The 60,948-nt window shown below is 32.3% G+C and overlaps 5 protein-coding genes across 7 annotated transcripts; 3 read left to right on the forward strand and 2 right to left on the reverse strand.

The window, feature by feature from the left end:
• The first annotated feature begins 7,603 nt into the window (after positions 1-7,603).
• LOC108195308 (mitochondrial phosphate carrier protein 2, mitochondrial) lies at positions 7,604-9,949 on the forward strand. The gene is made up of 6 exons (XM_017362265.2): positions 7,604-7,989; positions 8,269-8,630; positions 8,733-8,776; positions 8,917-9,131; positions 9,421-9,545; positions 9,703-9,949. The coding sequence occupies exons 1-6, from the start codon at positions 7,645-7,647 to the stop codon at positions 9,752-9,754; spliced, it is 1,143 nt and encodes a 380-aa protein (XP_017217754.1). The 5' UTR covers positions 7,604-7,644; the 3' UTR covers positions 9,755-9,949.
• A 5,598-nt stretch (positions 9,950-15,547) lies between these two features.
• On the forward strand, positions 15,548-23,226 carry LOC108193233 (BEL1-like homeodomain protein 4). Of its 2 annotated transcripts, none has more exons than XM_064082292.1 (5): positions 15,548-15,884; positions 16,129-17,518; positions 17,978-18,363; positions 19,855-19,915; positions 22,636-23,226. In XM_064082292.1, exons 2-5 carry the CDS (start codon positions 16,208-16,210, stop codon positions 23,026-23,028), a joined length of 2,151 nt encoding a protein of 716 aa, XP_063938362.1. In that variant the 5' UTR covers positions 15,548-15,884; positions 16,129-16,207; the 3' UTR covers positions 23,029-23,226. The 2 variants fall into 2 exon arrangements, with proteins under 2 accessions (XP_063938362.1, XP_063938363.1); XM_064082293.1 differs by having other exon boundaries at positions 15,745-15,884; positions 16,176-17,518.
• Positions 23,227-30,678: 7,452 nt separating this feature from the next.
• On the reverse strand, positions 30,679-34,050 carry LOC108196722 (BTB/POZ domain-containing protein At3g50780). Its single transcript, XM_017364133.2, has 2 exons — positions 32,890-34,050; positions 30,679-32,039 (listed from the first exon to the last, which is right to left on the reverse strand). Exons 1-2 carry the CDS (start codon positions 33,523-33,525, stop codon positions 31,092-31,094), a joined length of 1,584 nt encoding a protein of 527 aa, XP_017219622.1. The 5' UTR covers positions 33,526-34,050; the 3' UTR covers positions 30,679-31,091.
• Positions 34,051-41,166: 7,116 nt separating this feature from the next.
• Positions 41,167-46,343, forward strand: LOC108193750 (uncharacterized). Of its 2 annotated transcripts, none has more exons than XM_017360561.2 (12): positions 41,167-41,303; positions 41,515-41,590; positions 42,401-42,473; positions 43,014-43,097; positions 43,219-43,335; positions 43,774-44,181; positions 44,424-44,824; positions 44,927-45,026; positions 45,132-45,191; positions 45,266-45,352; positions 45,586-45,717; positions 45,804-46,343. In XM_017360561.2, the coding sequence occupies exons 2-12, from the start codon at positions 41,517-41,519 to the stop codon at positions 46,098-46,100; spliced, it is 1,833 nt and encodes a 610-aa protein (XP_017216050.1). In that variant the 5' UTR covers positions 41,167-41,303; positions 41,515-41,516; the 3' UTR covers positions 46,101-46,343. The 2 variants fall into 2 exon arrangements, with proteins under 2 accessions (XP_017216050.1, XP_017216051.1); XM_017360562.2 differs by having other exon boundaries at positions 41,286-41,418.
• A 4,047-nt stretch (positions 46,344-50,390) lies between these two features.
• LOC108195337 (uncharacterized) lies at positions 50,391-51,149 on the reverse strand. The gene has a single exon (XM_017362297.2). The coding sequence runs from the start codon at positions 51,075-51,077 to the stop codon at positions 50,595-50,597; it is 483 nt and encodes a 160-aa protein (XP_017217786.2). The 5' UTR covers positions 51,078-51,149; the 3' UTR covers positions 50,391-50,594.
• Positions 51,150-60,948: the final 9,799 nt, after the last annotated feature.

A 60,948-nucleotide genomic window follows, 5' to 3' on the forward strand; every position in this document is an offset into this window, starting at 1 on the left:
GCATCACTAGGACATTGTTGGATCAAGTTTTTTTATCAATTGCCCTAAATTATAACTTAGGACATGAGATATGGCATCTCTTGGACTTGCTCTAAGTGACTAAAATTAATAAGCCTAAACAATGACACATCGAATAAAGTTTTGATTCCTGATAAACCAGACTCATTAGCCGTAAACGGTAAATCAACATCTCTAGCCAGACTCATTAGTCGGGAATCAAACATCTTTAGCGAGTATATCAATTCAGGGAAATGGAAAAGGTTTAGCCGCTTGTTAGAAAGTCTTGGACCCTGTTTGGAAGTCAGAAGTTTGAGGCAAAATTAAAGGTTTGGGGTGATTTAGAGGTTTGACCACTAGAATCCGCTAATATAAGTGTTCGCTAATATAAGTGTTTGGTAGTTAGCAGATTGAAACAGAGGTTTGGATCAAAAAGCTAATTTTGAAAAAGTTACTTTGAGGAGCTTTTTGGGTCAGAGGTTTTGGTTTGTGTCAGAAAAAGCTAATCAATCAGTTATTTACCAAACAGTTTTACGAGAAACAACTAATTTAATCCGTTAGTCAAAACATCTATTTCAATTCGTTAGTCAAAAATCTCATTCAATTCGCTAACAGTTAGCCGTAAACCCCAAACAGGGCCTTAGTAAAATAACCGACAAGGCTAGAATAATCATTTATAGGATCTACCTGGGTGTATTCAAACCATATCAATAAAAATTTAGTCGAAAATTGATCCTGGAGATTATTTAAATTCGAAGTGAAGTTCATAGAGTTAGAGTTGCGCATAGTAGAGTTGAAAAAGAGCCCTCTAAAATCTCTGGGTAAATGCAATCAGCTAGGCGAGGATCATACCCAGACAAATATATCATCGAGGATCAATTCCCAATTTCCCAGACAATATATCATCACCTGACCCTTGTTTTACAGAAATTTTTGCTATGATTTATGGGTTAAACTGTGATAGCCATAAATCATCACAATGATTTTGTTTGGGCCTGGACCGCATTGCATCAACAAGTCACTGGACTGGATTCATTCATAGTAAAGCCCCTAATAATTTCAGTAACAAAGTTCTCTTGGTCAGTTTCTTTGTATTTGGTTTATGGGTTATATTTCTACCGGGCCAGCCCACTCCAAAGCAAACCATCGAACATACATCCATATGTATGTCAAATTAAAGGCTCGCTTTAAAGTCATACTAGCCTTTAACCCGTGCGAAGCACGGGCGGTTATATAATTCATAATTTATTAATTATTAATTATAACTTAAATCTTTTCACTATTTTATTAGTATTTTAGTATTAATGAATTGGATTTTAATTAAATTATATTAACCAACTGATTATATCTTCTAACTAAAATTTAGCTTTCACAATTTATTATCTATCTATAAATATTGTTCTGATATTAATATGTGACAGTTTATCATTCAAATAATTTTTAATTAAAATTTTCATATTTCGTATATCTTCATATGTTCCGTAATGGTTTGTGTTTGTAATGAAATAGAACACGTTAGAGTTAAATTTCGAGTAGAATACGTTATAATTAAAAAGTAGCGTCTCTAATTATTTATATGCATTTTAGACAAAAGATATTCAAAATTGTATATTTATAATTAGTTATACATTTATCTATAAGTATTTTTTTCAACTAATTATAAATTATACTTAAGAAGATATTAATATGCATAAGGAGTGTTTTTAATACATGAAACTGTTTAATAGATATCTACATATTGTAGACTTTTAGTTTTAGAGGAGAGTACCAAACCAGGAGAGAGTACCAAACCAAAATTTTGTACGACTACAAATTATACTCATGTTGGCTTTTTATAATACTAGCTTATAGCCCGTGCAAGGCACGGAAGCTTTTTAATTATTTATAAATTTTTAAAATATATTTTAAATGGTGTGAAAAATTAAATTTATTAATAAATTAAAATTATATATATCATGCCAAAGTATTAAATTTTTTCTATCAAATTTTAAAATTTTTTAAGTAGAATATGTGACGCCAACTCCTATTAGATTATATTTATAAATATATTTTATATTAGAATTATTATACTGTGATTAAAATATTTTTCTAAAAATTTTTATGGTTCAAGATTAAAATTGATAAACACAATTTGTTTTGAATTAAGAAGATGAATCATAAACATGCAATAAGATAGTAGAATTTGTTTTGGATTAAGAAAACGTTTTAGTATTCGTTCCTCACATAAATCGGGCATATTAATTTTAAAATATATTAGATAAAAATATTTAATTATTTATAAACTTTTTAAATATATTTTAAATGGTGTGAAAAAATTTAATTTATAAATAATAAATTAAAATTGTATGTATCATGCCAACGTATTAAATTCTTTCTATCAAATTTTAAATTATTTTAAGTAGAATATGTGACGCCAACTCCTATTAGATTATATTTATAAATGTATTTTATATTAAAATTATTATAATGTGATTTAAATATTTTTCTAAAAATTTTTGTGGTTCGAGATTAAAATTGATATACACGATTTGTTTTGAATTAAGAAGATGAATCATAAACATGAAATAAGATGGTAGAATTTGCTTTGGATTAAGAAAAAAATTTTGTATTCGTTCCTCACATAAATCGGGCTTATTAATTTTGAAATATATTAGATAAAAATAATTTTGTGACGGTGCGATTTATATGATTCTACAGATAAAATTGGTAGAAAATATTTATTTTGGATTAAAAAAAAATCATGAACACGTGAAATACAGAATTTGTTTTGGATTCAGAAAAGAAATTATAAACATGCAAGTAGATATCAGTTGTCTTATGAAAGAGAATTTAATTTTGTTCTAATCTAACGGTGCTTATTTGTTCAATATAGGATCCGATGGATAAAAATAATTTTTTGACGGTGTGATTTATACGATTCTATAATTAAAATTTGTAGGAAATATTTATTTTGGATTAAAAAAAACCAAAAACGCATGAAAGACAGAATTTGTTTTGGATTCGGAAAAGGAATTATAAACATGCTAAGTAGATATCAGTTTCCTTATAGAACATAATTTAATTTTGTTCTAATCTAACGGTGCTTATTTGTTCAACATACGATCCAACGGATGATAAGTTTTTGGACCATAGGACCATGCGACCAAATTATCTCCCTTACGCTTATTATATATAAGTATATAATAGTATAGTATTACAGTATGAAACATAGTTATATAAATCGGGTGAGATTCAAATTAGAACCAATATTAAAATTAGAACTTAGAACCACACACACCCATTAGATTAATATGAATTCAATGATCATGATCTGCCTAACTATATAATATAAATTACAACTTAATGCTATTTAATATACTTTATCTTATATATGTAAATCATTATTACACATCATAATAATCATTAACTACTGCCTACTCATTATAATAATCAGTTAATATATATGCACTTTGTTATAAATGCCAACAAGTCACTGGACTGGATTCATTCATGGTAAAGCCCCTAATAATTTCAGTAACAAAGTTCTCTTGATCAGTTTCTTTGTATTTGGTTTATGGGTTATATTTCTACCGGGCCAGCCCACTCCAAAGCAAACCATCGAACATACATCCATATGTATGTCAAATTAAAGGCTCGCTTTAAAGTCATACTAACCTTTGACCCGTGCAAAGCACGGACGGTTATATAATTCGTAATTTATTAATTATTAATTATAATTTAAATCTTTTCACCATTCTATTAGTATTTTAGTATTAATGAATTGAATTTTAATTAAATTATATTAACCAACTGATTATATCTTCTAACTAAAATTTAGCTTTCACAATTTATTATCTATCTATAAATATTGTTCAGATATTAATATGTGACAGTTTATCATTCAAATAATTTTTAATCAAAATTTTCATATTTCGTATATCTTCATATGTTCCGTAATGGTTTGTGTTTGTAATGAAATAGAACACGTTAGAGTTAAATTTCGAGTAGAATACGTTATAATTAAAAAGTAGCGTCTCTAATTATTTATATGCATTTTAGACAAAAGATATTCAAAATTGTATATTTATAATTAGTTATACATTTATCTCTAAGTACTTTTTTCAACTAATTATAAATTATACTTAAGAAGATATTAATATACATAAGGAGTGTTTTTAATATATGAAACTGTTTAATAGATATCTACATATTGTAGACTTTTAGTTTTAGAGGAGAGTACCAAACCAGGAGAGAGTACCAAACCAAAATTGGGTACGACTACAAATTATACTCATGTTGGCTTTTTATAATACTAGCCTTTAACCCCGTGCAAAGCACGGGCGGGTATATCATTCGTAATTTATTAATTATAATTTAATTCTTAACACCATTTTATTAGTATTTTAGTATTAATGAATTGGATTTTAGTTAAATTATATTAACCAACTCGTTATATCTTCTAACGGAAATTTAGCTTTCACAATTTATTATCTATCTGTAAATATTTTTCTATATTAATATGTGACAGTTTATTATTCAATTTAAATCAAATTTTTCATATTTCATATATCTTCATATGTCACGTAATGGCTCGTGTTTGTAATGAAATAGAATATGTAAGTGTTAAATTTCAAGTAGAATATAATTAAAAAGTAGCGTCTTTAATTATTTATATGTATTTTAGACAAAAGATATTCAAAATTGTATATTTATACCCGTGCAAAGCACGGGCGGGTATATCATTCGTAATTTATTAATTATAATTTAATTCTTAACACCATTTTATTAGTATTTTAGTATTAATGAATTGGATTTTAGTTAAATTATATTAACCAACTCGTTATATCTTCTAACGGAAATTTAGCTTTCACAATTTATTATCTATCTGTAAATATTTTTCTATATTAATATGTGACAGTTTATTATTCAATTTAAATCAAATTTTTCATATTTCATATATCTTCATATGTTACGTAATGGCTCGTGTTTGTAATGAAATAGAATATGTAAGTGTTAAATTTCAAGTAGAATATAATTAAAAAGTAGCGTCTTTAATTATTTATATGTATTTTAGACAAAAGATATTCAAAATTGTATATTTATAATTAGTTATACGTTTATCTATAAGTAATTTTTAATATTAATATATGTTATTAACAGTAGTTTCACCTTTTTTTAACTAATTAGAAATTATATTTAAAAAGATATTAATATACATAAGGAGTGTTTTTAGTATATGAAACTGTTTAATAGATATCTACTTGTAGACTTTTAGTTTTAGAGGAGAGTACCAAACCAAAATTTTGTACGACTACAAATTATACCTATGTTGGCTTTTTATAGTATAGTATAGATAGTATAGTATTACAGTATGAAACATGGTTATATAAATCGGTGAGATTCAAATTAGAACCAATATTAAAATTAGAACTTAGGACCACACACATCCATTAGATGAATATGAATTCAATGATCATGATCTGCCTAACTATATAATATAAATTACAACTTAATGCTATTTAATATACTTTATCTTATATATGTAAATCATTATTACACATCATAATAATCATTAACTACTGCCTACTCATTATAATAATCAGTTAATATATATGCACTTTGTTATAAATGCAAATCAAACCTACAACTTGTGATTCTCAATCAATTTTAATAATATAATATTGTAAAACACGGGATTCTGCTGCAGCACATGTAATATTACAAAAAATGAGATTTTGTTGCAATACATATTTAACTGAAATATATTACAAAATACGAGATTCTGCTGCAGTACACATGTAATATTACAAAAAACGAGATTATGTTGCAGTACATATCTAACTAAAATATTACAAAACACGAGATTCTGCTGCAGTACATATCCAGCTCATGTAATATTACACAACATGATATTCTGATGTAGTATATATCTAACTCATATAATATCACAAAATACGAAATTCTGCAGTACATATAAATAATAATAAGATATCAAAACATACACATTCGAACTCTACGTATTTTATTGAGATATATGAATTAGATATTAAATGTATTTTTATCGTAAAATGATCAAATATAAATTAAGAATGTGCATTAATTGAAGGCATGTATATTTAAATATGTACCATATTAAAACATATTCTATGTTTAATTTCACACATTAAAGTTATTTTCATTTAATGACTATTAATGTGGTTCTAAGGTTCTAAGTTTAAGCGGTTCTGTCTGGAACCTGACCAAATATAAATCATGCTTATATAAATCGAAAATTGAAATTAATTTAAAACTTATAAGAGAATTTTTAGATAAATTGATGAGTTTTCGATAAATTAAAATATAATCAGTAGATTTATAAATATATTTTAAATATTAATAAAAAAATTCAATAAATCAGTGACTTTTAGAAGAGTGGACTAGAAGTACAATTGTATAAACTTTAAACCCCAAATTATTCACGGCTAAAAACTTTTGACTCCATAAATTTTCATTCATTTAAAATTTAGCACAATTCCATTTGTTTTGGAAATAAATAAACTCTGATTGTTTATTCGCCAACCTGGTATAAAATCATAGCGCATAACTAATTCTAGAAGAACATGCATGGTATAAAATTTCAGGAGTATAGAAATGTAGCGCATAAATAAATTTTAGGGGTCATTTGGTTCGAGGGGTCATTTGGTTCGAGCTTCCCTAGTATCAGGTATGAGTTTTGTTCATTCCAAACCGATACCTGTGTTTGGTTAAAAATTTTTTTTTCATCAAACCCATTCCTCAAACCGAGATTTTCATACCCAAGAAGGGAGGTGGGTATGAAATATGGGTTTCAGGAATCAAATATTTTTCTTTTATTTTCATTACTATTTATTTCATTTCATGTGAATTCTTAATACAAAATGAAACTAATGACTCAAATATATATATATATATATATATATATATATATATATATGTATATGTATATGTATGTATGTATGTATCATGTATGTATGTATGTATGTATGTATGTATGTATATATCTATATATGTATGTATATATATATATTAATTTAATGATATTTTAAATTAATTACGATTAATAACTCATAAATATTATAATTCAACCATATTCATTCCACCACTTATCAAAAATGATACCTCAAACTCATACCAGCTTAACCCGATTCCTCATTCCAACCTCATACCCCCTCTCCACCAAACGACCCCTTAGAAACACTTATTCAATTTTAAGTCGTTTTCTGGACATAGGACAATCGAAGGGGATTTTTTATTTTATTTTATTTTTTAAAATTTTGAGGTGTTTTGTTGGGGACTTGGGGAGGTCTCGACCATTTTGACCACAAACAGCCGCCTCCAAGAAAATAGAAGAAAAGCGCAAGTACTTGGAAACCTTACGTGAACCTGGTGGTGTTTGTTGAACATTTTAATTGGAGTTGAAAGAAGATATGCAAATTCACTACATACTCCTTGATATACACGTAAGTGGAACTCATGCAAGTAATTTGTTGACATGTGTATCATATAGAATTAGTCCACGGTCCAAAAGTTGGTTTTGACTCTTCTAGCTGAGATTATTACCAAATACTTGTCTTTCCAACTTTGTTCAAATCATTGTTGTATAAATAGCTTCCACTTTTCTGCCACAGAATACAAACACATTTCATTTCAATGGCTTTTCCGGAGAACAGCAGCAAATTTGATATCATTCCAAGCTTTCTGTATTCTTCTTCTTTGTTACGCACGGGCTCTTATAATACCAGTGATTTAAAAGAGTCGATTGTAAATCAAAATCAGTCCTCTTTTAGTTCATCATCGTCGCGGCTAGTTTCGTTTAATAACGATGGAGAGGGTGGTAAAAGGAGGTTCGTTGTCCAATCTCCGATGGAAAGTGCACGTAAGATCGAGATGTTCTCGCCTGCTTTCTATGCTGCATGTGCATCAGGAGGCATTTTAGCCTGTTCTATCACTCATGCTGCCATCACTCCTATTGATGTCGTCAAGTGCAATATGCAGGTCCGGTTCTCATCTCTCTTTCTTCTAGATATGTGTAAATTAAGTTGTAGTTCTGTCTAGGGACGGATCTAGTAAAAAGTATGGGGACACGTGTCCCCCTAAAAAATTTGTTAACAGTTTTTTATCATTCTAAAATTTACAAAATTATAAAAATGTCTCACAAAATTTAAAAATATATAGGTGTTTTCTGAAAATTTGCTTGGTGCCCCTAAGATTTGAATCCTACATCAATCCTGCTTCTGTAATTTATGGTTTTGTGATTTCATTGAGTTTGTTCAGGTTGACCCTGCAAAGTACAAGAACACAAGAACTGGTTTCGCGGTTTTGCTCAAGGAGCAAGGAGCCAAAGGCTTGTACAAGGGTTGGGCGCCAACGATGTTAGGTTATGGTGCACAAGGTGCTTTCAAGTATGGGTTTTATGAATTTTTCAAGAAATACTACTCAGACATTGCTGGTCCAGAGTATGCTGCCAAGTACAAAACTTTGATCTATCTTGCGGGCTCTGCATCTTCTGAATTCATTGCTGATATTGCTCTATGTCCCTTTGAGGCCGTCAAGGTTCGTGTGCAAACTCAACCTGATTTTGCCAAGGGACTGTCTGATGGTCTTCCAAAGATTGTCAAATCTCAGGGCATTCGCGGGTATGGTATCATTGTCACACTATTTGAAATTTATATATGAGTTGTAGTCTCCTTTCCTTCTCAAGTATCATTATATGTTTACGTACATCTTTTCTTGTTCAGGCTCTTCAAAGGCATTGGTCCTCTTTGGGGACGACAAATTCCATGTAAGTTATTTAATTCTACACTTGTAAATGAATAACAATTCGTATATATTCGTAGCCATTTCTTTGTTCCATTATTCAAATTAAATGTTGTAAGCAATATTGTCAATTTATTTTAATTACAAACTGAAAAACAATCGCAGATACTATGATGAAGTTCACATCTTATGAGATGATTGTCGATCTTCTGTACAAGCATGCTATCCCGACACCAAAGGACCAGTGCAGCAAACCTCTGCAGCTTGGTGTGAGCTTTGCCGGTGGTTATTTAGCTGGTATATTGTGCGCTGTCGTATCACACCCTGCTGATAATCTGGTGTCTTTTCTTAATAATTCTCAAGGAGCCACAATCAGCGACGTGAGTGAACAATTTTTCATCCGACATTCCTAATTCTCTATATTCTGTTGGTTAATTATTATCACTGCATGCATTTTAACATATATCCTCATTTTTACTACAAGCCATCTTAATTCCTGAATACAAATTGTACTAACCTATAAGGCGTATAATATTTGCATATTGGATTCACAAAAAAATACAAATAAGATTCAGTAACATTACAAATATCATTTAGCTTATATATGTGAAAGTACCAATGCATAACATTGTTCTCTGCATATAATGACCTACCACTGGCATTGTACAGGCCGTGAAGAAGCTCGGGTTGTGGGGTTTGTTTACTCGTGGCCTTCCTCTTCGTATACTCATGATCGGAAGCCTTACTGGAGTGCAGTGGAGTATATATGATTCTTTCAAAGTTTTTGTTGGCCTGTAAGTTCCTTACTCTGTTTTTGCTTGCTTTCATCTTTACATTTCTGCTCAGATATGCAATTACTCTAAATCTTGTTTATATATTGTACTAGTTAGTTTAAGGAATCCAAGTTTGTGAACTAGTTTGGTTAATAACGGGACTGTTTGTTATTTGTAGGCCAACTACTGGGGGAAGTTCACCTCCCACGCCAGCCAAGATTGATATGTAGAAGAAAAGATACAGAACACGAATACATTCTTTGTTACATGTAATAATGTAGGGTTAGTGTTGGTTATTGTCTGAGCTTGATTTGAAATAGTGATACTCATTATTAAAGTTACTAGTTGATAACCCGTGCCAAGCACGGGTTTAAATAAAATTTGAAAATTTATTATTTATTGGAAGAATAATGTTTTTTTAGTTACATTATCATATTTTTATTATACTTATTTAAATTATTGTTTTTAAATGATATTTAAATTATTGTTATTAATATAAGACTATAGATATATTAAAATTTGATCCTACTTTAAATTTATTTCATAACAATATGGGTCCCGGTTTTATGGAGTCCACAAAATAAGAGTATCGGCGTCCAAATTTATTTAAAAATAATATACTCGTTTCAATTTTAATTTTTTTAGTCTACAATATTTGTAAACATCCGACAATCTGCTAGTTATGTTCTACAATATAATCGTTGCAATCAAAAGATAAAACAATTATATTATAAATCACTAAACATTATATATGTTCTATAATAGTATAACTCATAAGTAGAATAATGATCTTAATGATTGTTAATGTTGAAAGATGTTAATGATTAATTGATAATTATATATTTAAAACTATTTAAAAATGATAAATTATATATAAAATTTGAATAATTAAAGATATTATTTACGACTAAACTAAAAGATTATGACCGGTACTTACTGCGTCTTAAATGTGTACTTTATGGAACTTAACTCTAACAGTATGTTTTATTTTAGTAAAATCATTATATTGTTTGATGATTTTTAAATTGTGAAAATAATATTCAAGATCAACACATATAAGTTGGTTTATAGCGTCTATAATTCTAGTTGGAGTTCTTGTAGATCTAACCGTTGTTGTAGTTGTTTGACAAACTGATATTATAGTTTGATAAAATTAATTAACTTTCCAAAAGTAATTTGATATCAAATATTTTGACGTATATCTAGAGTTTTGACTCTTTTATTATATGTTGCAATATGGATAATGACTTCATTTTCTTTGAGTTTCTATTTGTCAAGTCAGTGTTACCACCGCCTTATCCGTCTTTATCGCAATCTTCTGAAAAACACTGAATGATAACAATTATTATTATTAAAAATAAATGACCAAGTTTTTTGGTACTTTGGTATCAATATTGAATCTTGTTTATTTTAATTCTGAAATATGATTTATAGATTTGTTTCGTAAACTAAATTGTATGAGTTTTAAAAATTAAAACGAATATTTGACGTATGTCTAGAGTTTCGGTTCTTTTATTATACGTTGCAATATGGACAATGACTTCATTTTTTTTGAGTTTCCATTTGTCAAGTCAGGTTACCACCGTCTTATTCGTCTTTATCATAATATCTGAAAAACACTAAATGATAATAATAATAATTATTAAAAATATATGATCAAGTTTTTTGGTACTTTGGTATCAATATTGAATCTTGTTTATTTTAATTTTGAAATATGATAGAAGTTTCATAAATTTATTTCGTAAATTAAATTGTATGAGTTTTAAAAATTAAAACGAATAATTTTGTTGACATTATTATTCTATTGATAGGATATTATATTAATATCAATATGAACTCCTTATTTATTTGAACTCTGAAGCATGATAAAAGATTTATAGAGTTGTTTTGTATATTAAATTATTTGAGTTTTAAAAATTTAAAACAAATAATTATAACAATTTCTTTTGCCAGATTAGAAGTTTAAGTGGGATTTAGGGGTGTCAGATTAGAATTATAACAGCTTATTCTTACCTGTGATTTATAAGCTAGAATCTTTCGGGAGTTGGAATATTCTAATTTCTGAAAATATTACAAAACTATATGACCACTTCAAATAATAATTTATAATATTATTGTTATGATATTAATAATTATTGTTATGATAATAATAATTTTTATACTTGATAAGATAAAAGAATCAAAAAAGATATTTAAACACATATGAAAATTAATTTTCATCTATAAATAACTTTTTTTAAAAAATATTTTATTTTAAGTGAATTCAAGGGGTGATTACTGCTCACGTTGAAACGTCTCAAGAAACTTCTGCAAATTGAATTCGGTATAGGATAGCTAGTTCATAATTTTTGATCCGGCAGAAAAATTATACTCTATCTAACTACAGGGCCACTATCTGTTTAATTGCCAAATATTTTGGGTCTGAAAAAACTTACAAGTTCCAGAAACACTACGAGCAAGTCCAGACTCCACTGATCTGTATCTGCTAGGCAGCCCAGTATCAAAAATAGACCTCAATTTAAAGGATTGTTTGTTTAATCTTATTTTTGGAAAATGACTTATTTTTCTAAAAAATACATAGATCTCGTTATTTTTTGAAATAAATACTTATTTTTTTTATGAAACGACGAATATACAATACCTTCTTATCACTTATATTTAAAAAAAATTAAACATATTTATACAACCGACAAAAAAATGTCATTTTATATACCCGACAAAAATATTAAAAGAAATAAAAATTTCTTATCAAAGAAAATGTTGTTTGCACCATTAAGTGAGAACTAGCACTGTAGCCCGTGCGAGGCACGGGCATGTTCTCATATGCGTGATGAATATTGTTATTCTTGTTATTGTTCTACAGTGTCAAAAATAAAGAGTTTAAATTTTAGATCCTTGTTATTGCAGTGTAGTGTTATTGCAGTATAGTGTAAATATATCTTTTATTATTAGAGTGCGATAACTGTTAGTTGTCCTTAAAATAATGTAAGCAAAGTGTCACAATGATATTCCTGCATCAGTGAAGTATAATGTTGATATTCAACTGGTTGTAGTGTATCTTCCTCATTCAGCTTCAATATATTATAATTTTTTAAAAACTTTTTTGACTATTTCGACCAATAATTCACCTAAGAATTTAATTAAACTTATAATATATTGTCCCACTGTCAGGGGAATATCACACTAATACTCCTCGACACATGAAGTATCACCCTGATAGGTAACTGGTTGTGACGTATCATCATGATAATTCTCTTATAATAAAAAATTTGTAGATATTTAGGGTCCTCCTTAGCAAAGTAACACCTTTATATTCAACTGGTTGTGGCATATCATCCTGATAATACTCTGATATTAGAGTATGTAGTGGGTAGTTAAGGCCCTTTCTAATTGAATATTTATATTTTGATTAAATATAGTTGAAAATTGATTATTTCGACCGGAAATTTGCCAAAAAATTTAACCAAGTTTATAAATATGTTGCTCCACTCATAGTGGGAAATACACTGATACTCCTCTACCCGTGGAGTATCACCTGATACTTAATAGGTTACGATATATTATCATGTTAATCCTCTTACAATCAAAGCTTTTGTCGATATTTAGAACATTCTTTACTGAATATACTTGTTTTGGTTAAATATTGTTGAGTCACGGGCATGTTGGGTATTTAGGGCCCGAACTTACTGAATATTCATATTTTGGTCAAATATTGTTGAAAATTGGGTAGTTTGGCTGGGCATTTACAGAAGAATTCAATTAAGTCTTTTTTATAAATATATAAGTTTCACTCCGAGTGGAATATCACACTGATACTCCTCTATCATCGGAGCATCATCCCGATACTCAATTAATTAGACGTATCACCATGATAATACTCTTACAGTCAAATATTTTGTGCATATTTAGGACTTCTTTACTAAATATTCCTAATTTAGTTAAATATTGTTGAGACACGGTCACACGGGAATGTTCTCATACGCGTGATGGATGTTGATATCTTGACGTTGTCCAAGTGTTAGGTTTGGGTTCTTGTTATTGCAAGGTGATGCATTAACCATTATTATGAATTAGATATAGTCGTCCTTATAATAATGCGAGCAAGGTATCACACTGATATTCTTTTACAAGTGGAATATCATATTGATATTTGGCTGGCTGTCGTGTATATGTTGCAAAACTCCGAATGAAATATCACATGATATTCAATTGATTGTGACGTATCCTCATAATAATCCTTTTACGGTAAAATATTTTAAAGATATTTAGGGCCCACAAATAATTTTGATAAGCATTCATCCAAGAACTTAATTAACGTATTATTGTTAAAAATTATGCAAAATTAGATTTTTTGACTTTAAATTAGTTAGTGTGATACATGCTTTGACGATGTAATTAATTACCTACCCATTAATAATTAACATATTATTTACAAATTTAATTATGAATAAATTAATATGTTAGATATAATCACACATATAAATTATAAATATTAATTTAATGTATTAATAAAGAAGGTAAACACATCAATTACATGTCTAATAATGAATTAATTAAAGTCTTAGATATAATTACATGTATTAATTGCAAGTTATTAATTATGTATTAATGGAAGAGATATTAGTTGCAAGTGTATTAATGAAAGAGAGGGTTAAAAGAGTAATTTACATGGCGAATAAAATGTGGCATGTTGGTCTATTATATATATAATAGATTGAAAAGGTTGATATGTAATTTTATAAATGAAAATTTAGTGAGATCGAAAAGGATTGAATGTACATGAATTGGTCCTAAATTCAATGTTTATATTGTTATGCATTATTATACTCCTTTCGACAAATCATGATGGACAATAATTAACATATGGTGTCAAAATTCAAAATGTTTATTTAATTATGAACAATGGTAGGAGAGTGAATGTGCATGTTTCATTGATAACTTGACATGTCATTTTTTGAAGAAAAAAAATTAAAATATATATAACCTCTAATATTCTCTTCAATTATACATGTTCACTAAAGATCTCTATATTAACTGATAAAAATTCATGAAAATTGATAAGTAGAACTATATATAGTTCATGTCTAAGTCTAGAAGTCATTATTTTTATCAATATCATTTAAGGTATACAAAAAAAATATAATAAACTTTATAATAAATATTTAATGAACACAACTATTTTATCAAAAAATTTTGAAAATTTATATTCTGCATACAGAAACATTGCACAACATAATTTTTACGAGACATATTTAAAAGTATTTGTGGAACATGTTCTTAAAATTTTTTAACAAAATAAAACTTTTATCATATCTTTAAAAATATCTTAGTTGCAAAATACATATATGATCGGCCATGAAATAAATAAAAGTCTTTACGGAACTTTCCAGATCCTTCACTTTTGCATTAACTGAACCGGAAAAAACTTGGAGGCTGGAGCTACAATTTCAGTTGAAAATTAAAATCGAGAAGAGCATAACTAATTAACACATCGGCATATACATATGCATACACGCACCAATATATCTTCTTGACATGTCTTAACTGTAATCGGTTAAGCGTGGTTTTCAAACTTTCGGTATCAACTACCCCACAAACCAACCTAAGTATATCATGTTTCTCTTCTTTATTCGCTGGAAAATGTGTAATTTATGCAACTGACTTAAATTCCTCCTTATTATGATTCATTTACACACGTCAGGGATTACTAGGGTTTTTATTCGTTAATTTACTTTTTTAACTTAAGTCAATTGGACGATGCTGCTTTTAAACGAGGGATGAAACAAAACAAGCAAAAATATAAAAAATGTACCAAATCGCTCTATCTCTATCGCCGATCCTCTCGCTTGCCTTAATATTAATTGTGTCAACATCCTACACTGCTGTAAAACAGTACCGTCTCAACGGAGGCCATTGCTGTCATTAAGATTTAAACTTTTAAAATATATTTAAAGCAAATAAAATATGAATAAAAGAGAGGAAAAGAATAAAAGATAAAATAACGTTGAGTGAAAGAAGAGGTGTGGAGGAACAACGACTTCATTTTCGTCTTCTCTCTCTTGGATGATATGTGCTCGAAAAGGAAGAGAGAGAAACTTACATACACACACTACACATATATATAGATTCTTCGGAGTCCATGTTCTTAATATAGTGGAGTAGTGTGGAATATTATTGTATTATTATTATTATTGTTTCTTCGTGGAGACTCTCTATCAGAAGTCGAATTCGTCGATGAAATTAGCAAAGACATGAGAAAGTGAAGGTGGAGAGATATAGAAAGAGAGCGAGACGTACGAGGAGATATTGCGCTTGAGCTCAACTCATGATCGTCGAACTGATATAAAGGCGGAATTGAAGGTGAGAGACGACCCACTTACTCACTTTACTTTCAATTGTTTTCACCCGCTAGAAAACGATGGGTAAATTGTAATTGTGATATTATATTCAAGGATAATATTACATGATTGAAGATTTTTAAAAGCTCGGAAGAAAAGCTTTTTTTCTTCCTTCATGTATATCATCCACTAGCTTGGCTTACATACTTTTCTGCAGAAGCAACCCTACTATTAGTATTATGTTAATTTTGATTTGTTTGAACCAGTTCTGTAACTTGTCGATCTGATTGATTTTTTGGGCCGGCTGAGGTAGAATTCCGTGATGATTATGAAGATTGCGGAGATATGGAATTAGCTCAAGCGCCGCTCACGATTCAACTGTTTGCGGCGAAGTTTGGTTATTGTGCAAATTCTTCTATGTCTGAAGATTATCGTCAGCACCAAGGTTCGGGTGCGGGAATTTTTGGTTTTTCTAATGGCTTGGACAGATCGCAGCTGATGGAGCAGCAGATCCGGAGGGATAAGCATAGAATTCAAGGACTCGAGGCGCCGCCTATGCTTGTGACAATGGAACAAGATTCGACCGGAAATAATTTTGAGAGTGCGGGGATGTTATCTGAAATGTTTAATTATTCTTCTGGACCTGCATCCGCCACTGAATTATTGGAGCATCAGATGATGGCTGCGAATTATCATCAATCTCACCGGAATATAGTTGCAAGGCCACCGACACAGGATTGGTATGGAAGCATCAGACAAGATGGGATAGCGAATGATCGGGACAGTAGTAGTAGTGCTATAGCTGCGGCATCTCATCATCATCAGGGACAGGGAAGAGAAATGTCGACGAACAATATGAATGCTTCATCAGAAGCTGCCATGCAGCTTTTTCTTATGAATCCTTCATCAGCAAGGTCACATTCACCGTCTCATTCTATGGCTAATTCTACGCTTCACATGCTTCTTCCCAACTCAGCTAGTTCCGTTCATCAACAAGTTTTTCAAGGGCCCCCAGCCCATTTCGGGCCATCTTCTCAGCAATTCGGAAGTCATGTAGTTAGTAATGACATCTCTCATCTGGGCGGTCATGTAGTTGATCACGGCCATGGCCAAGGCCAAGGCCACGGTCAAGGTCTTTCGTTATCACTTTCGTCTTCTTTACAGCATTTGGAAGCTGCCAAAGCTGAGGAATTTAGGATGGGGGACGGTAGTGGGATGATATATTTCAATCAAGTAGGAAGCGGAGGAGGATCGAATGCTTCAAATGTACAGTATCCGTACAAGAATAATATGAACAGTTTGGGGGTAGGTCATAATCAAGGGATGCATTTGCAAGGTGAAGTGGTTATGGGTCAGAATCAGTTTGGATTCGGGTCTAATTCAGCGTTAGGAGTGGTGAATTTGTTGCGAGGTTCCAAGTACTTAAAAGCTGCTCAAGAATTGTTGGAAGAGTTTTGTAGTGTTGGTAGAGGTCAATTCAAGACCAACAAGCAGCTGGGAAGGCAAAATTCAATAAACCCTAATTCCAGTTCTACTTCCGGTACGGCTGCTAATGGCTCCGCCGCTTCTTCTTCCAAGGATCCTCCGCCTTTGTCAGCCAGCGACAGAATTGATCACCAAAGGCGCAAGGTCAAACTGTTGTCGATGCTCGATGAGGCATGTTTCTATCAATCTCCCTTCTCCATCTCTCTATTTTTCTTTCATCTCATCAACTAGTACTGGTCATCAATCTGCAATTATTGTCTACTACAACGTAATTAAGGTTGAATTATATTAATATAATCTGGTTTTACTGGTCCCATGGGAAGAAATTCGCGGCAATAATTATTAATGTAGATCAAGAAATTGCATGGCGCCGGCAAGAGAGTTAATAATAATGATTCAAATCCAAGGATGAGCAACATTTCTATATTGATATACATATTGGTGAAATATATGAAGGCAAGGAACACGAGGATATACTTTATTCCGAGAACAAACACATAATTGGCATATAACTTATTACTTATAAGTAGTACTTGCAATGTTTAATTTAGAAATGCGAGTTATTTATTTAATTTCTTGACTTTATTCGAAAAGGAATAATGGAATGAACTTTTGCGGTAATGAATGCAGGTGGAGCGAAGGTATAATCACTACTGCGAACAAATGCAAATGGTGGTGAACTCGTTCGACATGGTGCTGGGGTATGGCTCAGCGGTCCCGTACACGACGCTGGCGCAGAAAGCGATGTCACGGCACTTTAGATGCTTAAAGGATGCGATAGGGGCACAAATAAAGAAAAGCTGTGAGCTTTTGGGAGAGAGAGACGCAGGAGGTACATCTGGTGTGACGAAAGGAGAGACTCCAAGGCTGAAGCTGCTGGAACAAAGTCTGAGACAGCAAAGAGCTTTTCATCAGATGGGCATCATGGAACAAGAAGCTTGGAGGCCTCAGAGAGGCTTGCCTGAGCGTTCTGTCAATATTTTGAGAGCTTGGCTTTTCGAGCATTTTCTTCATCCGTAAGTCATTTCTTCACTCTTAATTACGTACTTATCCTTTTCGTCCATGATCATAAGTTCTTTTACTTTACCGCTTTATCTCTGCACACAGTTACTGTCATGATTCATGAAATATACATTTTCTTTGTAGTGTATTTTTAATATTTTTGTATTAAATTTTATAAAAAGTACATAACAATTATTTTTGCTCAAAAAATTGTTCCCACATGCCATATCATTCATTATGTATATGACTTTTTGATCTGTTTGTACTTCTACTCTAGGAGCAAATCAGGAAAATTAATATCCTTAAAGTTAGTAGGCATATTGCATGCATGAGTATTTACTACGTACGTGCGAAATGATTGCAATTCTAATTAAAATTGTGACTCTTGTGTGTGAAATTATCTATAATAATCTCCGTGACAATCGATTGTTTATAATTATTTTCTAGCCGGGTTTCTTTTGTTAAAATTCAATACTAAGAAGAGCAATTAAACCGCTAGTAAATGACGTACTCTGCAATCTCATAGAGTTTTAAGCAACTGTTAGAAAATAGTTGCATCAATCATTTGTCAGGAATGTATATTCTGTAATGAAATCCAGGGCTTAATTAAGAGTAGGAGTTAAAATGTGATGCATGTAAGAAAAGTACAATGAGATCACATGGTATAGTTATACAAGATTGAATGGTCAGGGTCTCTGAAGATATGGTTCAGCACTGATCTAGCGAACGGATAAGCAGTACTCATGTACACTATGTACTATCTTCCTTTAATGTTGATAAAAGTTTTTCCTTGTTCATTTTTACCAGCGTTTCTTTTCGTTTCTGGGAAATCTTGAGTACTGCATAGATGCACATACTATTTAGGCCATGTGTGTTGCCAGTCATGTACTATTTGTCTTTTGTGCTAGATAATCATGCAAGTCGTTATTAATTTGGTGAGAGAATTCTTTCAATTTTCTTAAGTTTCATTGATGAAAGCTACCAAATGATCTATACTCATATACTATCCACCGGAGCTGTAATTCGAGTTGGGCGTCTCGCGAGCTCGCCGGGCTCGAACTTGTTTAACTGGGCTCTGCTCGATTCAACTCGTTAAACGAGCCGAATTCGGATAAAAGTTTTAGCTCATTTAATTAAACGAGTTGGCTCGACTTGACTCGTGAAATTAAACGAGCCGAGTTCGAGTAGAGGTTTAGCCTCGATTAAGTGTAAATTATATGAGCTGACTCGCTTGACTCGTTAAAAGCGGCTCGTTTAGCTAAACGAACCGGCTCGACTCGTGAAATTAAACGAGTCGAGTTTGGGTAGAGATTTAGGCTCGATTTGTTAAACGAGCCGACTCGACTCGACTCGAATAAACTCGGCTCGAATCAGACTCGGCTCGAAAAGCCCTACTATCCACTAATACGAAATTATGCTGAGAGAAATCTATTTGAGAAATTAATCTTTGCAATCTAGTAACATAGAATAGTGCGTGATGCCAGTTTTCTTGACAACTTTAACAGGTATCCAAGCGATGCAGATAAACAGTTGTTGGCACGGCAGACTGGTCTTTCAAGAAACCAGGTACTACTTGCTCCCTTCATGCAGCTTTTGTCATTCTCACAATCACACGTCACGTATGCTGGACCATCTATAACTTTTATGTTCACAGACGTACATGCTATTCACAGAGAAAAATTACCTTTTCTTAACTAGGTTATCTCCTTAATTATTTTACCAGATTAATTTCTGAAAACAATGCCCTCTTCAGTAGGTTGTTTGACTGACGCAGTGGGGGAGCCTGGGGTGAATGTTGGATATGTGTAGTGATAATAGTAATCCAACCTTAACCGGGACATGTATAATAATATGTATCAAATTTATCACTTATATATATTTGCTAATTATATACATATAATTATTGTCAACATAGACATTTCAGTAATATATATAGTATATACCTAAAATTTTATATTTACTTTTAGATATATTTGTATTATAATAAATTTCGTCTTTTAATTAAAATATTTTCTATAATTGACCTTTTGATTAATAGTAGATTTTTTAGCTTTATTCAAAAATATCTAAATTATAAGAAGAAAATTCAAAAAAAATGATACAACTATGCAATCTCAATTGAAATTGTTATAACCTTAAAGTGCAAGTACAAACTCATTTACAACTTTGACCGTATTATATTTAAAAATAAGCTTTGAAATAGGGATATCCTTATAAATTTTCCTAATTTTTTGGACTAATATATATTTATAATGTTTCTTTTGAGAGTAATATGTAGGGCTGTAAACGAACCGAGTCGAGTCGAGTTTTACCACTAAAATATGTTTAGACAACTTATATCCACTAAAAGGAATAAAGAAAGTAAAAAAATTAAATGTGCTTTAGGCTGAGCTGAGCATAGCCCAAAGATTAACAGATGAAATAGGAAACTTTTTGAACAATGCCATGGACTATTTATAATCAATCTGGGACAAATTCTGAAACAGTGTAATAACTTTGGGAATAGTGTGAGGCCTGTTTAGACAAGTACAGTAGAGACAAGACATAGAAGAGTTTGCTGCTGTTTAATACCGTGTGCACATACACACATCGATTCAGACGAATCTCTTTCTTTCTGTCTCTCTCCCCCTTCCCCTCTCTCTCTCCTCTCTGCAATATCCAACCACACGACGAGAATCAATAAATAGGTTAAGTAAGGTGTGAGCCCCAGGCCCCAGCGCGCTAGAGAACCCTCATGCATTGCCATGTTTCTAAGCAACTTTACTGCCTTCATCAGATATTATTGCAACTGTTTGCGATTCTTTCTTATCTTTTTCGGTCTCGAGTAACATTAAAGAAAACTTGCCAAATTCACCAAATGGACCGGAGGTACTCTAAAACAATTTGAAGCATTTCATTGAATGTTTGACTCTCTAGCAAATCATCCGGGTCTATATGTAGCAAGAGTTTGAAGCCGGAGTTCGAAAATTTTAGGAACGAAATTAGGAATAGATGAAAAAATTCAAGTTAATATATTTTTTCTAATAAAAACCCTTCTTTTTTAGTATTCTAATATAAATTTTATATATTGTTACAAATTGTTGATGGATGGAAGTATTGGCTGGCCTTAATTTCAGAAAATCTTCCCCAAATCTTATATATCTTTTGTTATAAATTGTTGATGGATGGTATAGGATGGCCTTAATTTTAATTATCATTATCTTTTTATATTTAAATACTAATATTATTCATTATTTGTCTTCAATCTTAAAATTTTCTGTTTAACATTTCTGTCTCTGGGATCTGCTTCTGTTACTGTTACAAATACAAAGGGGTTGGTCAATATTTTCATAAGAAGAAGTTGAGTTAGCTTGCTTATAAATGAAACAAAAAATATATACACATAAACTAATTCTACACTCTACAGCTGCTTCTAATTTAATTATAACTAACGTCAGCAAAATGATTAGAGAAGGGAATATATACTTAGAGCATCTCCAACGATACTCCTAAATCATTCCCTAAACAATAATATAAAATGTGGCTCCTAGTAAGTTAATACGCCGGAAAACGTGAGAAGTCCAATGCTACTCTTTATATTTGGCTCCTTATTCACATTTCATATTTATTTTATATAAATGAGAGAAAAAAGTTAACTAAAAGAGAGAGAAGATTGAAGGAAAAATAATATAATATTGAGTTAGGAGCTACTAGATGCTCTTTAAAAGAAAGGAGAGAGAGTAGGCTCCTAAATTTTTAAAGAGCATCTAGGAGCCCATTGGAGCACTAAATTTTGATTTGCTCCTCAATTTTAGACTTAGGAGCTTGTTTAGAGAGCCCCTTGGAGTTGCTCTTATGATAGCATGCATAATTGAACTCCAAGTATCATACTGTAGATAATTGTTCATGTCTTAAGTTTTCGTACGATGTGATCAGAGATTCTAATTATTCTATGTGAATGAAAGAAGAGTAAAAACATCAAAAACAAGTCTTGAGAGTGAAAGTAACTTTTCAATGATCATGAGATTGCTGGCAAATATAATTATGCAGGTGGCACCAACAATTTAAAGCCGCCTACTTGCTGCATACTTGCATGTATAAAGTTGGTCATGCAAGTCTTTCAATTAATCGGTTGAAAAATCTACCTGTATCCTGTAGTGTCTGTTAACTGTCAAATTTATAACACTCCTCCTGGTACTCCTGCCTTTACTCAACACGTGAATACGTGATTTCCTTCCATGCATTAAGATTAAATAAAAAGCTGCTGAATTAATTTCATCATATGTCGTTAAATATTTTTATTTCAGGTATCGAACTGGTTCATAAATGCGAGGGTTCGATTGTGGAAACCCATGGTAGAAGACATGTACCAGCAAGAAGAGACAGAAGAGAGAGAGGCCTTTCATGCACAAACCCCAACGCCTTCTACCACAACTCCTCAAGATTTTGCTGCAACTCTCACAGCACCAGCAGCATCAAGATCAGAAATCATGAGAAATGCAGATAACGATTTTTCACAACTCGCAATTAATAAACAACAACAACAACGCTTCTCGAAAAACCAGGCAACCTACTCTGCCGAGGTTTCGCAATCATTTGCCGGAGCTGCCACCGCGAGTGGTGTCACAGGTGATGTGTCCTTGACTTTAGGGTTACGTCACGCTGGAAACATGCCGGAGAATAATTCCGCTTTACGTTAGATACAGTGGAGGCTTGTAGTTGTAGTGCATCATTATTTGAATAATACAAGGGAACCATATATATTATACAATAATTTCGTGTTGGTAAATTGTTGTCTAGTAGTATGATTTGAGATTCGTTGGAAGTGTATAGTACATTATTTTGGTCTTTTATATGTGCCAACTTGTGCCAAACATATATATACATTTGTTTGTTATGATTGGAATTAAAGTATATAGAGTCTTAGTAGACAGGATTCAGTTAAATCCCTAAGTTTATTTTGAAATTCAGAATCAAATTTAAAATGTTGAATCAAAAAATAATCTGAACTATAAAGACTTGAACACAATTTATTGGAAAGTCCGTAAGACTTAAACGCAAGTCTTGTTGTAGTGATCTTCATACATTAAAGTGCATCTTTCACTATATTATCTTTTAATTTTTCATTATTATTTTAAAATTATAAAATAAAATATATATGGATTGATTGAGTGAGTATTTCGGAGACTATATATGTATTAAAGACGGAATATTTTTATATAATCATTATACAAACCATGTAATTTTTATAATAACCATGTAATTTTTATAATAATATATATATATATGGTCCCCGATATCTACAATAAAATAGAGAATTCGTATATGTAACATTTCCCTATATATAAACTCAAATTTTTTCATACAATGATACGAATGAATGTACAACTCTATCATATTTTTATTTTTATTGCGAATGTTAAATAATTTAAACTAAATTATATTATTTATAGCATAACTTATAATCAATGGATATCAACGAATATAGTGGAGTTTGGAGTACAAATTATTATGTTGTTCAAATCAAAGTTCTTTATGAAATGAATGGAGTTCGAACTCCTTGTGGACAACTCGAATAATTTAAATATTTTTCATAATTGATTATGATTTGAGCTCATTTAAAATTTTGATTAAACATTATTAACTTTAAAATTAATGACTAGATGAATTCTAATCTAATATTATGTCTTATATATATATATATATATATATATATATATATATATATATATTATATTTCGTTATATTTTTTAGTATTAAATAATAATATTATTTCAATATTCGGGTTTGAATTTCAAGTTTCGTGGTGGCCGATCCAAAAAATTTGGATTTCTAATATATACGATTTGAAATACGTTGAACAGAGATTTGGATGTTAACTTTTGAGTTCAAATCAGATTCGCATATAATAAAAAAATTTGGATTTAGATATAAATTTTATAACATTCGATTTAATCCGACTCGGTTGACATCTCATAAGTGGGTACACCAAATTAAGATAGTAACATATCATGAGACTATTTAGATAAATTTAAAGAAAGTGCTTCTTGATTAAAGTAAAAAAATTAATTATAGGTGAGAAGTAAATTAAGACTTATAAGTGATTAAACAGTTTGGTGAAGAAGTAAAAGTACTGAAACAAAACTAGCATTCTCAATTTTGTATAAATGCTTCTGAATTTTTACACAAGCGGGTTAAGAAAAATAAAAGCCTATTTTTATAATATAGTGCCTAAACAGGCACCACGTAGTTCAGAATATATATGTCCCTCGCAGGATGCAAAACTAGTTGGTCCTAGTATTTGTTATTACGGCGTTCAATGTCCGGTCCAACAAATCCGTCAGTAGGTTTTAGTCACCTACGGTGGAAGATTCTTAATTTTGTTAGCAATTAATTAGTCTTTTTCTTAAAGTAGGCTTTTTGGATATCCTTAATTTGGAAACAAAAAGAAATAATTTCCCAAAAAGAAGGAAGAAATCGATTTCAGCAACGCTTGTCTAGCTCTCAGCGAAAATTGGCACACATGTAATGCATATATAGAGTACTATCGGTTTCTGTCTAAAGTTAAAAACTAAAACAACCTGAGCACAGTAACACAGAAGTCACCACCAGCACCATGGATGTTAGTTTGACAGTGTTGTTCTGATTCTTCAAATATCAGACTCATATATTCGCGACAATGATATTTCACACCACATTTAAGCTAGACTTCTTTCACTCAACCTCACTCTATAAATTACCTATAGATTACTTAGACATCTGGATAGGTCGACCGCTAGCTAGCTGTGCGTTCGTGTTATATAGCTTCATTTGTTATGTCTAGTGTATGCCTATATTAATGTTCGCGAATACTGAATAAGATAAGTTTATGTTTGGTCACTTTCATTCGTACTATCATTATTCAGAAACCACGTTTGACATTTTATATTTTACTTTCACTATAAAGGGGATTAGATATATCCGCGGAGCATATAAATTAACACACATTTGTTATTTGTATACTCACTCTCGCAACAAGTGCATGCACGCTCATTTCCATTGAATCGAATCATTTATATCTATACTTGTATTGCTACCAGAACTACTTGCAGTTAGCTTTTTCTTCCTTGGAAAAAATATTTTTGCATATACATATCAGTACAATATTGCTGTGAACATGTGGTCTGTAAGGTTATTTTCTACAATAATCAATAAAATATAATCTAACATTATATTTTATTTTCATAATTAGGTATAAGTTATAACTTATTAATTCCAGGGCAAAGCGTTAAAAAACTCAATTTAACATTTCCTGTGAGTGGATATCTTTTGGTAGCTTAAAAAAAGTGAAAATTTCTGTGAAATCTATCAGCGATTTAGATAATGAGATAAGTTAGCAAATTAGAGAATAAAAATGGAGAATTGTACAATTTATTTACCAGAGATACTGTTAGGTTTGATGATTCATGATGTGATACATATATGAAGAGTTGAAGCAGCTACGGATACAATAAGCTTCGCTGTCTGAGTACTTGGTTCAGAAATCATATGGTTTTCTTGTCTTGCTCTGGAGACCATAAATGAAAAAATCTACCGGTCTGGGAATCGAGGTGAACGAAATTAAATAGACAAGGACAATTGTTGGAGTTTGTATGTATGTATTTATTGGGTTCAGGCTCATAAATCTTCTTGTCTGTAAGAATCTCAATCAATGAAACCCAGATAGTGGGCTTGAGCAGTAAGGGACAACTATCGTGAGTAGGCCCATTTCTGAATAATCACTATCCACCAGACACATTTATCATTCAGATGCTGCCCGTTCCTTTCTCTTAGGGGCCCACTTCGATGCTATTTTTGTGGGCTTCGGCCTTATATGGCCAACCATTTTCTTATCCCTTTTACGCAGGTACACCGCAATCCGCTTTTCAGTTTTTCCGAAGAGGAAAATGAATGAAATAAAAATTAAAAAAAAAGCTTCTTTTATTATATTAGGCCTGGTTATAAAATCAGATTTATTAGCTATCGATCTAGAATTTATTAGAGCATTTTCTGATAAATTACGAATTTTTGTTGGATCAGAATAAAATTGATAAATCAATAAAACATTTTATAGAAAGTAATTGGGGATTACTCTGAGATTTTTATAGATCATGGATCTTTAGGAAATCGGATTCAGATTATAAAAATATTTAGATCTCATAAAAAAAATTATTTAGATAGGTAAAAAGAATAAGAAACTGCATTCTACGAAAACCAAATGATCCTGTTACGTTTTAGGTAGAATGTAAATACGACGGCCACTCAGTCTGATTGGGACCACATGTACAATCGACATGTCCACAAACAGTACATGCATATCACAGTGCTGTGCATTAAATCTATTTATATTATAAAGCCTGAAGGCTGTTTGAGGGTGTAATTACTAAAAGCCCTCCCCAAATATTTCGTATCTACATCCCTTGCCATTGACTACATACGGAATGCTGCTTCCTCCTCAGACACGTGTATGAGCTTTGAATTAAATAATATAAAAACACTGGGCAGCCAGCTACTTTACCAAAAACTACGCTCCGAACTCCCACGGTCCACGTGACCACATCCTATCTACTGCTCTATATCACATGCCAAACTGTCCTACGCCTCCCTACCGCTTTGTACAGCCTAATTTGAAAACGTTCCATTTAATACGAGTCCCTTTTATTTAACTGAAAAAATAGTTATTATTATTATTATTTATTAAATTATTTATTAATGAGTAAAGTTTATTGGATATTAATGAGTAAAGTTTATTTTTTTCATTTATATATTTAAAGGAATTGTTTTCTATTTGAAATTTATTGTATATAAATATTATTAATATAAAAATAAAAATACTTTAAATGATCTTTTGAAATGATCTTTTACATTTCCATAAAAAATTTAAAAATAAAAATAATTTAATAAAAAAATTCTAGGTTTTTCAACCTATCATAATCGAGATAATAAATAAGGTAACTTGATCTGGTTTTAGACATGTCCAAACACAAGTTATCCCGACTCATATCATGTGTTTGTCGATGGGTTAATTATGAAGTACGTCCCTTACTCCAAACGTCTCAGGTGAGTCACCGATTACAAAACTGACTCAAATGAGTGACTCAGTAGAAGAATTTACATATCACTCTATCATTAGTCGAAATTTTGAAAATATTATATATTAAGTTTCGCATATTTTTTATGAATGGTTTTTTTTTTTAACAATGCAGGTTTATATGCCTTACAAATTAGTATCTGTTGAACCCGGATGTCCCGGGACAATAGAGGATAAACCCACCACTGGGCTATCCAAATGAAAGATTCTCAGTTATAGCTGATAAAATTTTAAAAATCTAACAATATTAGTAAAGCTAGATGAAAAGTGGGTAAAACGGTGGGACCTATCAATATTTAATAATAGATTTGAGATAGTGGAGGAAAGTAGTGGGTAATAGATTTGAGATAGTGGAGGAAAGTAGTGGGTGTAATAGTTGTTTTTATTGTTATGAGATAGTAGGGGAAGATAGTGGGTGTAATCATGAGAAAAACTTACTATTTATAATAATATAAAAAAATGAGAGGGACATCCCAAAATAATAACACTAAAGAAATGAGAGGGACAGGGAATACTGCTCACAAAAACCAAATCACATCTACTTTTGTGTTATGCACGTTTTCCTATACAGAAACAAACAGAAAGATTACACTCAAGTAACAAAACTCTGATTCATTCATAAGATAGCAGGCAAAGACCCTATCATAGAAAAACAGTTAATAGTTAAATTATTTCATTTTTACTGTATATAATATATTTTAAAATTCTATACTTCATTTAAAATATACATCTTTAGTAACAAATAAATCCAAATCAAAAGAAATTTCAAATGTAAGCTCGGTCTTCTTGAAATAAATTACTTCCTGCCTTAATAAACATATAAGTGTGCCGAATTTTTTAAGACTTATCTCCGGAGTTTGTACATCTTTTTGTCACTTATATCAGAATTTATATTTTATTTTCTGAAATGCCTAATTTGTATAAAATGATTTATGTCCATATTGTAGAATTAAGGAAAAAGAAAATATATCATTTTTTATTTAGTGTATAGTAAAACTTAAAATTTATATATTATATTTTCGATTAAATCTTTTCCTTCTAAAAATGTATGGAACTTAAATTTGTTTTGACTAATATAATTTTGAATTTTATTTTTAAAATTGCCGAATTCATATAAATTGATTTTTGTCCGTATTGCAGATAAATAAACAAAACTTAGTAATTTAATTAAAATAAAAATGCAGGAAACGAGAAAACCAAATATGGATGGATTAAATCTTCCACTCCAACATAGGACCTTTACAAAAATAGCAACTCAAGAAAACGTATAAATATATTATTATGATTTTGTCTTTTTTTTCTTGCTCAAATTTATATATTAAATTATAAATATAAAATTTATAATAATTAAATCAGAATTTAATAGTTTGTGTTTTGTGATTGCCTTGAGTGAAAATCCAAAGAGAACTCAAACAGTAGAGATCTTTCACGATGAGGGTTCAGTGATTCGGTAGAAGAAACTCAATTTTCACCTTTTTAACTTAAGAAAGGGTGTAAAGGGTCGCGCTCAAGAGACAAGCAGTCCTTAAAATAGAACCATAAAACCACTAAGGTCTTGCGGCAGAACCTTAAATTTTAAATAGATTTTTAGGATCTAAATCTAAATACATGTTTTTTTTTCATATTTTTCATCGTTGTGTGTGTTCAAAAATAATTTTAAACTATAAAACATAGATATTGACATTTTTTGCATGTGAAATTCTGCTCAGAACCTTGACTAATACTTAAGTTTTGATGCTTGCAACTTTAGATCAGCAAATACTTAAATAAAATACTAATTAAACCAAGACAATTCCCTGATCTGGAGAACAAAACCACAAAACAGAATAACTCGGACCACTTTATAGAATAAAATCACCTGGAACAACGAGAAGATCTAAGAAAACGAAGGTCAAATCAAAAAAGGTTTTGAATCTTTTGATCCGAAAAATAAACTAAAGTAAAAGTTTCAAGGTTCCCTCTCTAATGATTAGTAACAAAAAAACAATTAAATTTATTTTTTTTAACTGCCCGAGAAGCTGACATTTGAAATCATATCAACTCAAATTAATGTTCACAGTAATTATGAGAGTAATATATTTTTCATCCACAAAATCGGAAAAATTGTTTCATTAAATCATTTTTAATTGCATTTCTTTCTCAAAATCTTTGCATTATTAATTTTAATTAAAAAATCATCTCTATAACCATGCGTAGCGGGCAAAAAATCCTAGTTTAAATGTATCAGTGATCGAGTGCTACAGCTCATTAGCTCAATATACGTAGTATATACAGGCCGAGATTTCTTTTTCATTTAAAATGTTTTATTAATATCTCTTAATTCTTGACATACTTAAATCAAATATCAACAAATTCCTGGCGAAGAAACAAATTATGGTTAAAAATATGAACTTAACTAACTTTACTAAACAAGAAACAACATGTGCTTAAAAACGTGAATTTTTCGACGAAGAAACAAAACAAACCAAAAAAGAATTCACATCAGGCAACATTTATCTAAAACCCATATCTATCAACTTCGACAAAATTTAAGAATGTGTATGTATATGTAAATAAAAGAGTAAGAAAGCAGGAGGTTTTTGGTAAAACTTTGAACGGTGCATTTTGTGTGCATATATTTTAAATTTTATAATATTTGTAGTGCTGTATTTTAGAAATATACATGTGAACTACTAGTTTTCATGATGAGTATTTTTTAGTTTGTATAGCTCCATCAAATGTTTTCAACATCATTGATTGTTTAAATTTAACTCAAAACTGTTAACAACACTTAACGGAATTCTATAAGTTCAGAGAAATGTTAAAGAGCAGTACTATTATAATCGTAATTTTTTTAAGTTCAACATTGTAAATGTTGTAAAGCCGGGAATGTAGAGGCACAAAATACATTTTTTTTCATAAAACTAAGTATGCAAGTAGAGTGTAGATCAGTTCTAGGTGCTTACTTGGTAGAGCCGGTGCTGCTGTTGCTAGCATGCATAATACCTTTGAGCGAGAACCCATCCACACTAATGACCGACTTGGAAATCAAACTAAGTAGAATAAGAAAGACTACCAAGTAGAAGAGATGTGAGCTCACAGCGAACAGTTCCCTTCTCATATCTTTTTCTAGGAGGGCTGATTGCTTGCTCAAATCAAGTCATAATTCGTCGAAACATGTTTTTTTCCCTACCTTGACAACAACGCGAGTTGATTCACCAGGGAAACTGCAACTCGGATGTTAACTTACACAACTTACCCGAAATTAAAAGGATCCCAGTCTAAAAGCATAGAAATACAGAGTTAATATGTACAGTACTGCTTAGCTTATGTAAAACAATACTCAGTAACAGTTTAGAGTATACATCTCTTTGACCAATTTATGGTATTCAAATCAGCATTCCAGCCTACAGAAATTTAAGAATTCCATGTTAAGGAACACAGATAATTGCTTAAAGATTTAAATAAAACACATTCTTAGCTCATCAGATAGCCTCGCGACAGCATGTTTTCTGTTATCAATTCCTCTTCATGCATCCATAATTATTGATTTCCATGCTCCAGATAATGCAGACACTATCCTCTTCTTTTTCTTCTTTCATTTCTTTTTTGCTAATTCAGACATTATCCATTTTATATAAATTACGTAATATCTTTAAATTGTCCCGATGTGACTCAGCTATCTGACTGGATGACATTGGCAGATTCGACATGGGGTCTTATGAAAGATCGTCGCCACCAGACCTCAAAAGCCCGCTGCAGATTGGGGCAATTGTCACCAGTTTTCAAGAAACTGCCTAACCAAGCTAGCAAGATACTCTGCTGGTCTTCTAGAGGCAGAGTGAGGATCGTCCTGCCAATTCCTTCCTCAACAACCTTCTTATCAAATGACCTGCACCCGTGTTGCAACCAGCTAAAATCATTGATCAAAGGTTGTAACCAGGTTTGTAACAACAAATGACGAGTGTCCTTCAACGGTAAAAGCTCCCCTTTTCCAATGCCAACAAATAGCCTTGCAGAGATGCAGCTAACATGGTGGCGAGAAACAATAGGAATACCTGTATGAAGTGATGCCAACTCCAGCTGATTAGCCCATATTACTGCAAACTCGTCTGCTGCTTGTCTGTCAATAAGTATTTCAAGCAACCATGAGAGATTATCAGCTTCTAAGGCTAGCTGTTTTACCACAGGTTCTTTAATATTCATTGGTTTTTCGCTAAAATCAGGTCCAGCAGCCGTTCTGAACACAGACATTAACGAGTCTAAGCAGCTTCTGCAGGAATTATAAATTCCTTCATTGCAGATGTCAGCTGAGTCCGAACTAGTAGGAAGATTATTATTCTCTTTGAGGAGCTTTAGGACAATGTTTTTCATTTCTCGACGACCCCTCTCTTCATTGCTTTTGAGCACTAGTTCAAGTATATTTGAAATTGTATCCTTGGGTGGTTTTGATACACCTGATGACACTCGTTTCAAAACTGGGGTGATGCCAATTCCTTCTCCTTGAAGATGCAAGACTGAGGAAAGAACTTTCTCTTCTTCTTCTTCCCCGACCCAAGGGACTGCTTCCAAATATTCTAAACATGACTGTATGCAGAAGCTGAACTTCATTTGCTCTGCAACCTACTAAATATAAGAGCTTGCATAAGAGCATATGATGAAAATTGCAAAATAAATAGTCTACTGAGTTCTACGTGACTGAAAATTAAACGAGAATGTTGGAAGAAATAATATTTGGATTTTGTACAGACCGTAACACACTAAGACATTTTAAAGGTATCCTCCATCTACATAGAAATTTGTTAGAGTTTGGAGCTTCTTGAGTCCAGGTCCTGTACACCTAGGGCGTTCATAAAAATAAAACGTCGACCAATGAATGGCAGATTTTGGTACTTGCTAAAATTAAACTGTAATATGAAATTTGACAAAAAAGTTCATATCTTGTTCACCTAAAGCTAAATGTCAATCACTGAAGAAAAGAATTATCTACTAAAATCTTTTCCTAATCCAAAAATGCTGCAGTCAACATTCCATCCACCGAACATAACACAAACATCAGGTAATCGGATTAAGAAAGTTTTCCAGAGTAATTCAGGTGCACCGCAAGGAAAAGATAATAATAGTAGACCACTGACTCAGCCAAGAAATAAAACTATATATACATAATATTGGATTAGAAAGCCATGGGACATTAGAGTGGCTTGCGAGTAATTATCTGGAATTTCTTTCATTACTTTCTGCTTGAAAGAATGACCGGATAGATATGTACTACGAATTAAGTATCTTACACACAGTGTGCAACACAAAACTATTAATATTCCTTGAAAATTTTTTTCACTCATAGAAGATTAGCATAATAAGCAGTATAATCTCCCGAAAAATATCCTAAAGAAACAAGTTCAGAACATCAACAAAATTTATTGCAGTAAACATGGCTAGAGAAAGAAATAACATGCATGGTTCTAAATATTACCTTGAGGATACGTAGAACACGTGAGACGCTTTGCTTGATCAATCGTTGCTTGATCTCTTTACAATACATCAGTCCCACTGTTTCCACATAAATTTCAACATCTTCGCAATCATCAATTTCCAAAATAGGCAGAAGAGGCTGATGTTCTGTGATTCTATTAGCAAAATAGCCACTACTTTCCACAAGAACACTCTTATGAGTACTTAACTTCACGGTAAATCCCTGATTCCCAAGCAAGACTACCTTAATGTCACTGGTACCAGGTTCTCCAAACTCAATTGACACTTTCCTCGGAACATTTTCAGTCTTGGGCTTTGTTGCACTCTCGGGGATCAACGTTGCACTAAAAACAGGCTCATCAGTACCAAGTTTTCTTTGATCGTCAGGACCAGTTTCAGACCTTGACACCAAAGGTACTTGCTTTTTCTCAGTTTCTTGAGCCTGTTTCTTTGGAACAGGGTTCTTGGGTGCTGGAGGGGCTAATTTAGGTTTGTTCAAGGGACCTGATGTCTTGAGGGCCTTCGGAAACATAACCGGAGCAGGACAGCACCAGAAACCTTCCGGGGTGACCGCGATCGGGACATTTCTAACCTTTGTTGGACCCTTCTCTACCTTAGTAAGTTTAGTTTCAGCCATGTCTAACTATGTAATAGAATCAAAACTGCATGTGGTCTTTAACACATAAACAAAGATCTGATCTCCAAAGGGATTCCAACAAGTACATAAACACTGCCCCTGATACTCAAAAACAATACCACAACAACACTTACCTAATACCAAACTCTAGTTGGACACTTTCTAACTAACCAAAAAAGCAATCTTTCCTTAACAATAAGGCAAGAAAATTGTATAATATAAGGTACAAAAACCTAACTCCTCCAGAAACACTACATATATAATAAATATAAAGATGCCTAACAAGAACACATCAAATAGAAAATCAATCTGATACCTGCAAGAATCTTGAAAATCTTTGCATGAAAAGACACTTGAACAGCAACTTTGAAAATATAAAGAGTTTTGTTAAATTCCTTCACTTTGTGAATTTAAATATCAGCACCAAGTAGCTGTCAAAAATGATGATATGGAGCTTAAGTGTCAAGCATCAAGGGAACCACTAGAAGGGTGATAATACAGAGTGGAATGATGAAGCTTATATCTAAATATAATGTTTTTATCTTGACAAACATAAATACAAGTGAGGCAAAAGTTAAAGGAAAAGACTTTAGCACTTGGTGTGTCTAAACATTGCTTTTGATTTGTTTGATTGTGGGTCTGGGAATTTTGTGTTTTTTGCTATGCATGTATTATTCTTTATTTTTTTTTTTTTTTTTTTTTTTTTTTTTTTTGCTAAATAAAATTTTATAAGAAAACAGGGAGAACAAGATCTAGGGGCATACCCCGCGGCAAGGACTTGATACAAGCATCAAAACACAGCTAAACAAACAGGAATCCACTGAGGGAAACAGCTAAACAACAAGCACTAAAAAAAGACTAGCCCAGGGTCAATACACAAACTACAAAAACTACAATTGAATCTGAGCATAAGGCAGACTAGTAAATAAGACATAAGAAAGATGGGTCACGATGCACCCATTTTCTAAATCTGTCACAGGAGAAAAGCTTCTCGCGAACCATGGAATAAATATTTTTTATCACATATAAGGTGCCATTGCTGGATCCTGCATTGTGAAGTCTGAAGTTTCTTTCTTTCCAAACTAAATGCACAGCCACTGCTAAGAATAAACTTCCAATGCTAATAATACATTTTTATAATACAAAATGATAAAAATGTATTATTCTTTATTCTCTGTGTGTGTGTGTGTGTAATTCTCTTCTTTCAGTGCAGTGGTGGCGATTAATAAGAGACAGGCATGCACTTTGGTCTTGGGCTTCTCTTTCAATATTGTTTGTTGCTTTCTGAGCTGTTCTTGTTTTTCTATCCCTCCTCTTCTGTTGCTTTTTCATCCTTTTGCAGTGTGTGTTTTTACTGTTTCTTGGGCTGTTGCCTATTATTTTTACTAATGTTTCCATGTTAGATCAAATTTTAGAGATTATGTAACGGTTTTTCTAGTGTGTGTGCCCATGGGCACATGCTAAGCGCGGAATTTTACAAGTTTGGAAGATTTTGATTGGCTCTCATATCTTAATAATGGTGGACCTCCCTGCAAATACAACAACCACACCAATTAAAACCTCCCAAACATATCAAATTCCGCGCTTAGAATGTGCCCATGGGCACACACTAGACAAACCCATTATGTAAATGCAAGCATGCAACTTTAATTTACATTCCTGTAAATTGTAATATATATCTTAAATTGAAATTTTGAGGAAAAATGTAAATTAATTATAAAGTGGAAAAGAATCAGAGATAATTTTATCATGTTAACCATCAACAAGTGGCAACATCCCATCTATGCGTCGATTAAAAAGATGGAGAGTACAAGGAAACTGTTTGTTAGTATTACTTTCAGAAGTTTCATCAAAATCAAATACTCAGATGTGTCAAAAGACTCAAAACTGTGCTCACATTATCAACAAAGCCAAAGTGTGGTTCAAATAATATTAGCAAAGTACTCCCTCAATCCATCCATTCATTGAGCGCTAGCGCTACAGGTTGTTTGTGACCGTGAGTTAAGAGACTTACCACCAAGTTGTTTGTGACCGTGATTTAAGGACTTACCATCTCAAGATCATAGGTTCGACTTCACAAGTAAGTGGACAGGCATACTCAATGAGTATAAATTAGTTGAGATACGAGAAAGCTGAACCCGGCATCGAATTATCAAAAAAAAAACCTTTCCAAAAGATAGATTTTGAAAATGGGTCAGACTCCTTTGTTTGGGAGCTTATTAATTCTGCAGTAGAGCACTGTGGCGGTCTCAGTCATTTACAACTTTACAATGTTATTAATTGAATGCTGATTCAAACTGATAGTATAATCAAATTTAAATTTAAAATTGAATTTAAACTGATACGATTATACGAACATAACTGAATCTGAACAAAGGTGTTGAATCAAATTTCAATTTAACACGAAACTAGTAATAATGAATGCAAGTATAATCGGACCTATAGTATACTTCAGTTACCAGTTCAGGGAGCACCCCATGGAGTCTAAACCAGTTCAAGTAAACAAGAATGCACCACTATCAAATTTCACCTGAGAATATATAATTCAGACGATCTTATATTTATCTCATAAAAATAAAAATTGCTTCTTAAAGAAAACAATAAAAATTGCATTGATTATAAAACACATAAATTTATGATCACTCGGTGTCTGAGATATTCTATGCCCAGCTTTATGTTTCAATTCGTTTATTGATCTGGGGTAACCAGGGCCAAGGGTCCTTTCACTAATTATAAAAGCGTGACTTTTTTTTGGTCCCGGTCCTCATCATTGCTTTGCTCTCTCTATTATTGCAGACCATTGTGTATGATCATAACTTGTAGAATGATTTCCTCTCGCGTATGTGACTGTGCTATCAATTGAAAAACAAAAGGCTATGCTAGCCTAGCCAGTCAAAAGTTAGAAGTTGCTTGATTGATTTTCATACATTCTATCAACCATCTATTCCATCTGTTAGGAAGACATGAGATGGTATTAATCAACTCAATGTCCCTTTAATTGGCTAGTCACAATCAATATACTTATATAAAGGAGAAGCGAGGGGCGTGTAGGTGGCGCCTCTCACATCGCTCCATTCTATTTTTCTAATTTTCTGGAATTTTTTTCATTCTATTTTTCTAATTTTCTGGAATTTTCGGATGAAAAATATCAGAAATTAGAACTACCTTTTTTAATTTTGGATATTTTGAAGCAAGTTTCAAAATCTGATTTTTTTTAAGATTATTTATGGAATTGTTTTAGATTATTTATGGAATATAGCAGTTTGAAAGTTTTAATATGATTTTATTTCAGATTATTTAATTATGGGAAAGAGTAGCACACAAGTCTTTCTGCACCTATAAATACTCCTGTAGGTTGTAGGGTTTTGGATCATCTAAACACAACATACTCTCTCTCAATACCACAACCCTACCACTCTCTGGTGATAGTTTTCTTGCTCAATTTCTAACTCGGTGGCGCCGTTCTTTTGCTGGAACAATAAGTGAAGGCTGTTTATACGGTATTAAAAAAATAAAGGCTGTTGCAACCGATATGTGGGGGTCGACAAATCCAAACACAAGAGAAAAATATAGTCTTGATATGATTTTAAAGGATGATATCAATAAATTAACTAATAGTGATGTATGTTTGTTGGTTATCCTTTTATAATATTTGTTTTGTTCATCAGACATGTTTGTTTTTGTTAATTTTTATATGATTTACTTTGTATACAGGAAAATATTATTCATGCATTATGTGTCTATTCCGTTCAAGCAACTTTTAAGTGAAGGTTGTTTATACAGTATTAAAAAATAAAAGTTGTTACAAGCAAGGTAGTTATAAATCGCTATCTAACGAATTTAAGTTAAATGTTTTTGTGCACAATCAATCCAAAAAAATTGAAGGAAAGTGACAACGTAAGGACATGATTACTTTAAAAAAAACACAAATAAAATTAAGATTCGTCGTGCTTTAAATTGTTAATTACATGTACGAAATTTATTTTCATTTTTTCACCATGAATTATAGTCCAATTTTGCAATTTTATATATTAGTATTGATATTACATCAAGATTGTTATAATATAAAATTTATTTATCCTACAAATATTAATTTTTAATCATTAGACATCCATGAAATTATTGCATTCTACAAATATTAATATTTAATCATTAATATAATTTTTATAGACCGCCGCAACGCGCGGCTTCTCAACTAGTTTTTTAAAATTTTAAAACACCATGTCCCGTTATTTATATTTCTTATATTCTTCGGAAAGAGGACGATTCTTATTTCAGTTCATTAAAATATATTAATGCAGTGATAATCTAAAATATAGTGGAGTATGGCTGTATATTTTTTGAGCCCGATAAACCACACACAAGTACAGTATTAGTATTGGAGTATTGAAATACAAATCATAATTTTTATTTTTAATCATAAATAATATTTTTGATTATCCAAATTTATATATAATTTATCATTTATAAGTTGTCTTAATTGTCAATTAATTATTAATATTTTCAACTTTAAAAAACATTAAGATTATTGTTTTGCTTTATGTTCCAATTCATTTATTTAAAATCAAATAATATAAATATATTTAAATAAATAATAGGCTTATATAAGTAATGATTTTATTCCAAAACTAACACGTGACTCGTGAGAACCAGAAGAGGCAGAACAAGTAACTGTGGACCGAAGAAAGTGCCATAGTTATGGGCCGCGAACCAAAAAATTTTGAGCCCGATAAAGAAATTGAAAGAAAAGAGAAGTTGCATCAATCTAGTCCCTTGTCCTAGTTTGAGCCCAGTTTACTTGGATTAACTATCTCGAACCCAGGAAAATCCTTAACAAAAATTTTGGATACAGATGAATAGAAATTTATACCCGAGACGGTGGCGGTCACATTAATACTGCTCTAAAATATATATTTATAATTTATTTTAAAATTTATTTATAAAAAAAATTAATTTTTAAATTTTTATTCAGAATAAAAAATACGTACTATTATAAGACGATTATAATATATATTATTTATAATAAATTGGAATAATAATAATAATAATAATTTTAAAATTTAGTTAATCTCATCGGAATATAATACTCTCTCGATCCCGCTCATTTATTTTAATACAGTTTTCTACACATTTTCTTATGTATTTTAAGACTTCTATATAATATAATTCTATTACTCTCTCCGTCCCATCAGGATGCTTACGTGCACTGTTTGCACGCATTTTGAGGCTCTCGTAAAGTATAGTTCTATTACATATTTTTAATTTTTTCTTTTTTTGAATTAAAGTTTAAATGTCAAACTTTTTTTGGGGATTTTTTTTAAAAATAAATATATAATGTAAGTATATTTTATAGGAGCATTAAAATGCGTGCCAAAAAGTAACGTAAAGAACCTGGTGGGACGGAGGGAGTACTTATTTTTGAAATGTTTTGTTTATAAATAAAAGTTTAAATATTATATTTTTATTTAAAAAATATTAAATAATTTATAAAATTATAATTTATGAGAGTCTTATAGTGAGTGAAGTCATGACCTAGAAAGCAAAAAAGTCCGTGCTACTATAAGGCCTCTAAACTCCTCCCTCAGGACACTGTTGCGTTGCTCATAGGGACGGGGTAGCCCCGACTTCCATAGGTTCTTGGTTCGACCTCCTAATGAGAATTGAGGCCCTTGCGCGGGCGTCTCATCCCTGAGACTTGTTTGCTCTGTATGGAGTGCCCCGTGGTTCCTCGAGTGCCAGCCGCAGAAAAGAATGCCACCAACTAGGGCGCTATTGGTCACTAACCACTCGCTCGCCGGCCGCTCGGGTTCTGTGTTTCAAGTTCGTTATCTAAACGTATACAATTAAATGAGACGGAGAGAAAATTCGACAAAATTTATATAAATATTTTTCACAATTTTGTCGATAAATGATAACTTACCGTTATAAGTTAGTTTCAGTGTTGCTAGTATTTGCCTAGCTAAATAGTTATAAAATATTCAACAATGTTTATCTGTCATAAAAATATTCAGCTCAGAACTTTTAGAAGAACTAACAAACTATCGTGTTTTCAAACGAAACAAACTCTTGCAGACCCTTGCAAGTGTTGTGTCAAAATAGTATCGTAAAAGTTCAAAGGGCTAACAAGATCCACCAAGTCCAAATAACGAAATCATAATAATCAAGGAATATGTAACAAACATTAGTCTCTTTGACACTAAAGGACAACACAGGTATCTTTAATCTTTATAGTTTATACATATTTTATGAATGCTAAATTTGTTCATAATATAGATGTATAGAACAAGGAGTAGATAGTGACAAAAAGAAAACAAGGCAACAAAAGCAAACAACCCATGAACCAAATCCACCACTACCTTTGAGGCATCCAATGTGTTCTTTATAACCACCATTTCTCTTGTTTTCTTTATATCATCCCTTTTGAGGTCACTCCGCATGCTTTTTCTCCAATTTTACACTGTTTGTTTATCACTTTTTCAATTATTTGGACACACATCATTACCGTTAACTTTACTAAACAATATACACGGACTGTTAGAATGTGGGTATAGCTTGGCTTCTTGTACTAAAATACAATCGAGTCTGAACAAAATGGGTAAAACAGGCACTTTACCAGGTCACTTCCAAATCCATTAACTTGGTAATGGATGTTAAGAAATACGGGTAATTAGTCACATGGTGTCAGAAAATTAAGCAATATCTTTATATTTCGTCGCCGACTTGTGGCGTGATTTTCTTATGTACGCAAAGATTAGAGTGGAAAATCAAAGTAGAAATTACGGAATAAATCAGGAAAATTATGGCCTAAACTTGGAGAAAACATATAAAAAATACAGATAATGCCAATACTAAACCTCGTGAGGCCTCAACCCTGAAGAATATATATGTTGTTTGTATCTTCCACAATGTCGAGTCGTCGAATTAGTTCGATCTAAGGATAATATTTTCAAACCGACCTTGCATATTGCAATAATTATTATGTCTATAAAGTTTACAATTGTCTGTTCGAACGATTTTATTTTAAAGGTAAGTATAAATATTTTTAAGAAAATGTAAACATATTTTTTCTAGGTATAAATAAGCTTGCCATTTTCTGCGCAGAAACAAATACATGTTCATAAAATAGTACATATTTAGATATTTTTTTCAAAAATAAATCAATCATATTATTTATTTATTGCTCGGCTAACCACTGTCTAAAAATCCATATTAATCCTTTAAAAAAATTCACCTATTTGTTAATTACATTTCAATTTAATTAAAATTTCATAATTCATACAAAATATTTTTTATAAATCCTAAATCGGTAGTTGAATTGATTATTTATTATTTTCGGATTAGGATGATTAAGACAGAGAATGAGATTGCAAGGTTTTTGAAAAAGTTTGACGTATATATACTTGGTGTAAGCAGTACAAGACGAAGTTGACAGGAAGTTCACCAATATCCACCGGCTTTCCAACCTCACCTGCGGAATGAACTCCCCGTGGCTACTATTCTTGTAATTATAGCTGCGGAGGATTATTCTTCAGCATTTAAGCTCACCTATATTACCTACCATGCATCTAGCCATCTAAATCCTCATCTTTCTCCCCTGTCTCTTTTACTATAACTTTACCTCAACTAAACTTTCCTTTTACTTAAAGATTAAAAATACATCAAGTTTTCAAGTATTTGACAATTTTGCGGGTCACACTCAGAGTAGGAGACTTTCATACGCCCAAAGTCCACAAATTTGGTATGCTACTTTCAACAGAAGAGGCCCACTCATCAAAAAGGTGATCATTTCTTGGTCATATTTGTGCTTTACTTGAGCTCTCTTGTGTCAAACTTCATGTTCTTCATTATAAACATAGTCATTGAATTCATCAAGCTAAGCAAAGAGTGTCTGTGGCAAGTGTCATTTTCTTTCTTCTTATATACACCTTTGAGTTTGTGAGGTTTGTCTTATACATATTAATCATAGGGATTTTGGGATTTGATCTGCAGTAATGGCAACAGAAAAGCGCGGCAAATATAGCATGCTTGGAGTGGGAGTGATTTCTGTACACAAGCCTTCTCAAAGGTAAGCTCACTATAATTTGCCTCCATAATTTATATTTTAGAGCTTCGTATAATAGCTAATGGTATCTTGGCATTGCAACTAAACTGTTAAGAGGCCGTGGCGGATCCAGGAATTTATAAACGGGGGCTTAATTAACATAGGGAATAAAAATTCCGGCCTTTGAGAGCTCTCAATGTCATATACCTGGTCAATGGTCATATATATTAAAAAATTTAATTTTTGGGCGGGCTTAAGCCCCCCTGTATAAAGGGAAGCTGCTGCTATTTGAAGGTGCATCATGTATTGTGTAAGTTAGCAATAAGCCAATAACAATAGATTCGTAACTAGGAAAAGGAAGTGTTCTTTGACTATCAACACCGTGAAAAGTACCATATTAGTTTGACATTCTCATTACCCCTGATTTAATGAATCATAACTTGCAACTATTCAGAAGTTCGATATTCTTTCTTTTACTCGGAACCAAGTTAAGGAGGGGCTTATGTGAAAAGCGTACTGATGTTTGTTAATTATGTGAAGTCTGGAATTATATATAATTCGGACATGTGGTGTGTGATGGCTCTAACTGTGGCCTGTGGGCTGGCTATGTTATGTATTTCGTCCATGGTTGAAGTTTTGAAATATCTTAGAGGTAGGAATGATTCAGGTTAACCAGAAATTTAGACGTCGGGTTTCTATTCTTTACCTAATTTGGAAGAATTTATAGATAGTCTATTGTTTGTTTGTAGAGTCGGTCTAAAAAGGTTAAGATGTACGCAAATCTTACCTCAACTTCTCTAGTTTATTGTCGTTGACAATGTTTATGCTGTACAGCATTCCCGGTAAGATAAGCCTGGATGAGGATAACCTAGATCATCTCTGCAAAGCAGTGGAGTGCCCGAAATTGGTACGAGTATTTATGCTCTTAAGCTTTCAATTTTCCATATTGCAAAATTTGTTGCCTCATTTAGAGAACAGAACACGAACTAGTGTTTTCTCTCAATATTTATATAAGCACAGATATAAGAACATCTCAGATATCTCTTTGTGCACTTCTTCACAAAAGTCAGTTACCAAGACAAACATAAGTAAAAGTTTTCAAGGTATCCTTGGAGTTTTGGACTTGTTAGTATTAAACATGATTGTATAATATCTCCATTACAACAGTAAAGCTCACTATAATTAGTAAAATTGCTACATGCATGTATTTGTGTAATTGAGTAAAACCTGTAGTGGAAAGCACAACAACATCTCAACATGCATACCACACCATTCTCTTTCAGTTCTCATTTTGTGAGAAATCAAGTAAACCTTTGAAAACAACATTACATTGTTGCTTACCTTCTTTTCTAGTTATCTTGTTTTGGTTGTTGCAACTATCAAAACTGCATGCATCTTTTTTTAAAATTCCCAGTGTATTTAAAACATTGAGATCTTATGTTACCAGGATAATGGGCACTTAGAAGGCTGCACAAGTAGCAATGAAAAATCGTCTTCCAGTCCTCATGTTCAGAATACATTGAGGCAAGAGGTACAAAACTAAAAACATGTATTTTTTTTAAGAGAGAAGATATTGTTGATGATTGGCAGAAAACATCTTCAAAATCAGTTATAAATTTTTTCATAATGCTGTTGCTTCAACTTCTACGCAGATACTGCAACTTGAAAAAAGATTACAGGACCAAGTTGCAGTCCGTGGTGTGCTAGAAAAGACGCTTGGTGGCATGCCTGTATCCCATGATTCAAAAAATGAGATACCATTGCCTAAGGTACCCATTTTTCTGTTATCATCTATCAAGCATGAAGTCCAATTTAAATATCGTTCTTATGAAGAGTTAAGAGTCATCTTAAAACAAATGTGAGACTTCTTGGCTTTTCCAGTGTTCTTTGCTCTGCCATTTGCCAACCTTCCTTTAGTTCTTTATGCTAATGCAGTATTAGTACCACAAATATTCTTTGTGATACATTTCATAAATTTGTGACATATTGCTATCAAGCTCAACATACTTCTTATACTTTTTCAGTTTTTCTTCTTATTTCCCTACTGTCGAAAAAATGTGTCTTCCCTTTAAGCAACCTTTTATTATACGATACACAAATCCCGGACAATCAATAAAAATTATGGATCACCACCCAGAACAATATATTTCATTGACTTTGATTCTATAGTTGCATTGTAATTTAAATTTACCTTTTTGTGATCTTAGCCGACGACTGAACTGATAAAAGACATCTCAGAGTTAGAGCTTGAAGTTATGCATTTGGAACAATATCTTCTCTCTCTATACCGGAAAGCATTTGATCCACATCAAATCCCCACTATCTCTCCATCTACTAAGGTTGAAACAGTAAAATCCCCCGTCACTTCAACGAATGAAAATTTTCTTCAAAGATCTGTAGCTGATAGTACATCAGGAAGGAAAGCTTGCAACACTCAAGCTGATAGGCAGTTCGTTAATCCGCCTATCAATGTATGTGAAGAAGAGGGACTAGTAGATCCTGGCGTGCTTCGTTGTCAATCATCACTATCTCAATATTCAACTACTTCTCTAGCAGCAGGGCCTTTGGGAAGAGGTGTACATGCGTGTTATTCCCAGCCTTCTTCCATGGTGAAGGTAAGTCTGTTTTGCCACATCTTTAAACTTCCACACAGTAGAATCTTTTGTTAATAAATAACTGGCCACATTCATGAGCAATGTGAAATTTCTAGATGCCAATATGATTCTTTTTTATTTGTTCCAATAAAAATGCAATGCTAAACACTAACAGTATACCTTTTTATCATCAAAATTTGTAGTATAAAAAAGAATGAATTGGATGTGTCTAATGACTTGATATTTTGGGGGATTTATTGCAGTACGCACAGAATAATGCAAATTTAATTAGTCTGGCAGAGTATCTCGGCACTCCTATTGCCGATCACATGCCCGAGACACCAAATAAGCTTTCGGAGGACATGATCAAATGTGTTTGTGATATATATTACAAACTTTCTGACCCGCCTCTTGCTAATCATCGGCTATCATCACCAACGTCATCATTATCATCTACAAGTGCATTTTCACCAAGTGATCATTCTGAAATGTGGAGTCCTGGGCTAAGGAAATATCTATCATCCGATGAGAGGTTGGATAACCCATTTCATATTCAAGGCCCAAAGGAATTTAGCGGACCTTACAGCACAATGGTTGAGGTGCAGCATATATGTAGAGATACAAAAAAATTGATTGATGTTGAGCACCTTCTACAAAAGTACAGGTAATTGTTCTGAACTATCAGTTCTTAGTATAAGAAACTGCAACATAATATTAATATCTAGTTTCCTGCTAATACCTTCTTCCTAATGATGTATTCTTGTAGGTCACTGATTTCTCAACTAGTAGAAATAGACCCCAGGAAAATGAACCATGAAGAGAAGCTATCTTTCTGGATAAATGTGCACAATGCTATGGTGATGCATGTATGTTCTCCATAAGCACATAACCAGTGCGATTTCTCCTTTCAGTCTTCAGTTCAAGAATGCAATAAATATTTACTATATTGTTTTTTGTTTTTTTTTGTACAGGCATACTTGACATATGGAATTCCACAAAACAATGTTAAAAGACTCCTTCTCCTGCAGAAGGTAGTTAAAATTTTATTTCCTTCGGAGAAAAAGTAACTTATATTAATCAGCATTTTACTCTTTGGTTGGCTCAGGCTGCTTACAACATTGGGAATCAGATAATAAGTGCAGACCTCATACAAAGTACTATTCTGGGATGCAGGATGTCTCGGCCTGGACAGGTATCTTGCATGCGTTTTTATCTGTCAGCACAAATATCTGCACGTTATTGATTGAATATGTTATTTGTATTTTGGTATTAATTTATGGATCGCATGGTCACTCTTTTGATCAGCAAAATCTAAGATACTAACTGAGCTCCTAAGCTTTATTTGGTGAAATTAGTTATAATTTCCACAAATTTGGCAGTTTCATGTTTGTTGTGTTACTGATGATGTTTTTCTTGGACTGACAGTGGCTTCCTCGTTTGTTACTATCTTCAAGATCAAAACTCAAAGCAGGAGATAAACGTCAGGCATACTCAATCGAGCATCAACAGCCCTTACTGCACTTTGCTCTTTGTGCGGGAAGTCATTCTGATCCACCGGTGTGTTCTTAATGTGATGCTATATGTGTTCTTTGTCATCAAATATTATCTGACTTTTTAATTTAATTACCGCTCTCATATTTCAGATTCGTGTTTACACTTCAAAGAGAGTGCTGGAAGAGCTTGAAACTGCGAAGGAAGAGTATCTTCGAGCTACCATTGGCATTAGGAAAGACCATAAAGTCCTCTTACCGAAGCTTGTGGAATCTTTTGCTAAGGATTCAAGTTTATGTTCAGCTAGTGTAATGGACATGATCCACAAGTCATTACCAGAGTCTGCGAGGAAGAACCTAAAAAAGTGTCAAACATCCAAGTCCCGTAAACTCATTGAATGGATTCCTTGCAATTTTAATTTTAGGTATCTTATTTCAAAGAGCTGGTGAAGTCCTTTTCTGTGCACAGGTACAATTTTTACAAGTTTAGTGGCAGTGTTATGTATGATTATAAGGGTTTTGTACAAAATGCAATAGATATGTATTATGTATCATAGTTGCATGAGAAACATGCTTTCAGAAGGTATGATTTTTCATGATAGAGCTTTTATTTCTTGTATAATTGTATTGGTTCATCATTCTATATTACAAACAACTGTGAGAAAAGACAATTGAACTTGTTTTTTATGCATAGCTGCTGCTGCTCATCTTGAACGTGTAAATTGTGGGTGTAAAACACACTGCAGGGCCTTATTTCTGTCACAGCTGAGGCACTGAACAAAATTAAGGTCGAGGGCCACTGCCCTGAGGCCAGATCCATAAACATACATATATATTATTTTTCAAAAAAAAATTAAAATTAAAATTTAATATATTCTTATTCAAAAGAAAAATTGAAATATAATATATATACAAATATGTTTTTTTCACGATAAAATGTGTAAAATTTTAAAACGGCTATTGTTTTGGAATAGTAAGGGTATATGGAATCACCAAATAATTCTAATGATTGTGAATCGGTACGTTGTACATGGAATAATCGTTTCTTTGGTAAGCTTTGCATTAACAAAACGGACTTTAAAGTTTAAATATGAGAAACCAAAAATGAAAAGTATGGATAAAACTTTCAGCCATTCGTGTGAATAAGTTGATACATATATGTGGATCAAATTGATGTTAAAAATTATTACCGAATAAAATAAAGAGTTAAGACAGCATGCAGCCTGAATGGAGTAAAACAATTATACGAGGTGAGACCCGCATATTTTATTTATTCATTTTTATATTAAACACTTAAATCCGATTAAGCTACTAGCACATTAATACTCCGAACATAGTAGCCCGCCAAGAGACCCGCATATTGGCGGACTCTAAGCAGAGGGAATCTCTATCTTTTCAATCAAGTGAACATCGCAAGCACGCTTTGTGATGAAATAGTGTTATGTAGTACTGCAAGTTAAAAACCAAAAGCAGACATATCTGTGAAGTTGAGAGTGATGGATGAGCAATTCAGCATTATCACCGATTCCACTTTGAAAATAATTGGGACTTTGTTGCATTATGAGTTCTTTTTGTTCGATTCTTCACCCCGTGTGATAAAGGAGACAGACGAATATAGTACGAATACAAATGATAAAACTGTTTGCTCGGAAAGTAAATTTATCGTGTTGGTAATCGACTAATTGCTGAAATTCTCGAATAATTGCTCAGTCAGCCGACTAGCAAGTGCTTACCAACTTACCCCGAAAGGTATAGACGTATAGTTATTTACCTAATTTACCTAATTTGTGTATGCCCGTTGGTCCTATTAATTTTTATATAATTTTCATATGTTGTTTGATACGTATTTAAGATTTTTATAAAATATAATTTGTAAAATTTTATTTTATATAAATTTTAAAATGTGTGCCAATCCTCCCATAAAGAGAGTAATTGGCGTTAGCCTTCACAGTTCACATGTCCATTTTCAAGAAATTGTGGCATTTAGTTTAATTTATTTGATTAAATATATTTTTATGCTGGAATATTCATCTAAAACATATAATACTGAACAATCACCCCTATAATTTCATTGTACATTTCTGCAGTCATACTTGTGTGAGTTAAAGGTCTGAGGTACCATGTCTTCATATAATTTTTTTTGACAATACAGACTTAAATACCTTATAAATTAATACTCTCTCTGATTCTTTTTACTTTTCCCATTTGGGATGTTGGAACTGTTCACGACATGAGACAAATTACTAATTTACGCATAATTCATATGACCAAATATAGTCATGAGTGATCTTGTTAGATTCGTATTTATAAGTACTTTAATACAGTGAAATTTTTATATTTAATACTAATACAAAACTAAAAATATTAATGATTAAAAATGTGTGTTGGCAAATGTGAAAAGTATAAATGGGAAAAGTATTAAGAGACGGAGGGAGTATCTATTATAATAATTCTCGGGATGAGTTAGAGTCGAATCCAGTCATACTTGTTCATATAATAATTTAGTGTGATCCATATTAATCTCCTTGCGTTTAAAAAACACGGTTTAGTAGTTTGAACACCTCCGTTTTTAGTTGGACTTGAAAATTGAGTGTGAGAATTTGACAGCTCAACTCACACGAAGCAAGTGAGCCAATATCTACCCATCATCAATACACACTGCTATTGAACGACTAATATTGCGTTGCGTACAACAGCAAGTATATTTGTACTATGGTGGTGACATGAGATATGGTGTGCATGGCTCCGCTAAGTTAAGGACATGGTCCAAACAGCTCCAATGTATGGCGACCTCCATTTCGTAGTAGTCGTCTAATGATTATTACAGGCTCACCATCGATCCCCTGCGACAACAAACAAATGTACGTAGTGAGCATAGGTAGACGTGAGGAAAACAGCTGTTAAAGAGTTGTATACTCCAAATAAATCCAGATTTAGTTGCATTATTATTATGGTCCCCAAACTCACCACCTACCCACCTCCAAGCTCCAACTCCCCTCTGTCTTGTTCTTCTTCATTCTTATCTGCTGTGTATTAATTCCCTCCCATTGGCTCGTCTAGGAATCCTAAGATGAATCTCTACACCAATAGATAAGCATCAATTAGTCTCTAAGCTAATATTAAACCCCAAATAGCATGATTTTAATTACTCCGACCCGTTTTATATTTATCATATAATTAGAAAAATAATAAAAATTATATCATTAAAAAGTGCATTTAGTTTATTTTAATATGCAATTTTCAAATTCTATATATAATGAATAAATAATTGTAATGTTTAGTCAAAATTTAATCAATTCGACATGGTGAAAACCAGTAGACGGAGGGGGTATTATAAAAATTTGGCTATACTTTTTAATTTATAAATCAAAAAATATTTTATTTAGTATAAATTGTTTATATAAACAGATGTATTTATCTTGAAAATTACTTGTATTATATCTTAAAAAATACTTTTGTAATCTCAATAAAATATATTTTAAAAGCCAATTGGTCCCTCGAATCTCGCTAATCTCCAGATGATGATATCTTAAGATCTTTCCGGTACATGATCAAATCGTAAAATAATATAAAAATACTTAAATGTGGAAAGATGATATCTTAAGGTATTCCCTGTACACTAATCAAATTGAATAAATCTGTAAAAGTACTGCTTCAGAATTAGAAAGTGAAGATTCCATTTCCTTGTTTCTATCGTTTAAATATCACTAGAATTCATATTAAAAATTCTATCTACCGAATTATCTCTCCTTTCCATTCATTTTTATATAATTTTTTTATATTATTTAATAATTTTATTAAATATAATTTTATGATTTATTTTTTGAAAAATATATATAAATTCAAATAATGTTTTTATCTAGAAAAAAATAAATATAAAGTATATTATATTAGAATTTTATATATACGATGAGTTCTCTCTCCCAGATATATATACAATTCACCGAGATATGAGTTCTTCCCATAAATAAATTACATATTTCCAGCTCTGTGACTTTGTATTGTATATTTGTATGTTATGGCTGGACCTACGGACAAGTAGACTATAGAGCCACCTTAATGGCTTAAAATATCCCTGTGACTGTCACGCATTCAAGATGGCGGGATCATCACTTATTCTTAATTTGGTGTGTTGATATTGACATTCGAAAGCAGTTGATATTGATCTTTATGTTTTCAATGAAAAATTGTGACTGATAATCTATGCGCTTATTATTATCGTTTTAAAATTCACGATCACAAAACAATGAGCGCAATGTGCACATTACCAAATTTCAACTTGTTCAAAATCGTACGTGCATGTGATCAAAAAAAATCCTTTATTTACGAATTGAATAGATAAATTTGGATTCAGGACATTGATAGTTCGAAATAGATATTACTCCAGTATATACGGGATAGATGATAAACAATGCTTAACAGGGAAAGTAGATTAATTAAATTTGATAAACCGAACACATTCCCTGATTTAAATTTGAAAAACCGAACACACACCCTGATTTTCGTTATCACGCGTTATTACCATTTTTAACAGGATCTACTTACTTCCTTAGCGAAAATACGAAAATTCCAAATTTGATGTCCAATTTTTAAGAAAGCGACATTTGCTAATTGTGATGGAGTGATGGTAAATTGATTAACTTCCCGTTTAAGCTAATCCAACTTTATAATTTAACACGCTGCAACAAATATTCCAACTAAATCAGAGGCGAATAATTAACGTGATAAGAGACTTAAACATAACGAATATAGCTGGATTCAAAAAGTCAACGCCGGAGTATTAATAGGACCACCGCGATTCAAACCATCAATTAAATGTGTCGTTTCGACGATGAGATTTTAACCGATGACCGGAATGGAACGAGATTTTAATAAATCGCTAAAATCTAGACTAAAGACATTACCCTAATACATGATGCTATTTACAAAAATACCCTCCTCAGCCTATTCAGGAATAGCGCTCAATGCTGCCGTAAAATTCCTCCTACTACTTCTCCCCCCGCCGTTTCTCACCCCAACGCCACCGCCATCCGCCACCCGGCGAGACGACGACTTCCCAGCACTCTTAGCGCCACCGGAAATCACATTTTTCCGGCGACACCCGCATTTTTCGCCGCCACTTTTAGACAATGCAGAACTGGCTTTAACAGCCAATGCCGCCATTTCCTCCGCCTGAAGCGGCCTGCGCAACCGAGTCAACGGAAGAGCGAAGTACAGTTGACCAGGAACGAGGTCGTGATCGTCAGGAATGGGCTGAGCGACGTCGTCGAAGTCCATATCATCAGAGTTACAAATAAAAGAAGATGGGTGCTTCTGCAAGACGTGTGATACTTTGACGGGGTAAGGGTATTCTTGTAAATTTCCGTCTTGTAAAATGAGTTTGGCTGTGGCCACTGAGGTGGACTCGCAGGAGCTGCAAATACCCATTATTGTGTGTATAGATTGGAAGGTGTAAGTATTGTTTGAGAGGTGGGAATATGTAGTGGGAGGTGGGGAAGATGGTGTTTATATAGAAGGGAGATCTTTTAACGTGACATGAAACAGCTGGCTGTGTAGTAAAATAATGCTCCATCTCTTCCACGTTAAAAGTTGCATTGCATTGCATATTTGAAATTCATGTATGGTTAGTAAATATGGTAAGTAATTTATTGTTTTCTTTTTAAATTTCGAACAATTTTTTCATATACTTTTTCATTGAATAAATTGTTTACAGTATTGAATATAGCTTCTACTTCTAGCTTCTCTTTTTCTTCACTCGTTTGTGTAAATATGTAGAATTATTTTTAAGAAGTTGAGAATGCTAGTTTCTCTATCAGAGTTTCTACTTTTTTTTCCAAAAACTTTATTAACTCATTTACTTCTCACTTCTACTCCACTTTTTTAATTTAAGCAAGAAGTCGCTTCTTTCAAATTAATCCAAACGGTCCTATAAATCCTAATTTTTTATAAGTACTTCTCGATTTTTTATTAAAACGATACGAATAACTGTTACCCACCGCAATAAGGGGGAAATGTAGAATCTAGGATGTCATGAGAGCAGTTGTTTAAATTTAAATTTATATGATGTAATTTACTTAGATTTAAATTTATTATTTATAGTTCAAAATTCTAAATACTTTTCGGATACTTGTTTTCTCTTTATCAAAATAAAAATTCTGAGTAGCAAATTAACTTATTACATAGTATCTTTGTTCAGATAATACAAAATTTATTTTCTAGAAAAATTTATTAGTAAAATTATTTTGCGGATGCGCAGATTTGATTATTATTTAACTCAAAATATATAAATTTGCATATGCTTACGGCTTACCTCTTTCGTCTAAACCTTAAATGCGTATTGTCTTCCCGCTTTTGTTGGGAATTGAATTGGGCGATTTGCCAACCTGTCAATAAGATGGTGACAGGCTGTAAATATATCACTTTACGTTGATTCCTGTTCCAGGGTTTTCACTCTCTAACTCTCAAGTTATCAAGTACTGCATGCGTCCCTTTTTACACGTCCATTTTGTTTTTCGAAGAGTCAAATTGACTAATTTTTGATTAAACATTACAAATTATCTATACATTATTTTGGAAATTTAAAAATTACATATTAAAATAGACAAAATACACTATCTAATGATATAATTTTTATTATTTTTCTCAATTATCTAGTACATACAAATTTCGGTCAAAATATATTCAATTTGACTGGTCAAAAGTCAAAATGGTCATGTAAAAGAGACAGAAGGAGTATTTGCATCATTCTGATTATTGGATTAGTAATTAAAATTTTCTACACAACACACATCAATCATCAATATACTCGTATACGGTAGAAGCGAGGGGCGTATAGGTGCCGAATTTTAAACAGCTTTGTTCAATTTTTCTAATTTTCTGGAATTTTTAGATAAAAAATATCAAAAATAAAAAAGTTTCCGGCATATTGGAAGCATAAAAAGTACCTTTGTAGTTTCAGATATATTGGAATAAAATTTCAAAACTACCTTTTTCATTATATCAAAAATAAAAAATACTTACCTTAATAAATATCAAATCAGAATTTAAAACTTTTTTTAAATTATTTTGATACTGAAAAAGGTTTATTTTTCTTTCAAGACTATGACCATATTTTTGAAAAATATATATATCAAAAATAGAAAATATTTTGATAAGTCGATTTTTTCTCAAATCAACCTCCTATTAATTGAGGTCAAGCATTTTGAATTTTATGTTACTAGTAAGATGTGGATTTATGTTTTAAATTTTATGTGGGTTTTTCTAGTGTGTGTCCATGTGCACATCCTAAACACTAAATTCTATAGGTTTGGAACATTTTGATTGGTGTGGTTGTTGCATTTGCAGGAGGTCCACCATCATCAGGAAACAAGAGCCAATCAAAATGCCCAAAATCTATAGAATTTAGTGCTTAGCATGTGTCCATGAGCACACACTAGAAAAACCGATTTTATATTACTACTAAGAGCATCTCCAAGAGCCTCTTAATTGGCTCTTAAATATAATATAAACAATGTGACTCTTAATAGCTTAGTACAAATTTAAGAGCGTAAACTACACCAATACTCTCTCTATATCTCTTCTTTATTTCATATTTTTTAATATTGGGCTACACAATAAAACAAAATTAGAGGGAAAGGTGGAAGTGAATTGAAGTAAAAAAATATTTTATTGTGCAAAATTAAGTTAAGAGTTATGTAGTGCTTCTTAATTTTGAGGAGAAAGAAACAAGAGACTGTTGGTAATTTAAGGAGCAATTAAGAGTTGCTTAGAACAAGTTTTTTTCTCATCCTCCCCAAATCAAGTCTAAACGAAGAAGCTTGGAGATCCTAAAAGATATGTACTCCCTTCATCCCAAATTAGATGGTCCCGTTGATTTTGGGCACACAATTTAAGGTTCATTGACCGCATAGATACGTGACTTATTTTTAAAATTATATTTTTGCAAATAAAAATTAAAATATGAAATTTTCATTTATAAAAGAAAAAACAAAAAAATAAATTTCGGAAGTAGACGGTCAATGCACCTAAAGTTACGTGCACAAAGTCAACGAGAACATCTAATTTGGGATGGAGGTAGTAATAATTAACGAGCGTTCCCGATTCAGATGATTTGAGCAGAGCGGCAGTCATGAGTATGATAACGATGGACATAAATAGAAGGAGCCCGCACAACCTTAAATTCCACTTAAATAGTATCCTTCTGCAGCCATTTGGTATCCAAAAAATTCATGAACAATATACACCGACGCATTTTATTTTTTCAACAAAAAGAGACATCATCCGGGGTACTTAATCTCAACAAAAGGTAAATACTGAAAAAGAACCCGAAGTTTTCCTTTCTTACGAGTCCAAATCTCTCATGCAGCTGACATATTTTTTATTATCTTACATGCAGTTGACATCATTTTTTATTTTCTATTTTTTGATGATATTTTTATTTTTTTGATTTTTCAGAAATATTTTTAGAATTTAGTTTTAAAACGGGATCAACCATGACATTATTTAAAAATTTATTTTTCTGTTTCTATATATTACTAAAAATAGTATTTTTAATTATAAATCCATACAATACGTGGATAGGACTAAGTAAAACTAAACCGAACAATATGTGTTTTCAAATTTCCTAAAAAATTCGATCTAAATTGAGTATATTAAAATAAAAATCGACTCGATCTGATTCATAGAAAAATATTAGGATCGATAATACGAATGATATATAATTATATATATATATATTCATATAGAGGAAAGTTATTTGGAGTCCTATAATTTGTTGGAGTCTTGGAGTCCCAATCCAGGCCCTCCATTTTGATTTAGATCCAATGGCTAATAGGTTTTTTGATTTAATTTTTAAAAGGTATATTTTGCTTTATTTTTTTACACAGATAGGGATGCATAACTGCCTGCTTGTTGCTTGAATCACGCGGCGGTTACAACTGCTCGAGTGTTTACTGGATTATGGGAAGAAAAAAAAAGTCCTGCATTCGTTGTTTCTTCTCTTTTCCTTTTCATCTTTTCTTTCTTTGATCCTTAGCAGGCAATAAATATAACTAATGGAGCACTTTCTTTTGTTTAACATAACTGGTGTCTAATGTCTAATAAGAAAGAAGATTCGTGTAAGTTCTGCAGTTTCTGTTACGTTGAAAAGGTTTCTCCAGATATTCCTACATCGACTAATTGTGTGCAGGACATGTTCTGCATAGTGATGAATAGGAAACAGTTTTGCTTATTTTTTAATAGGTAACAGGGTTCTGCTTAGTCTAGTAAACGCAGTACTTTGACAATGAACTTAATAATCATTAAAAAAAAGGAACACATGTTGCGTGACAATTACAGAACTTGTGCAGATTCGCGCACAAACAAATATACAATAATCCAGAACAATTCATATTATCCAAATTAGAGTCGTGCACCCTTTCATTGCGAACATCTAATCCACAGGAATTCATCAGCTCTTCTTAAGAAGATTTAACGTCTGTTTGCTTTTGTATTGCTCTCTTCGAGGACCTCCTATAACCCACAACTACGTCTGACTTTTCTGTCACAAAGTTATCGTCCAAATTCACAAATACTGGACTCTTCTTCGGCAAATTAAAAACCCACGGGCTTTCAATCAAACAGCTACTTTGCCTCCTACCTGCATTAACATTTGAAAAAGAATACACCTGTTACGCAAAATATAAACTTGACAATAGTTATCACAGATGTTCCAAGATACTAATCTGTTAGAAACTGGAAGGACACGTTAAAAACAAGAATCTCCGATAGCCAAAACAAACAAATCAAATGCATAATCACTTATTATGCAACTTCATGATGAAATTAGTAACATAGTGCAAAACTAAACCAAAAAATATGTAGATACTACAATATTACAAATTTGCAGCACTACTACAAAAAAGGGCTTAGACATCGGCTAAAAACCGATGTCTATTGAAAACAGGACCGATGTCTTCGCATGTGATGTAAAAGGTAGGGGTCTTAGACATCGGTTTATGACCGATGTCTAGGACCACCTTTCACAGCAGTTCTATTAAAGAACCAGATGTCTATGCATTGAAAATCATCTTTTTTTACATGATTCTAATATGAAATATGGTAATAATAGAGGCTGAATATGATCTTAAACATGAGACGCACAAGAGAAAAATGAACACATTTGCAGTGGAACTGATGTAATATTCATTTTTAACATCAGTTCCCTAAACTAACCGATGTAAATTACTTTGTTTCACATCATCTGTTTAAATTGGACGATGTCTATGTTCGTCTTTCACATCAGTTCTTTATTTCAGTTGATGTCTATAGTTTTCTTTTACATCATCTCTTTATATCGGTTGATGTCTATAGTGTTTTTTTACATCAGGTTACTTTTAAATCCATTGTCTTTCTGTAGTTTAGACATCAGTTTTTCAAAGAAGTGATGTCATTTCATATTTTTTAGTCCATGTTCCACCTGCTTATATAACATGCCCAAATGTAAAATTAAAATCTCAAAACAAATCAACAATCAAATTTCCCAAGCAACAATATCACCAATTACCAAACATATTTGCATTAATCCACCAACTAATTACATAATTCACCAACAAGCAATACTAGTACTGATGCCAACTAATTCAAATTATCCACAACACAACCAATACTAGTAGTACTTCAATTCACAAGTCTGCATTGCCATTAACTACACATTATACTCCCAAAATCAGCAGTAGACTTCTAAACGAAACCTAAAGTCAGATTACTCCTAAAGTCATTGCAACTACATGAATGATTCAATATGGCTAAGAGCCTCAAACCGGACCTCATCAAGCTCGGCTTCCGAACAAATCAGCTTACGCGTCTTAAGAGCCCACTGAAATGTAAAACAATAAAATTATAAATTATCCAACTGCACACACACACACATATATATATATATATATATATGACAATTACAAAATCTAAGGAATGTAAATACCTTCTTTAAAAATGACAGTTCATGGTCCATTATAATTTCTCTTATGTAGCGCATAACTACATAGCCACATTCAATCCCACCAGGTTGTTTGGGACATCCCTGTTTAAAAATAAAATTAGAATAGTAACATACCTATATAATAATACCGTATTAACTGATCCTAATTAATAGAAAAAACAAAGGTTATACCGGCATATATTTGATACTAGGGGCTTTATTTCCCCTCCCAGCCTGAACATTAAAAGTAATCATCGCCCTGCAGTCACGTGTGGTGGTGACATTAATTAGTGCAAAATAAACGATATTTCAATAATTAAATATAGCTCTGTATCAAATAATGGAAATATCTAGTCAGTGCTTTTTCCAACTCAGGAAAATTAGTTCCTCGAGGCAAAGGATTGAGTACAAATATTTCTCCAGCCCATAATATGACCAATATCCAGTGACAACTATGTTTATTACAAAAAAAATTTAATTAGTAGGAAAAGCCGGTCAGGATTAGAAAAATATCCAATGGCCAATAAGGACGGAGTACTTACTTGGTATTATAGGGTAGTAGGAAAAGCCGGTCAGGATTACCCTCTTTCAAACGATTCACCAAGTTACGTTCAATATCTGTACTGTTGGTGAATATGGTTGCGGGATCACAAAAAGCATACATTTCCAATTCATCATTGTCACGAACCACCGTATGCAAGTACCTGCATTAGAAATCAAATAAAATATTTATTTTTCAAAATAAATATGCACACAAGCAAATAATATGAGACAGGGCAGAGGCGACAAGAATAAATTGGAAAGATTACTTACGCCATGTATGCAGATATTGCACCTTGCCCAATCATTTCCCAAAACACACACTGAAATACATATATACATACACATACAACCCCACAGACTCCAAACTCCACACTCGAACTCAAGTAATAAATAAGAAATTACCTCCTCCAACTCGAACAGAGCTTGAACAGACTTGAATAGAGACTCCGAGCTCGAACTCCAAACCCCACAGACTCCAAACTCCACACTCGAACTGAACTCCACACTCCACACTCGAACTGAACTCGATCTGTTGAAAAAGGGGGAAGAACAAATGAGTATTGTAATCGAACATACAAAGGGGGAAGAACAAATTTGAGGATGAAATCAACCTTTAGGGCACAAATTTGAGGATGAAATCGGCCCAATTGGAAGCTAGGGTTCGCTCGCTGAGAAAGGGGGAAGAACGGGGAGAGAGAATCTATTTTGCACAAATGATTTAATTTAGGTAGTTTAATTAGTTTTATGTCTTTTTCCTTTTAATTTTATGTTTAAAGACAGGTGTTGATGTCTTGTTCAGACAACACATCAACTAAGCGGGGGTTTTAAAAGCGGGGTGTTTTTGTTTGTGAAAATTTTGGCTAAGTGGGAAATAGCAGCGGGGAAGCGCGGCCAATTTTTTAAAAACATGTTTTAGACATCGGTTTTACACTGAGATGATGTCCAGTTTTTTAATAGACATCGGTTTTTAAAACTTCGATGTAAAAAAGGGTTTTAACATCGGTGGTTTTTTTAACCGATGTCTAATCTGTGATGTCTAATCCTGTTTTTCTAGTAGTGCAGGCTAGATTAACAGTTGCAATCTTCGTTCCCAACAAAACATAACCAATACAGTATCACATATGACACAAATTCAGGATCAAACGATAACAGAGTGCAGGACTCATCAACAAATTATCTAGAATATTACCAAAATGTTAATCTAGAATATTACAAAGTTGCAAGACATATTATAAGGTACAATACTCAATTCCAAACATACGCACCAAATGCAGTATCCCATTGAACAAGATGTCCGGTTCGAAATTAATCACAAAGTACAGAACTCAACCACAAGATGCATTACAAAGGCCTAATTCAATCGAAACAGTCAATATCCAAAAAAGTGTTCTATACTGATTCCAACGGGAGGGACTTCTTGAAACGGGTAACCTATACTTTTTAGATTTATTGAAGTACTAAACATGAAAAAAAAAGCGCCTCTCTGTCATTTCTGTCAAATTCGTGGTGGTATAAACTTAGTTTTATGTCAAATCTAATATCAAAGGAAGTAGATAAAAATTTATTCTTATGCTAGCTAAACTATTGCCAAGTGCCAAGTGTCAAGTGCCAAAAATTTCAAGACCTGATGCTATTTGGTTTTGCCCAATTAGGTAGAGTCACTATTCAATATTAAAAGCATAGGGAAACATTGGCAAGCGTTAATTTAGCTACTCTACTTGATTTTTAGTGTTATTTACTAGTTCACCTTGTCGTACTAAAGAAACACTTTGTAAAAGGACAAAAGAAATCCTTTTAGAGACTTCCAAAAAAAAGAGTTTAAAATCTAGATTTTAAGTTTATTCCTCTTTGACATTATGCCCACATTTGTTGCAAGTTTCGACATCTATACATTTCCCCAACTAATGCCAGGAGACTTTGAAATGATCTTTCTATAGAAATGTAGCCTCTTTCACAATAAACTCTATCAAGGTATCTTGTAAACATCTGGTCCAAGAATTTGGTTCAAGTTAATATGAGTACTTTCACATAAAGCACCAAAACACAGATGCCGTCCCCAGCACACTGCTTTCTGTTCACTACTCTTTGTTGTCGTTCTATTCTGTTGTATAATCTTTTTATTTGGTTAACATGACAACCTTATCCCATCTGTAATTTTTCAAGTATGTCTCTCGATCATATACAAACTCTAATAAGTTACTCCTATTACCGACATAGCCCCAACCAAAAATATTTAAGATTAGGCAAATGCAAGACAAGTCAGTCAATGGGGAACCCATACAATCACATAGTATGCAATTGCAGGATAAAAATAACAACCAAATGCAGGACTTAACAACTAATTATCTTCAAACAAGAAAATTACACAGATGCAGGACACATAAAAATGTGCAATCTTCCTTCCAGAAAATACATATCAAATTTAAGAATCACACAGAACACAACTGCAGGATGAAGAAACTCAAAAAGCGCACAACTAAACCACAAAATGCATTTAAATTGTCGAAAATGTACTGCACACCAAAAGCCCCAAATTCCATCGAGTCAATTATTATCCAAAAAAGGTAGTTTGGTGTAATATGCAGAGTTTGAACACACACAAATTTCGATTTCTAAAAAGCTCCTAAAAACAAGGAGAGCCGACAATTGCAGCACCACCCATTCAATGAGGCTACCAGCAAATGGAGGAGAATCCATTCATTCGGGATGCCGGATTTCATAGAATCAGTCTTTCCAGCGGCAAGAACAACGACATGCAAAGCAATTGAAGGACATAATGAGAAGATAGTGGGCATACCTGAACTCATCTTCGAACAAAATTGATGCGTCCTGCAAAAGCTCTAACTGGTGGTTGTGTTTAATATATATGGTTCTGCACCTAGGGTTATACACAGCGAAAATCAGGGATTAGGTGGTAACGGCCGTACTAGTGTTTATCACCGAAGGATGCGGGATACACGCGAAAGTGAAGTTCAAAAATGCTTGAAAATTGTCAGCGGTATATTTGATCATTAAATCAGAGCCATGGGATCTTTTTAAGATCCAACGGTGGATCTTAGGGACTCCAAATTCTTAAAAGCAATAGTGTTCCACAGAACTCCACTCTCTCTCTCTATATATATATATGTATGTATATTATAAGTTACAACTTTATATGTAATTTATAAATTTAATTATATTTATTCCAGTGAAGCGGATGTGATCAATTGATATTTGTTTTATATATCATTATTATCAATATATTCAATCTTGACCGGACATAATTTACTTTTTTATTTATAATGTAATTTATCTTTTAAAGAAAATTCAATTCTCTGTGCCGCATCGGTTGAAACAATAATAACAAAATTATAAAAGTAAATTATAAAATTATATCATATACAAGTTTTAAAATATTTGTCCAGCTCTTTATTTCAAACATAACTAATTAGATGAGATGGAAGGACCTCTTTTAAGTGATCATTTTAATATTTAACTCATTTTTCAAAACCATTTGAAAAATTATGAAAGCTGTGAGTGGGTGGAAACTAGGAAAGGTAATATATGTAACAGTGTAAGGAACAGGTGAGGTGGCACACGTGGCAAGAAGTGGTGAACAAAGATGCAAAATAAGGGTACGCAGCAGGGCAATAAGAAGGCCACGTTAAGCACGTTGAAAATGAGAAGGCCCCATGTTGGAATCCAGCCAGAGCATCCGACAGAAGCTTACGTATTCCCTGATTCTTTGTTGCTGTTACGATCGACACCAGCCATCTTCTATCTTTCTTTACATTAATCGAGCACTCTTCGCTTGTCCCA

This window comes from Daucus carota, chromosome 7 (genome assembly GCF_001625215.2).
Source record: "Daucus carota subsp. sativus chromosome 7, DH1 v3.0, whole genome shotgun sequence".
NCBI lineage: Eukaryota > Viridiplantae > Streptophyta > Magnoliopsida > Apiales > Apiaceae > Daucus > Daucus carota.

Coding starts and splice junctions, on each gene's coding strand:
- LOC108193750 (XM_017360561.2), top strand. CDS start 41,517: ATGGCAACAGAAAAGCGCGGCAAATATAGCATGCTTGGAGTGGGAGTG. Junction 45,192..45,265: donor GACTCCTTCTCCTGCAGAAG/GTAGTTAAAATT, acceptor TGGTTGGCTCAG/GCTGCTTACAACATTGGGAA. Junction 45,353..45,585: donor GGATGTCTCGGCCTGGACAG/GTATCTTGCATG, acceptor TTGGACTGACAG/TGGCTTCCTCGTTTGTTACT.
- LOC108196722 (XM_017364133.2), bottom strand. CDS start 33,525: ATGGCTGAAACTAAACTTACTAAGGTAGAGAAGGGTCCAACAAAGGTT. Junction 32,040..32,889: donor GTGTTCTACGTATCCTCAAG/GTAATATTTAGA, acceptor TATATTTAGTAG/GTTGCAGAGCAAATGAAGTT.
- LOC108195337 (XM_017362297.2), bottom strand. CDS start 51,077: ATGGGTATTTGCAGCTCCTGCGAGTCCACCTCAGTGGCCACAGCCAAA.
- LOC108193233 (XM_064082292.1), top strand. CDS start 16,208: ATGGAATTAGCTCAAGCGCCGCTCACGATTCAACTGTTTGCGGCGAAG. Junction 17,519..17,977: donor TGTTGTCGATGCTCGATGAG/GCATGTTTCTAT, acceptor TAATGAATGCAG/GTGGAGCGAAGGTATAATCA. Junction 18,364..19,854: donor TTCGAGCATTTTCTTCATCC/GTAAGTCATTTC, acceptor CAACTTTAACAG/GTATCCAAGCGATGCAGATA.
- LOC108195308 (XM_017362265.2), top strand. CDS start 7,645: ATGGCTTTTCCGGAGAACAGCAGCAAATTTGATATCATTCCAAGCTTT. Junction 8,631..8,732: donor AAATCTCAGGGCATTCGCGG/GTATGGTATCAT, acceptor TTTCTTGTTCAG/GCTCTTCAAAGGCATTGGTC. Junction 8,777..8,916: donor TTGGGGACGACAAATTCCAT/GTAAGTTATTTA, acceptor AAACAATCGCAG/ATACTATGATGAAGTTCACA.